We start from the raw sequence: 72,089 nt of genomic DNA, 5'->3' as shown, positions 1-72,089 counted from the left end.
GTAGGGTCCGCACGCTTAAAGTTCGGTGACGGTCGTAATTAGGGTTTTTGTGTTTTGATGTACCGAAGGTTGTTCGGAGTTCCGGATGTGATCACGGACATGACGAGGAGTCTCGAAATGGTCGAGACATAAAGATTGATATATTGGAAGCCTATATTTGGATATCGGAAATGTTCCGGGTGAAATCGGGATTTTACCGGAGTACCGGGGGGTTACCAGAACCCCCCCCCCCGGGGGTTATTGGGCCTACATGGGCCATAAGGGAGAAGAGGAGGGCCGGCCAGGGCAGGCCGCGCGCCCCCTCCCCCCTAGTCCGAATAGGACAAGGAAGGGGGGGGGGCGGCGCCCCCCTTTCCTCTTTCTCCCTTCCCCCTTCCTTTTCCAACAAGGCAAGAGGGGGGAGTCCTGCTCCCGGTGGGAGTAGGACTCCTCCAGGCGCACTCCCTCCTTTATATACGGGGGCAAGGGGGCACCCCATGACACACAAGTTGATCTTCGTGATCGTTCCTTAGCCGTGTGCGGTGCCCCCTTCCACCATATTCCACCTCGGTCATATCGTAGCGGTGCTTAAGCGAAGCCCTGCGTCGGTAGAACATCATCACCGTCATCACGCCGTCGTGCTGACGAAACTCTCCCTCAATGTTTTGCTGGAACAGAGCTCGAGGTACGTCACCGGGTTGAACGTGTGCAGAACTCGGAGGTGCCGTACGTTCGGTACTTGGATCGGTCGGATCGGGAAGATGTTCGAAACATAGACAGGCTTCCGTTGCCGGTCTATGAGGGTACGTAGACAACACTCTCCCCTCTCGTTGCTATGCATCACCATGATCTTGTGTGTGGGTAGGAATTTTTTTGAAATTACTACATTCCCCTACAGAGAGGGCAATCTCCATCAACATCTTCACCAGCACCATCTCATCTCCAAACCCTAGTTCATCTCTTGTATCCAATTCATGTCTCAAAGTCCGGGATTGGTGCTAGTAGGTTGCTAGTAGTGTTGATTACTCCTTGTAGTTGATGCTAGTTGGTTTAATTGGTGGAAGATCATATGTTCAGATCCTATATGCATATTATTACCCCTCTGATTATGAACATGAATATGCTTTGTGAGTAATTACGTTTGTTCCTGAGGACAAGGGAGAAGTCTTGCTATGGGTAGTCATGTGAATTTGGTATTCGTTTGATATTTTGATAAGATGTATGTTGTCTAGCCTCTAGTGGTGTTATGTGAACGTCGACTACATAACACTTCACCATTATTTGGGCCTAGAGGAAGGCATTGGGAAGTAATAAGTAGATGATGGGTTGCTAGAGTGACAGAAGCTTAAACCCTAGTTTATGCGTTGCTTCGTAAGGGGCTGATTTGAATCCATATGTTTCATGCTATGGTTAGGTTTACCTTAATACTTTTGTTGTAGTTGCGGATGCTTGCAATAGAGGTTAATCATATGTGGGATGCTTTTTCAAGTAAGAACAACACCCAAGCACCGGTCCACCCACATATCAAATTATCAAAGTATCGAACGCGAATCATATGAACGTGATGAAAACTAGCTTGACGATATTCCCATGTGTCCTCGGGAGCGCTTTTCCTATTATAAGAGTTTGTTCCGGCTTGTCCTTTGCTACAAAAAGTATTGGGCCACCTTGTTGCACTTTATTTACTTTTGTTACTTGTTGCTCGTTATAATTTATCCTATCACAAAACTATCTGTTACCACTTATTTCAGTACTTGCAGAGAATACCTTGCTGAAAACCGCTTATCATTTCCTTCTGCTCCTCGTTGGGTTCGACACTCTTACTTATCGAAAGGACTACGATAGATCCCCTATACTTGTGGGTCATCAAGACTCTTTTCCGGCGCCGTTGCCGGGGAGTGTAGCGCCTTTGGTAGGTGGAATTTGGTAAGGAAAAATTTATATAGTGTGCTGAAATTTACTGTCACTTGTTACTATGGAAAGTAATACTCTGAGGGGCTTGTTCGGGGTATCTCACCCTGTCCAGTAGAGCAAAGAGTTGCTCCTCAACCTACTAAACCTATTGAAAATGAAACTCCTTTTGAATTTCCTGCGGCTATGATGGAAAAACTGCTAGCTAATCCTTTTACAGGAGATGGAACAAAGCATCCTGATGAGCACTTAATATATGTGGATGAAGTCTGTGGATTATTTAAGCTTGTAGGTATACCCGATGATGTTGCTAAGAAGAAGGTCTTCCCTTTATCTTTGAAGGGAGACGCATTGGTATGGTATAGGCAATGTGATGATATGAGATCATGGGACTATAAAAGATTGAAGCTGAAATTTCATCAAAAGTATTACCCTATGCATCTTGTTCATCGTGATCGCAATTATATATATAATTTCTGGCCTCGCGAAGGAGAAAGCATCGCTCAAGCTTGGGGAGGCTTAAATCAATTTTATATTCATGCCCCAATCATGAGCTCCAGAGAGAAATGATTATGCAAAGTTTTTATGCTCGGCTTTCTGAAAACAATCGCACCATGCTCGATACTTCTTGTGCTGGCTCTTTTATGATGAAGACTATTGAATTCAGATGGAATTTATTGGATAGAATTAAATGCAACTCTGAAGATTGGGACCTCGACGAAGGTAAGGAGTCAGGTATGACACCTAAGTTTGATTGTGTTAAATATTTTATGGATACCGATATTTTCCGTAAGTTTAGCACTAAATATGGACTTGACTCTGAGATAGTAGCTTCTTTCTGTGAATCTTTTGCTACTTATGTTGATCTCCCTAAGGAGAAGTGGTTTAAATATCATCCTCCCATAGAAGTAAAAGTAGCTGCACCTATTAAAGTTGAAGAAAAGACTGTCACTTATAATGATCCTATTGTTCCTACTTCTTATATTGAGAAACCACCTTTCCCTGTTAGAATAAAGGATCATGCTAAAGCTTCAACTGTTGTTCGTAAAAGCAATATTAGAACTTATACACCTCCTGAGCAAGTTAAAGTAGAACCTAATATTGCTATTGTTAAAGATCTCTTGTCTGATAATATTGATGGGCATGTTATTCAGTTCGAAGGTGAAACTGCTAGAATTGCTAAACCTTGTGATAAGGATAAACATAGACCTGTGGTAGGCGTGCCTGTTATTTCTGTTAAAATAGGAGATCATTGTTATCATGGCTTATATGATATGGGTGCTAGTGCTAGTGTTATACCTCATGACTTATACAAAGAAATAAAGAATGAAATTGCACCTGTTGAGTTAGAAGATATTGATGTTACTATTAAACTTGCTAATAGAGATACTATTGCACCAATTGGAATTGTTAGAGATGTTGAAGTCTTGTGTGGGAAAACTAAATATCCTGCTGATTTTCTTGTTCTTACTTCTCCGCAAGATAGCTTTTGTCCAATTATATTTGGTAGACCCTTCTTAAATACTGTAATGCTACCATAGACTGCACTAAGAATATTGTTACTGTTGGTTTGGATGATATGGTTCATGAGTTTAATTTCTCTATATTTAGTAAACAACATCGTGAGGAAGAATTACCTAGTAAGGATGAAATTATTGGTCTTGCTTCTATTGCCGTACCTCCTAGTGATCCTTTAGAACACTATTTGTTAGACCATGAAAATGATATGTTCATGAATGAAAGAAGGGAAATAGATGAAGTATTCTTTAAACAGGAACCTATTCTGCATCACAACTTTCCTGTTGAAATTTTAGGGGATCCTCCTCCACCCAAGGGTGATCCCGTGTTTGAGCTCAAACCTTTGCCTAATAATCTTAAATATGCTTATCTTGATGAAAAAAGATATATCCTGTTATTATTAGTGCTAACCTTTCAGAGCATGAAGAAGAAAGATTATTGAAAATTCTGAAGAAGCATCGTGCTGCTATTGGATATACTCTTGATGATCTTAAGGGCATTAGTCCCACTCTATGTCAACATAAAATAAATTTGGAAGCAGATGCCAAACCAGTTTGTGATCCTCAACGACGTTTGAATCCTAAGATTAAAGAAGTGGTAAGAAAAGAAATACTAAAGCTTCTGGAGGCAGGTATAATCTATCCCATTGCTGATAGTGAGTGGGTAAGTCCTGTCCATTGTGTCCCTAAGAAGGGAGGTATTACTGTTGTTCCTAATGATAAAGATGAATTGATTCCACAAAGAATTATCACAGGTTATAGGATGGTAATTTATTTCCATAAATTAAATAAAGCTACTAAGAAAGATCATTACCCCTTACCTTTTATTGATCAAATGCTAGAAAGATTATGCAAACACACACACTATTGCTTTCTAGATGGTTATTCTGGTTTCTCTCAAATACCTGTGTCGGCTAGAGATCAATAAAAGACTACTTTTACATGCCCTTTTGGTACTTTTGCTTATAAATGTATGCCTTTTGGTTTATGTAATGCACCTGCTACCTTTAAAAGATGCATGATGGCTATATTCTCTGACTTTTGTGAAAAGATTTGTGAGGTTTTCATGGACGACTTTTCCGTCTATGGTTCCTCTTTTGATGATTGCTTGAGCAATCTTGATCGAGTTTTGCAGAGATGTGAAGAAACTAATCTTGTCTTGAATTGGGAAAAGTGCCACTTTATGGTTAATGAAGGTATTGTCTTGGGGCACAAAGTTTCTGAAAGAGGTATTGAAGTTGATAAAGCCAAGGTTGATGCTATTTAAAAGATGCCATGTCCCAAGGACATCAAAGGTATAAGAAGTTTCCTTGGTCACGCTGGATTTTATAGGAGGTTCATTAAGGACTTCTCAAAAATTTCTCGGCCTCTGACTAATTTATTGCAAAAAGATATACCATTTGTCTTTGATGATGATTGTGTAGAATAATTTGAAATACTTAAGAAAGCATTAGTCTCTGCACCTGTTGTTCAGCCACCTGATTGGAATTTACCCTTTGAAATTATGTGTGATGCTAGTGATTATGCTGTAGGTGTTGTTCTAGGGCAAAGAGTTGAAAGAATTTAAATGTTATTCATTATGCCAGTAAGACTCTAGACAATGCTCAAAGAAATTATTGTACTACTAAAAAAGAGCTTTTAGCAGTTGTATTTACTTGTGATAAGTTCAGATCTTATATTGTTGATTCTAAAGTAACTATTCAAACTGATCATGCTGCTATTAAATATCTTATGGAAAAGAAAGATGATAAACCTAGACTTATTAGATGGGTTCTCTTGCTACAAGAATTTGATTTGAATATTGTTGATAGAAAGGGAGCTGAGAACCCCGTTGCAGACAACTTATCTAGGTTAGAAAATATTCTTGATGACCCACTACCTATTAATGATGACTTTCCTGATGAACAATTAAATGTTATAAGTACTTCTCGTAGCACTCCATGGTATGCTGATTGTGCTAATTATATTGTTGCTAAGTTTAGACCACCTAGTTTCACATACCAGCAAAAGAAAAAGTTTTTCTATGACTTGAGACATTACTTTTGGGATGACCCACATCTTTATAAAGAAGGAGTAGATGGTGTTATTAGGCGTTGTGTACCTGAGCATGAACAGGAACAGATCCTACGCAAGTGTCATTCCGAGTCTTATGGAGGACACCACGCTGGAGATAGAACTGCACATAAGGTATTGCAATCTGGTTTTTATTGGCCTACTCTCTTCAAGGATGCCTGTAAGTTTGTCTTGTCTTGTGATGAATGTCAAAGAATTGGTAATATTAGTAGACGTCAAGAAATGCCTATGAATTATTCACTTGTTATTGAACCATTTGATGTTTGGGGCTTTGATTATATGGGACCTTTTCCTGCCTCTAATGGATACACACACATTTTAGTTGCTGTTGATTACGTTACTAAGTGGGTAGAAGCTATTCCAACTAGTAGTGCTGATCATAACACTTCTATTAAAATGCTTAAGGAAGTTATTTTCCTGAGGCTTGGAGTCCCTAGATATTTAATGACTGATGGTGGTTCACACTTTATTCATGGTGCTTTCCGTAAAATGCTTGCTAAATATGATGTTAATCATAGAATTGCATCTCCTTATCACCCTCAGTCTAGTGGTCAAGTAGAGTTGAGCAATAGAGAGATCAAATTAATTTTGCAAAAGACTGTTAATAGGTCTAGAAAGAATTGGTCCAAGAAACTTGATGATGCATTATGGGCTTATAGAACTGCATACAAAAATCCTATGGGTATGTCTCCGTATAAAATGGTTTATGGAAAAGCATGTCACTTACCTCTCGAACTAGAACATAAGGCATACTGGGCTATTAAAGAACTAAACTATGATTTTAAACTTGCCGGTGAGAAGAGGTTATTTGATATTAGCTCACTTGATGAATGGAGAACCCAAGCTTATGAAAATGCCAATTTGTTTAAAGAAAAAGTTAAAAATGGCATGACAAAAGGATACAAAAGCGTGAGTTTAATGTAGGTGATTATGTATTGCTATAAAACTCTCGTTTAAGATTTTTTGCAGGAAAACTTCTCTCTAAATGGGAAGGACCCTATGTTATCGAAGAGGTCTATCGTTTCGGTGCCATAAAAATCAACAACTTCGAGGGCACAAATCCGAAGGTGGTAAATGGTCAAAGAATTAAACATTATATCTCAGGTAATCCCATAAATGTTGAAACCAATATTATTGAAACCATAACCCCGGAGGAATACATAAGGGATACTTTCCGGAATGATTTAGACTCCGAAAAGGAATATGTATGTGGTACGGTAAGTAAACCGACTCCAAAACAATTTTTAAGGCAATATTTCTCCGTTTTGGAATATTTAGAAAAATAGAAAAATAAGTAGCAGTCCGGGAAGGACACGAGGGCCCCATGAGGGTGGTGGGCGCGCCCTACCCCCCTGGGCGCGCCCCCTACCTCGTGAGCGCCTCGTGTGCTTTCCGGACTCCGTTTTCTTGCACGATACATATTTTGGTCGGTAAAAATTCATTATATAACCTCCCGAAGGTTTTGAATCCCGTATCACGCAAATTTCCTCTGTTTTTGTTTTCGAGCTGTTGCTGCTGCAGATTAGAGCAAGATGTCTTCTCAAGAGTCAATCGGGGAGAGCTGGGTATCTAATCCGGCTCCGGAACCAAGGGCAAACAGCGACGCTGGCCACTTTGGGCCAGCAACGGAGGAAGAGATGGAGGCTGACTTAATGAGAGTAGATGCCATGGAGGATCAAGAAGTCACCTCTCGCCTCCGAGCTGGGTTCACGATGGGGGAACTGCAGAGCTCAGCTATTCCAAACTCGGTTATCCCTTCTAATGTTAGATTTCTTTCTTATGAAAATATGAAGAGAAGTGTCACTTGTTCTCCCGCAGATATGCAACACCCTTGGGTGCAAGGAGCTTTAGCTGTCACAGGAAAGCTTCGTAAGGAAATAATGGATCTCAAACAGCAAGTCAATAAGCTCGAGGAGGAGAATCGCATCCTGAGGGGAATCATCGCCAAGAATATTACACCGACAACAAAGAAGGAGACATAATCACATGGGTATGGGCACTCCCCTTGGCAAATGCCAAGCTTGGGGGAGGTGCCCTGGTATCGTATCACAATCACAACTCCTACCTTTACCATTTTTCCTAGTTCGATCCTATTAGTAGTATCTTGATCTAGTAGAATAAAGTTTATGGCATGATCTAGTTTTGAGTTTTGCTTTATGATCTCTCTATGTAATCGAGTCCGTGAGTTATATATAATAAAGATTAGTGTTGAGTCAATGGCTTGATTATTTTGCCATGGTCTTGGGTGAATAAAAGAAAAGAGAAAAAGAATAAAAAGAAACAAAAAGTTCATATTGATCTTATTGAGAGTAATGACTTCACATAGAAAGAGTATGATGATTAAAAGTTGTTGGGAATTGGCAGACATAGCTTTGGTCATTGTTGCAATTAATAGGAAGTAATAATGAAAGAGAGGTTTTCACATATATATATATATATTATCATTGACATCTTTTATGATTGGGAGCACTCATTAAAATATGACATGCTAAAGAGTTGATGTTGGACAAGGAAGACAACATAATGAGTTATGTCTTTCTTATATCTGAGATAAAGTATGTTGTCATGGTTCCTCTAACTTGTTGAGCTTGCCTTTACGCCTCATGCTAGCCAAATTCTCAGCACCAAGTAGAAATACTACTTGTGCTTCCAAATATCCCTAAACCAGTTTTGCCATGAGAGTCCACCATATCTACCTATGGATTGAGTAAGATCCTTCAAGTAAGTTGTCATCGGTGCAAAGCAATAAAAATTGCTCTAAATATGTATGCTTGATTGGTGTGGGAGAAATAAGCTTTATACGATCTTGTGATGGGGAAGTAATAAAAGCGACGGACTGCATAATAAAGGTTCATATCACAAGGGGCAATATAAAGTGACGTTCTTTCGCATTGAGATTTTATATATCCAACCATAAAAGCGCATGGCAACCTCTGCTTCCCTCTGCGAAGGGCCTATCCTTTATTATTATCTTCTACCTTATGCAAGAGTCATGGTGATCTTCACCTTTCCTTTTTCATTTTATCCTTTGGCAAGCTCAGCATGTTGGAAATAACATGATATATATATATATATATATATATATATATATATCTAATTGGATGTAGGGGAGCATGAACCATTATTGTTGACATTACCGTTGAGGTAAATAGTTATGGGGCAAAACTATAAGCCCTATCTTTCTCCGTGTCCGATTAAAACTCCGTAACCACAAGTATTGCATGAGTGTTAGCAATTATGGAGGACTAAATGATAGTTGAGTATGTGGACTTGCTTTTTAGCTCTGACATAGACTCTTTCCGATGTTATGATAAATTGCAATTGCTTCAATGACTGAGATTATAGTTTGTTGGAGCCCAATAAAGTTTATGATTTATACGTTTGCATTGTGAGTAGATCATCACTTGAACATAAGTAATCATATGACAAAATCTATATATGTTGCTGTTATGAGAATAATCATGATGCCTTCATGTCCGTATTTTATTTTTATCGACGCCTCTACCTCTAAACACGAGGACACATTTATTGTTATCGGCTTTTTGCTTGAGGACAAGCGAGGTCTAAGCTTGGGGGAGTTGATACGTCCATTTTGCATCATGCTTTTATATCGATATTTATCGCATTATGGACTGTTATTTCACTTTATGTCACAATACTTATGGCTATTCTCTCTTATTTTACAAGGTTTACATAAAGAGGGAGAATGCCGGCAGCTGGAATTCTGGGCTGGAAAAGGAGCAAATACTAGAGGCCTATTCTGCGCAACTCCAAAAGTCCTGAAACTTCACGGGACATCTTAAAAGAAATAAAGAAAAATTCGATGTTGGAGGTTTTTGCCGATTCTTCTCGGTTGGAGGTTTCTCCTCTTTTTGTTAGGCATACCTCCCCTGCCTCTTCTTACTATAACCAGTCGCTGTTTTGATGCTACTCGTCGTCTTGTTTCCAACAAGCTTGAGTTTGCTCAATTCGGAGCTCATATGCAGAAGTTATGGCAGTTCTTGTTTTCTTGAGTGTGGTTTTGTCAGGGTCCCAGCGGTAGTACCGTGGTACCCAGCGGTAGTACCGCTGAGGGGTCACAAGCGGCAGTACCGCTCCGCAGCGGTAGTACCGGCGGTGACTCCGCAGCAGTACTACCGCTGGCTTACCAGGTCCCTACCGTGTCGATTCGAGGGGTCTTTTTCTGTGTCGGATTGTGCGGTACCTCGCTGCGGCAGTAGTGCGGTAGTACCGCTCCTTAGCGGCAGTACCGCCCTTCCTCCGCGGTAGTACCCCCCGGTTCCCTCTTTCCCTTTACCCTTCGTTCTGTGCGGCAGTACCGCTGAAGGGTGCGGTAGTACCGCTTAACCCAGCGGTAGTACCGCTGTCTCCTGCGGTATTACTGCGCCAAGGTTCATGTTTTGTTGCTCCTTTCCCTGTTTCTTCCACCTGAGCGGTAGTACCGCTCGTGGAGCGGTAGTACCGCTCGTGTGCGAGCTGAGCACATAACGGTTGGATTTTCTCCCTCCTATAAAAGGGGGTCTTCTTCCCCAATGAACCTTATCCTTTGAGCTCGTGTTCTTCCCCCATTGTTGACCTTCTTCGAGCTTGCTAACTCTCAATCCCTCCATGGATTCTTGCTAGTTTTTGAGGGAAAAGAGAGAGGAGATCTAGATCCACATTTCCACCAATCACTTTCTCCTCTATGTGAGGGGAACCCCTTGGATCTAGATCTTGGAGTTCTTGGTGTTCTCTTTCTTGTTCTTCCTCTCATTTTCCTCCCTAGCATTAGTTGCTTCGGTGGGATTTGAGAGAGAAGGACTTGGACACTCCGTGTGCCCTTGCCATTGCATTTGGTGCATCGGTTTGAGTTCTCCACGTGATATGTGGAAGTTACAAGTTGAGAAGCTTATTACTCTTGGGTGCTTGGTACCCTTGAGCTTGTTCCTCTTGGGTGCTTGGGCGCCCTAGACGGTTGTTGGTGTTCGGAGCTCAATCATTATGGTGCAAAGCTCCGGGCAAGCGTCGGGGTCTCCAATTAGGTTGTGGAGATCGCCCCGAGCAATTTGACGGGTACCGGTGACCGCCCCCAAGGGTTGCCAAAGTGTACGGGTTCGGTGACCGCCCCCAAGGGTTGCCATTTGTATGGGTTCGGTGACCGCCCTCAAGGGTCCCTTAGTGGAATCACGACATCTTGCATTGTGCGAGAGCGTGAGGAGATTACGGTGGCCCTAGTGGCTTCTTGGGGAGCATTGTGCCTCCACACCGCTCCAAACGGAGATTAGCATCCGCAAGGGTGTGAACTTCGGGATACATCGTCGTCTCCTCGTGCCTCGGTAATCTCTTACCCGAGCCATTTACTTATGCACTTTACTTTGTGATAGCCATATTGTTTCTTGTCATATATCTTGCTATCACATAGTTGCTTATCTTTCTTAGCATAAGTTGTTGGTGCACATAGGTGAGCCTAGTTGTTTTAGGTTTTGTGCTTGGCAAATTAACCGCTAGGTTTATTCCGCATTTGTTCAAGCCTAAACCATAATTATTTTAAAACGCCTATTCACCCCCCCTCTAGGCGACATCCACGATCTTTCACCAGGGAGACAGCCCGGAAGATTTAGAGAGTCATTTATTTCTGTTGTCTGCTTTTATAAAGTTAAAAAAATAAAAATAATGTGCCAAGGTTTGCCTTTAGGATGTTTACTTTGCTTGTTGGTTTGTGCGGTGCAGGACAGAAACTTTGGCTGTAGTGCGCGATTTTACATTTTTTACTGGAACGTCAAACGGTTCTGAAACTTCTTGCACTGTCTTTGTATATAAATTGTTTATTTTTTATAATTTTTGTAGAATTTTTGGAGTACCAGAGGTATGGTGAATGTTCAGATTATTATAGACTGTTCTGTTTTAGACAGATTCTGTTTTTGATGCATAGTTTGCTTGTTTTGATGAAACTATCGATTTATATCAATGGATTAAGCCATGGAAAAGTTATATTGCAGTATCTACAATGCAATAACAAGATATGAATTGGTTTGCAATAGTACTTAGAGTAGTGATTTGCTTTATTATACTAACGGATATTACCGAGTTTTCTGTTGAGTTTTGTGTGGATGAAGTGTTCGAAGATCGAGGAGGTCTCGATGTGAGAAGAAGGAAGAGAGGCAATAGATCAAGCTTGGGGATGCCCGAGGCACCCCAAGTAAATATTAAGGAGACTTAAGCATCTAAGCTTGGGGATGCCCCGGAAGGCATCCCATCTTTCTTCAACAAGTATCGGTATGTTTTCGGATTCGTTTCGTTCATGCGATATGTGCAATCTTGGAGCGTCTTTTGCATTTAGTTTTCATTTTTATTTTATGCACCATGCTGGTATGAGAGAGTCCTTGGTTGATTTATAGAATTCTCTTTGCACTTCACTTAAATCTTTTGAGTTTGGATTTATAGAATGCTTCATGTGCTTTGCTTATATCATTTGAAGTTTGGATTGCCTGTTTCTCTTGACATAGAAAACTGCCATTTTTAGAATGCTCTTTTGCTTCACTAATATTTGTTAGAGCATGGGCATATATTTTGTAGAAAGAATTAAACTCTCTTGCTTCACTTATATCTATTTAGAGAGATGACAGGAATTGGTCATTCACATGGTTAGTCATAAAATCCTACATAAAACTTGTAGATCACTGAATATGATATGTTTGATTCCTTGCAATAGTTTTGCGATATAAAGGTGGTGATATTTGAGTCGTACTAGTTGAGTAATTGTGAAATTGAGAAATACTTGTGTTGAGGTTTGAAAGTCCCGTAGCATGCACGTATGGTGAACCGTTATGTAACGAAGTTGGAGCATGAGGTATTTATTGATTGTCTTCCTTATGAGTGGCGGTCGGGGACGAGCGATGGTCTTTTCCTACCAATTTATCCCCCTAGGGGCATGCGTAGTAGTACTTTGCTTCGAGGGCTAATAAACTTTTGCAATAAGTATGTGAGTTCTTTATGACTAATGTTGAGTCCATGGATTATATGCACTCTCACCCTTCCATCATTGCTAGCCTCTTCGGTACTGTGCATTTCCCTTTCTCACCCTGAGAGTTGGTGCAAACTTCGCTGGTGCATCCAAACCCAGTGATACGATACGCTCTATCACACATAAGCCTCCTTATATCTTCCTCAAAACAGCCACCATACCTACCTATTATGGCATTTCCATAGCCATTCCGAGATATATTGTCATGCAACTTCCATCATCATCGTATACATGACTTGAGCATTTATTGTCATATTGCTTTGCATGATCGTAAGATAGCTAGCATGATGTTTTCATGGCTTGTCCATTTTTTGATGTCATTGCTATGCTAGATCATTGCACATCCCGGTACACCGTCGGAGGCATTCATATAGAGTCATATCTTTGTTCTAGTATCGAGTTGTAATATTGAGTTGTAAGTAAATAAAAGTGTGATGATCATCATTATTAGAGCATTGCCCCATGAAAAAAAGAGAAAGGCCAAAAAAGGGAGGCCCAAAAAATGAGAGAAAAAGAGAGAAGGGACAATGTTACTGTCCTTTTACCACACTTGTCTTCATAGTAGCACCATGTTCTTCATATAGAGAATATCTTGAGTTATAACTTTCATATACTAGTGGGAATTTTCATTATAGAACTTGGCTTGTATATTCCGATGATGGGCTTCCTTAAATGCCTGAGGTCTTCATGAGCAAGCAATTTGGATGCACACCCACTTAGTTTCAGTTTGAGCTTTCATACACTTATAGCTCTAGTGCATCCGTTGCATGGCAATCCCTACTCCTCGCATTGACATCAACTGATGGGCATCTCCATAGCCCGTTGATTAACCGCGTCGATGTGAGACTTTCTTCCTTTTGTCTTCTCCACACAACCTCCATCATCATATTCTGTTCCACCTATAGTGCTATGTCCATGGCTTGCGCTCATGTATTGTGTGAGGGTTGAAAAGGCTGAAGCACGTTAAAAAGTATGAACCAATTGCTCGGCTTGTCATCGGGGGTGTGCATGATTTGAATGATTTGTGTGGTGAAGATGGAGCATAGCCAGACTATATGATTTTGTAGGGATGAGCTTTCTTTGGCTATGTTATTTTGATAAGACATAATTGCTTGGTTAGTATGCTTGAGGTATCATTATCTTAATGTCAAATGATAGACTATTGCTTTGAATCACTCGTGTCTTAATATTCATGCCATGATTAGATACATGATCAAGATTATGCTAGGTAGCATTCCACATAAAAATTATCTTTTTATCATTTACCTACTCGAGGACGAGCAGGAATTAAGCTTGGGGATGCTGATACATCTCCGTCGTATCTATAATTTTTGATTGTTCCATGCCAATATTCTACAACTTACATATACTTTTGGCAACTTTTTATACTATTTTTTGGGACTAACATATTGATTCAGTGCCCAGTGCCAGTTCCTATTTGTCGCATGTTTTTTATTTCACAGAAAATCCATATCAAATGGAGTCCAAACGGGATAAAAACGGACGGAGAATATTTTTGGAATATATGTGAAATATGGGAAGAAAATCAACGCGAGACGGTGCCCGAGGGAGCCACGAGGCAGGGGGGCACGCCCCTGACCCTCGTGGGCCCTCATAAGGCGGTTACTGCTCTTCTTCGGCCGCAAGAAAGCTAATTTTCGGAAAAAAATCGGAGCGAAGGTTTCAATCCAATCGGAGTTATGGATCTCCGGATATATAAGAAACGGTGAAAGGGCAGAATCCCAGAACGCAGAAACAAAGAGAGACAGAGAGACAAATCCAATCTTGGAGGGGCTCTCGCCCCTCCGCCTCCATGGAGGCCATGGACCAGAGGGGAAACCCTTCTCCCATCTAGGGAGAAGGTCAAGGAAGAAGAAGAAGGAGGGGGGCTCTCTCCCCCTCGCTTCCGGTGGCGCCGGAGTGCCACCGGGGGCCATCATCATCACCACCATCTTCACCAACAACTTCACCGTCATCATCACCAACTCTTCCCCCCTCTATGAAGCGGTGTAACCTCTCTCTTACCCGCTGTAATCTCTACTTAAACATGGTGCTCAATGCTATATATTATTTCCCAATGATGTATGGCTATCCTATGATGTTTGAGTAGATCTGTTTTGTCCTAATGGCTATTTGATGATCAAGATTGGTTTGAGTTGTATGTTTTATTATTGGTGCTGTCCTATGGTGCTCTCCATGTTGCGCAAGCGTGAGATATTCCCGCTGTAGGGTTTGCAATATGTTCATGATTTGCTTATGGTGGGTGGCGTGAGTGACAGAAGCACAGACCAGAGTAAGTAGGTTGTTTGCGTATGGGGCCATCATCATCACCGCGATCTTCACCAACACCTACGCCATCTTCACCAACATCTCCATCACCTTCCCCCCTCTATCTATAGCGGTCCACTCTCCCGCAACCCGTTGTACCCTCTACTTGAACATGGTGCTTTATGCTTCATATTGTTATCCAATGATGTGTTGCCATCCTATGATGTCTGAGTAGATTTTCGTTGTCCTATCGGTGGTTGATGAATTGCTATGATTGATTTAATTTGCTTGTGGTTATGTTGCTGTCCTTTGGTGCCCATCATATGAGCGTGTGCGTGGATCACATCATAGGGTTAGTTGTATGTTGATAGGACTATGTATTGGAGGGCAAGAGTGACAGAAACTTCAGCCTAGCATAGAAATTGATGCATACGGGATTGAAGGGGGACCAATATATCTTAATGTTATGGTTGGGTTTTACCTTAATGAACGTTAGTAGTTTCCGATGCTTGCTAATAGTTCCAATCATAAGTGCATAGAATTCCAGTCAGGGATGACATGCTAGCAGTGGCCTCTCCCACATAAAACTTGCTATCGGTCTAGTAAATTAGTCAATTGCTTAGGGACAATTTAGCAACTCCTACCATCACTTTTCCACACTCGTTATACTAACTATATTGTTTATTTATCTAAACAGCCCCTACTTTTTATTTATGTGCACTTTATATTCTTGCAAACCTATCCAAAAACACCTACAAAGTACTTCTAGTTTTATACTTGTTCTAGGTAAAGCGAACGTCAAGTGTGCGTAGAGTTGTATCGGTGGTCGATAGAACTTGATGGAATATTTGTTCTACCTTTAGCTCTTCGTTGGGTTCGACACTCTTACTTATCGAAAGAGGCTACAATTGATCCCCTACACTTGTGGGTTATCAGCTATCAGTAAAATATGTTGATGAACAATAAGCACATTGCAGATTCATCAGATTAATTCAAGCCACATGGAAAATACATTTATCCAAACCAAGCATGATTAAGAAGTAGGAAATATAGCACTTGTATATATTTCTCATGTATTAAGTGCAGCCAAATTTAATTTATTCCTCACATGCACAACAATACAAAATTCTACCCACGACAATTGGACATCGCATTGCAGAATTGGACCAAGCAGTTAACTAAACACCACAACAAATGAACCAAACATTAACTGAGCACCACATTGCACAATATAGCATACTCCTAATAGAAGATCAGATAGTTAACCAAACCAAACATGCTTAACAACTTGGAAATATAGCAATATTATTTGTTTCTCATGTATTTACTACAACCAAATTCAATTTATTCCTCACATGGTATACAATAACAGAATGCACCCACAACTATTGAACATCACATTGCGGAATTGAACCAAACAGTTAACTAAACACCATAACACAAATGAACCACACGTTAACTGAGCACCACATTGCACAATGTATAACCAAACCATGCATGCTTGGAAATATAACAATTGTATTCGTTTCTCATGTATTTTGTAAAGATAAATTCGATTTATTTCTCACATGGAAGACAATACAAAATTGCAGCCTGAAGAATTGAGCATCACACTTGCAGAATTGAACCAAACAGTTAGCTGAAGACGACAACTAATTAACAAAACAGTTAATAAGTGAACACCACACTGCACGACACATAGAACATATAGAACATAGCACAATTCACTAGAATTTGTGAAGGAAAGGCAGGAGCAGCACACGCAACGGGTAAATCGAGCATGCGTAACCGGCGTAACTAGCAAATGGCAAGGTGCTCCTCCAAGATCTAGGGGTCGGCACGAATGGCTGCCATCGCGACCTCATCCGCGCGTGCGGCCGTGATTTTCTTCTCGCTGCCAAATGCTCCTTGAGATCCTGGCTTTACTGCATGCAGCATGGCTTAGGGCGGCGCTTATTTGGTGGAGGGGTCAGTGATTTGGGTGGAAGGTGTCGCGCTCGCGCCGGTGGTCGGGGCATGTGGGATGTGGAAGGAGGAGGAGGATGGGGGTCGGGTGTGGATTGCCTACCTGGATAGAGGAGGCCGAGCAGCGTGAAGGAGGGTCGCCGGCGAGGAGGCGGCGCTGCAAGCAAGGAGTGAAGGTTTCAACTTGGAAAGGAAGGGGGAAACAGGGGAAATGTGGCATTTGGTAAGGGGGAGGGGGCAGGGAGGTAGATATTTCCGCGCAAGCCGAAAATTTGGAATCGCTTCAGCGAAAAAACTGGCGCGCAAAGTGTCATCAAACACGGTCCCTTATTCAGAACTGTGTGCGATATGTGAACATCACAAACGATTCAGATAGCTTAACCCGTGTGTGATGAGTTTGAACGCCAAAATTTTTGGTTTGAATTTCCCTGGTTACAGTGGTCATCCATGTCATTGCATAATTTGGGTACACAAAGTAGACTACAACACACCCACACTTCTTAATTGAGCAAGTTCACCAATTAAACAGAGCTAGCTGGCCTAAACATTACTCTATAAAATTAAATACCGTCGCTCTTAATTAAACAAAACAAAGAGTACTAGTACTACGACTGGTGCTCGTCGATCTCCGCCGCCGCCTCCATGTCCAGCTCGCGCCCGACGGTCTCCTGGGAAGGGGACCCATGGCATCCATCGCACCATACTCGGCAAGCATCTCTCCATCTCTTTGGAAAAGGCCGCCACGAGCTGGGCGTGGGCGACCGTGATCTGGGCTTGGACGGGCTCCGTCGTCGCAAGGTATGCGGCAGAGGAACGGATGGTTGCTCGAACGCTCTCGGCAACTGCTGATAACCAACAAGTATAGGGGATCGCAACAGTTTTCGAGGGTAGAGTATTCAACCCAAATTTATTGATTCGACACAAGGGGAGCCAAAGAATATTCTCAAGTATTAGTAGTTGAGTTGTCAATTCAACTGCACCAGAAAGACTTAATATCTGCAGCAAAGTTTTTAGTAGCAAAGTAATATGATAGTAGCGGTAATGGTAGCAAATGTAACAGTATTGGTTTTGTAGTGATTGTAACAGTGGCAACGGAAAAGTAACTAAGCAAAGATCAATATGTGAAAAGCTCGTAGGCAATGGATCAGTGATGGATAATATGTCGGATGCGATTCCTCATGCAATAGTTATAACATAGGGTGACATAGAACTAGCTCCAGTTCATCAATGTAATGTAGGCATGTATTCCGAATATAGTCGTACATGCTTATGAAAAAGAACTTGCATGAGATCTTTTGTCCTACCCTCCCATGGCAGCGGGGTCCTATTGGAAACTAAGGGATATTAAGGCCTCCTTTTAATAGAGTACCAGACCAAAGCATTAACACTTAGTGAATACATGAACTCCTCAAACTACGGTCATCACCGGTAAGTATCCCGATTATTGTCACTTCGGGGTTAACGGATCATAACACATAATAGGTGACTATAGATTTGGAAGATAGGATCAAGAACTCACATATATTCATGAAAACATAATAGGTTCATATCTGAAATCATGTCACTCGGGCCCTAGTGACAAGCATTAAGCATAGCAAAGTCATAGCAACATCAATCTCAGAACATAATGGATACTAGGGATCAAACCCTAACAAAACTAACTCGATTACATGATAAATCTCATCCAACCCATCACCGTCCAGCAAGCCTATGATGGAATTACTCACGCATGGCGGTGAGCATCATGAAATTGGTGATGGGGGAAGGTTGATGATGACGATGGCGATGGATTCCCCTCTCCGGAGCCCCGAATGGACTCCAGATCAGCCCTCCCGAGAGAGATTAGGGCTTGGCAGTGGCTCCGTATTGTAAAACGCGATGAATCCTTCTCTCTGATTTTTTCCCCAAATATGAATATATAGAGTTGGAGTTGAGGTCGGTGGAGCACCAGGGGGCCCACGAGGCAGGGGGCGCGCCCAAGGGGGTAGGCGCGCCCCCCACCCTCGTGGACAGGGTGTGGGCCCCTGGCCTTGATTCTTTCGCCAGTATTTTTTATATATTCCAAAAATATTCTCCATTGATTTTCAGGTCATTCCAAGAACTTTTATTTCTGCACAAAAATAACACCATGGCAATTCTGCTGAAAATAGCGTCAGTCCGGGTTAGTTCCATTCAAATCATGCAAGTTAGAGTCCAAAACAAGGGCAAAAGTGTTTGGAAAAGTAGATACGTTGGAGACGTATCAACTGCCAGCTCTTCGGCCGTGGGTTGCGGACCGTTGTCGGAGAAGCTTCGTTCGATTTGTGCGGTGACCGCCAGGAGCTGGGCGTGGGCAGCCTCGACATGGTTGTGGGCGGCCTCCATCAGGGCTAAGGCCGCCGCTGCAGAACGAATAGTTGTTGTGCCACTCTCGCAGGTTGCTATCCCGAGGCAGATGTTGCTGCCGCCACCTGAGAAGCAACAACGGCCGTTTGGGCTGCCTTGGCAGCCCGGTCACAGATTGCGGCTGCGCTCATGCACCTTATTAGCACGCGCATGGCGGTTGCGGCCGCACTCTCGCCGGAGTGGGCCACGGAAGTTGCCCTCACGATGCGGGTCCACGTGCCCATCTGATGACCCACAAGTATAGGGGATCTATCATAGTCCTTTCGATAAGTAAGAGTGTCGAACCCAACGAGGAGCAGAAGGAAATGATAAGCGGTTTCCAGCAAGGTATTCTCTGCAAGTACTGAAATAAGTGGTAACAGATAGTTTTGTGATAGGATAATTTATAACGAGCAACAAGTAACAAAAGTAAATAAAGTGCAGCAAGGTGGCCCAATCCTTTTTGTAGCAAAGGACAAGCCTGGACAAACTCTTATATAGAGAAAAGCGCTCCCGAGGACACATGGGAATATCGTCAAGCTAGTTTTCATCACGTTCATATGATTCGCGTTCGGTACTTTGATAATTTGGTATGTGGGTGGACCGGTGCTTGGGTGCTGCCCTTACTTGGACAAGCATCCCATTTATGATTAACCTGTATAGCAAGCATCCGCAACTACAAAAAAAGTATTAAGGTAAACCTAACCATAGCATGAAACATATGGATCCAAATTAGCCCCTTACGAAGCAACGCATAAACTAGGGTTTAAGCTTCTGTCACTCTAGCAACCCATCCTTCCCAATGCCTTCCTCTAGGCCCAAATAATGGTGAAGTGTCATGTAGTCGACGTTCACATAACACCACTAGAGGAGATACAACATACATCTCATCAAAATATCGAACGAATACCAAATTCACATGACTACTAATAGCAAGACTTCTCCCATGTCCTCAGGAACAAAAGTAACTACTCACAAAGCATAAACATGTTCATAATCATAGGGGTATTAATATGCATATAGGATATGAACATATGATCTTCCACCAATTAAACCAACTAGCATCAACTACAAGGAGTAATTAACACTACTAGCAACCTACTAGCACCAATCCCGGACTTGGAGACAAGAATTGGATACAAGAGATGAAGTAGGGTTTTGAGAGGAGATGGTGCTGATGAAGATGTTGATGGAGATTGCCCTCTCCCGATGAGAGGAGCATTGGTGATGACGATGGCGATGATTTCCCCCTCCGGGAGGGAAGTTTCCCCAGCAGAACAGCTCCGCCAGAGCCCTAGATTGGTTCCGCCAAGGTTCCGCCTCGTGGCGGCGAAGTTTCATCCGAGAAGATGGCTTGTTATTTTTTTCCCATCGAAAGACTTCATATAGCAGAAGATGGTCACCGGAGGGCCACTAGGGGGCCCACGAGGTAGGGGGCGCGCCCCCCACCCTCGTGGGCAGGGTGTGCCCCCCTGGTGAAGTTCTTGCTCTCAGTATTTTTTATATATTTGGAAAACATCCTCCGTGGAGTTCCAGGACTTTTGGAGCTGTGTAGAATAGGTCTATAATATTTGCTCCTTTTCTAGCCCAGAATCCCAGCTGCCGGCATTCTCCCTCTTTATGTAAACCTTGTAAAATAAGAGAGAATAGGCATAAGTATTGTGACATAATGTGTAATAACAGCCCATAATGCAATAAATATCGATATAGAAGCATGATGCAAAATGGACGTATCACCATCTTTCACCGGCGACGATTGAACAGTGAAATGATATTTGGGGAGCGAGCTAGTGTGCTTGAGACACCGGCTGTGGACTGTAGCCGACGCACCTTCTCGTGTAAGCCATAGGCGTACTATACACCAACGGTGCTCCAGGATATTTTGTGTTGCATCTCACACGGTTGGTGATAATAAACTGTGTGCCATCTACTCGATTTTTCATCTTGATTTGAATTACATAATGGGGTCACAATGACAGTGGACGATGTTTGAATTGCTAGACCTTTTATCTGTAGTGAACATGTAACTATATGTGTGTCGTAAAAGAGTTGAAATTATTCAGGGTTCGTTTGAACATTTTATACATTAAATTGGTTTTCTAGCCATTTCAGATGCACAATTCAAAATTAAACTACATGCACATGCTCCGGTGCATCAACATGGGTTGTAAAATCATATATGTGTCCATGGGTTTATGCTTATGTTCCATGCAAGAAATGGGGATGAAATTCGAACACCACGGCACCGTGGCTCTCCGGAAAATGTCGACATACTTGTTTTGTAATTCTAGTAAATCCAAAATTCATCCGAAATTCATGAAATTTGGCATGCTATCATGGAGCAGCATCAACATGTCGTGGTAAAATTTTCGTCCCATTTAGGGCAGGTTTGGGTATATGCTTCTCACAAACCAGAGCTTCTCACAACAAGTGTGATGGTTTGGGTAGGGAACGTTTCACCTTTCTAGACGAAACGATATCCGTTGCGTCTTCTCAATTTCAATTTTTTCCTAGTGTCAACATAGAACAACAGGAGTGTTGTGTCAATTTTTGAGATTTTTGGGGGGTTCGCTTGGACATTTTTATACATTAGATGAGTTTTAATGCATTCATGTGCATAATTCAAATTTGAACTACATGCACATGCTCTAATGCATATAAATTGGTTGAAAATTCAAATTTGTGTCCTTGGTTGCATGCTTAGGTCCCATGCAAGAAATGGGAATGAATGTCAAACACCCTGCCACCGTCACTCGGCTGCAAATATTGAGATACCTGGTTTTCAAATTCTAGTAAATCCAAAACTCGTATGAAATTCATGAAACTTGGCATGCTATCATGGAGCGGCATCAACATACCGTGGTAAATTTTTTGTCCCATTTGGGGCAGGTTTGGGTATATGCTTCTCACAAACCACAGCTTCTCACAACAAGCATGATGGTTTCCATGGGGAACATCCCACATTTGGGGACGAAACAATATCCATTTCCTCTTATTGCTTTCAAAAAATTTCTCGTGTCCACATAGAACAACAGGAGTGTTGTGCCAATTTTTGTGATTTTTCGGGGTTCGTTTGGACATTTTTATGCATTAACTGAGTTTTCAATGCATTTATGTGCATAATTCAAATTTGAACTACATGCGGATGCTCCAATGCATATAAATTGGTTGAAAAATCAAATATGTGTCCTTGGGTGCATGCTTAGGTCGCATGCAAGAAATGGGAATGAATTTCAAACACCAGGGCACCGTTGATTGCTGGCAAAACATTGAGATACCTGATTTTTAAATTCTAGTAAATCCAAAACTCGTTTGAAATTCATGAAACTTGGCATGCTATCATGGTAAAAATTTTGTCCCATTTGGGGCAGGTTTAGGTATATGCTTCTCACAAACCATAGCTTCTCACAACAAGCATGATGGTTTCCATGGGGAACGTGCCACATTTGGGGACGAAACGATATCCATTGCCTCTTATTGCTTTCAAAAAATTTCTCGTGTCATGATAACCCACAAGTATAGGGGATCACAACAGCTTTCGAGGGTAGAGTATTCAACCCAAATTTATTGATTCGACACAAGGGGAGCCAAAGAATATTCTCAAGTATTAGCAGCTGAGTTGTCAATTCAACCACACCTGGAAACTTAGTATCTGCAGCAAAGTGTTTAGTAGCAAAGTAATATGATAGTGGTGGTAACGGTAACAAAAGTAAAGACAGCAATAGTAATATTTTTGGTATTTTGTAGTGATTGTAACAGTAGTAGCGGAAAAGTAAATAAGCGAGAACCAGTATATGGAAAACTCGCAGGCACCGGATCAGCGATGGATAATTATGCTGGATGCGGTTCATCATGTAACAGTCATAACATAGGGTGACACAGAACTAGCTCCAATTCATCAATGTAATGTAGGCATGTATTCCGTATATAGTCATACGTGCTTATGGAAAAGAACTTGCATGACATCTTTTGTCCTACCCTCCCGTGGCAGCGGGGTCCTATTGGAAACTAAGGGATATTAAGGCCTCCTTTTAATAGAGAACCGGAACAAAGCATTAGCACATAGTGAATACATGAACTCCTCAAACTATGGTCATCACTGGGAGTGGTCCCGATTATTGTCACTTCGGGGTTGCCGGATCATAACACATAGTAGGTGACTATAGACTTGCAAGATAGGATCTAGAACTCACATATATTCATGAAAACATAATAGGTTCAGATCTGAAATCATGGCACTCGGGCCCTAGTGACAAGCATTAAGCATAGCAAAGTCATAGCAACATCAATCTTAGAACATAATGGATACTAGGGATCAAACCCTAACAAAACTAACTCGATTACATGATAAATCTCATCCAACCCATCACCGTCCAGCAAGCCTATGATGCAATTACTCACGCACGGCGGTGAGCATCATGAAATTGGTGATGGAGGATGGTTGATGATGACGACGGCGACGAATCCCCCTCTCTGGAGCCCCGAACAGACTCCAGATCAGCCCTCCCGAGAGGTTTTAGGGCTTGGCGGCGGCTCCGTATCGTAAAACACGATGATTTCTTCTCCCTGATTTTTTTCTCCCCGAAAGCAAATATATAGAGTTGGAGTTGGCGTCGAAGGGTCAACAGGGGGCCCACGAGGTAGGGGGCGCGCCCTAGGGGGGCACCCCCCACCCTCGTGGAAAGGGTGTGGGCCCCCTGGTCTTCATATTTGGCGAGGATTTTTTATTGTTTTTTCTAAGACCTCCCGTGGAGTTTCAGGTCATTCCGAGAATATTTGTTTTCTGCACATAAAATAACATCATGGTAATTCTGCTGAAAACAGCGTCAGTCCGGGTTAGTTCCATTCAAATCATACAAATTAGAGTCCAAAACAAGGGCAAAAGTGTTTGGAAAATTAGATACGACGGAGACGTATCAACTCCCCCAAGCTTAAACCCTTGCTTGTCCTCAAGCAATTCAGTTGACAAACTGAAAGAAAGAAAGAAAAACTTTTACAAACTTTGTTTGCTTTTGTTGTTGCAACTATGTCAAGCCAGCATTCAAGTTTTCAGCATAAATCATAAATAACCACATTTGCAATAACTCTCAGGTCTCATAATTACTCATATCAATAGCATAATCAACTAGCAAGTCATAATAATAAATCTCGGATGCCAACACTTTCTCAAAACAATCATAATATGATATAACAAGATGGTATCTCGCTAGCCCTTTCTGAGACCGCAAAACATAAATGCAGAGCACCTTTAAACATCAAGGACTGACTAGGCATTGTAATTCATGGTAAAAGAGATCCAATCATAGTGACACCCACCATAAATTAATAGTGATGAATGCAAATGACGGCTGTGCTCTCCAGCTAGTGCTTTTTAATAAGAGGGTGATGACTCAGCATAAAAGTAAATGGATAGGCCCTTCGCAGAGGGAAGCAGGGATTTGTAGAGGTGCCAGAGCTCGGTTTTGAAATAGAGATAAATTGTATTTTGAGCGGTATACTTTCATTGTCAACGTAACAACTAAGAGATGGCGATATCTTCCATGCTAAACACATTATAGGCGGTTCCCAAACAGAATGGTAAAGTTTATACTCCCCCTCCACCAACAAGCATCAATCCATGGCTTGCTCGAAATAACGAGTGCCTCCAACATACATCAGGTCCCAGGGGGAGTTTTGTTTGCAATTAATTTTGATATAGTTTGCATAAAGCATGGGACTGGGCATCCCGGTGACCAGCCATTTTCTCGTGAGTGAGGAGCGGAGTCCACTCCTCTTGAGAATAACCCGCCTAACATGGAAGATAAGGATATCCTTTGTTGATACATGAGCTATTCGAGCATACAAAACAGAATGTTTATTTGAAGGCTTAGAGTTTGGCACATACAAATTTGCTTGGAATGGCAGGTAGATACCGCATATAGGAAGGTATAGTGGACTCATCTGGAATAACTTTGGGGTTTAAGGGATTGGATGCACAAGCAGTATTCCCGCTTAGTACAGGTGAAGGCTAGCAAGAGACTGGGAAGCGACCAACTAGAGAGCGACAACAGCCATGTACATGCATTAAAATTAATAAACATTGGATGCAAGCATGAGTAGGATATAATCCACCCTGAACATAAATATCGTGAAGGCTATGTTGATTCGTTTCAACTACATGCGTGAACATGTGCCAAGTCAAGTCACTTAAATCATTCAAAGGAGGATACCACCCCATCATACCACATCATAACCATCTTAATAGCATGTTGGCACACAAGGTAAATCATTATAACTCATAGCTAATCAAGTATGGCACAAGCAACTCTGATCTCTAATTGTCATTGCAAACATGTTTACTCATAATAAGCTGAATCAAGAACGCGGGACTCATCATATTTACAAAAACAAAAGAGTTCGAGTTCATACCAGCTTTTCTCCTCTGAGTCAGTTCATCATATATCATCATAATTGCCTTTGACTTGCACGACCGAACGGTGTGAATAATAATAAGAGTGCACGTGCATTGGACTAAGCTGGAATCTGCGAGCATTCAATAAACAGGAGAAGACAAGGCAATATGGGCTCTTGGGTTAATTCAACAATAATGCATATAAGAGCCACTTCAACAATTTAATTATGGTCTTTTCCTACTGACCCCCAAAGAAAAGAAAAGAAATAACACTATTTACACGGGAAAGCTCCCAACAAGCAAAAGAAGAACGGGAAATATTTTTGGGTTTTCTTTTTAATTATTACTACAGCAGAAAAATAAACCACTACTCATTTTTTTTGTTTTTCTTTAAGGTTTATTAAACACACAAGAAGAAAGCAGGAAAAGGAAAATAAACTAGCATGGATATTACAGTGAAAAAGTATGAGCACCGACATCTAGCAATGAGTGTGTGAACATAAATGTAATGTCGGTGAGAAATACATACTCCCCCAAGCTTAGGCTTTTGGCCTAAGTTGGTCTATGGCCACGGCTGGCCTAGCGAATATCCGTAATAATAGTTGTTGGGGTCGTACTGTGATGAAGAAGGATAGTTGGGATCATACTGATGTGCAGCGGTTATCGCCTGCTGAGCTGCAGCGTGGAGTCGAGCTGCCTCCGCTCTCCTCTCGTACTCTTCTGCCTCCTCTCTGGTAATAACATATTTTCCTTTTGCCTGTGAATCAAAGAAGGCAGGAGCAGGGAGAGTAATATGGAAAACACGTCGTTTATCAAAAATTAAGCGGTATAGGAGAGGTGATTCAGACCTCTCGACAAACTGGTGCGAAGCCAGAGTCATAATCTAAATATGCAGGGGGCAATTCTGTATCACCCTCACGAATGTCTATTTCAAGAAAATGAGCTAGGCGAGTTGCAAAAATTCCTCCAAAGAAATCTCCATTATGCCTATTATGATGCAACCTACGAGCTACAATGGCTCCCATATGATAAGATTGGTCTCCTAACACAGCACTCCTAAGAATGCTAAGATCAGGGACACACATGTGACATGCTTCATCCTTAGTATTTATGCATCTACCGATAAAGAGAGCAAAATAATGTATAGCAGGAAAGTGAATGCTCCCTATGGTAGCCTGCATTATATCTCTAGATTCCCCCACAGTTATACTAGCAAGAAAGTTTCTAAATTCATATTTAGGGGGATCCCTAACACTACCCCATGATGGAAGTTTACAAGCAGAAGTGAAATCCTCTAAGTCCATGGTATAAGATTTGTCATAAAGATCAAACATGACTGAAGGCGAATTACGCGAAGATGAATACTCAAACCTCCTCACAAATGAACTTGTGAGATCATGATACTGGGGGCATTTGTTAGCCTCAAAATCCTCAAGACCGGCATTGTGCAAATATGCTTTGAATTCTTCTTTAATTCCCGCACGGTCCATAAAAATTTCCGACGGCCATTCGCAAGGCCGTACTAGAGCGTCTCTTGGTGGATCCTCGTCAGCGTCGCGCATAGCAATCCTGGGTCCTTGCTTCTTAGAGGAACCACCTTGGAACATCTTCCTAAACATATTGTTTATCTCTGAAAGATTCTGAAATTTTTTAGTAACTTCAAAATAAAAGTAACCAAACTCAATAAAACTGATAGCAACTACTCCTACAAGTGCCTAGAGCCTATATCAAGCATTAGAACTACTTGGAACCATATAAATTTGACATGCAAGCTCAAGAACATGGTCGCCTATGCAACTTAAATTTGCAATGAATAAAGCACTAGAACAAAAACTAATTGGACCAATGGAGGAGTCACATACCAAGGAACAATCTCCCCAAGTAGTTTTGCGAGAGGTGCTTTGAGCAAGGAGATCGAAAATCACAGCAAAAGTGGCTAGAACTCGTGCTTGAGTTGGTTTTTCGGGTTTGTGTGAGACAGAGGAAGAAGATGGGTGCTGGGATAAGTGGAGGAGGGCCACCATTGGCCCACGAGGTAGGGGGCGTGCCCTATAGGGGGGCACGCCCACCACCCTCATGGCCAAGTGGCAGCTCCTCCCGCGGTAATTTTTGCACAGTAAATCCTCAAATATTCCCGAAAAATCATATTAAATTGGCATGGCATTCTGAGGACTTTTATTTTCGGGTTATTTTTATATTGCATGAATAATTAGATAACAGACAAGAAAATACTATTTTTACTTTATTTAATATGAATAACAGAAAATATAAAGAGGGTACAGAAGTTTGTGCTTCTAGTTTCATCCATCTCATGCTCATCAAAAAGAATCCACTAACAAGGTTGATCAAGTCTTGTTAACAAACTCATTCCGATAATCATGAAACCGAAGAAATTTTGAATAACACTAAGTTACCTCAACGGGGATATGCACATCCCCTATAATAAGAATATCATATTTCTTCTTAACAGTAGGAAGAGGAAATTCAAAACCTCCAAATATAATCGATGTAATTTTTCCAATAGAGTTGATACTATGAACTTGAGGTTGTTTCCTCGGAAAGTGTACCGTATGCTCATTACCATTAACATGAAAAGTGACATTGCCTTTGTTGCAATCAATAACAGACCCTACAGTATTAAGAAAAGGTCTTCCAAGAATAATAGACATACTATCATCCTCGGGAATATCAAGAATAACAAAGTCCGTTAAAATAGTAACGTTTGCAACTACAACAGGCACATCCTCACAAATACCGATAGCTATAACAGTTGATTTATCAGCCATTTGCAAAGATATTTCGGTAGGTGTCAACTTATTCAAGTCAAGTCTACGATATAAAGAGAGAGGCATAACACTAACACCGGCTCCAAGATCACATAAAGCAGTTTTAATATAATTTCTTTTAATGGAGCAAGGTATAGTAGGTACTCCGGGATCTCCAAGTTTCTTTGGTATTCCACCCTTAAAAGTATAATTACCAAGCATGGTGGAAATCTCAGCTTCCGGTATCTTTCTTTTATTAGTAATGATATCCTTCATTTATTTAGCATAAGGATTTGTTTTGAGCACATCAGTTAATCACATACGCAAAAAGATAGGCCTAATCATTTCAGCAAAGCGCTCAAAATCCTCATCATCCTTTTTCTTGGATGGTTTAGGAGGGAAAGGCATGGGTTTCTGAACCCAAGGTTCTCTTTCTTTACCATGTTTCCTAGCAACAAAGTCCCTTTTATCATAACGTTGATTCTTTGATTGTGGGTTATCAAGATCAATAGCAGGTTCAATTTCTACATCATTATCATTACTAGGTTGAGCATCATTATGAATATCAGCATTAATATTTTCATTAGGTTCAGGCTCATTACTAGATTGTGTTTCAGCATCAGACATAGATATATCATTTGGATTATCAGGTGGTTCAGCAATAGGTTCACTAGAAGTTTGCACAGTTCTATCATTTTTCTTTTTCTTCTTTTTAGAAGAACTAGGAACATCAATATTATTTCTGTGAGAATCTTGCTCGATTCTCTTAGGGTGGCCTTCAGGATACAAAGGTTCCTGAGTCATTCTACCAGTTCTAGTAGCCACTCTAACAGCATAATCATTTTTCTTACTATTCATCTCATCAAGCACTTCTTTTGAGCCTTAAGTACTTGTTCTACTTGAGTGGTAACCATAGAAGCATGTTTGCTAATAAGTTTAAGTTCACCCTTAATATCAGCCATATAATCACCCAAGCGTCTAATCATATAAGCATTTTCTTTTAATTGTCTACCAAAATAAGCATTGAAGTCGTCTTGTTTAAACATAAAGTTATCAAACTCATCCAAGCGCTGACTAGCAATTTTAGTAGGAGGAACTTCAGCTCTATCATATCTATAGAGAGAATTTACCTTTACTACCTATGTCGGGATATCAAGATCAGGAGGTTCTTCAACAAATAAATAATTGAGATCATAAGTTTCTTCAACAGGCGGTGAATTAAGACCATGTATTTCTTCAATAGGAGGTAAATTCTTAACGTCTTCAGCTTTAATACTTTTTTCTTTCATAGATTTCTTTGCCTCTTGCATATCTTCGGGACTGAGAAATAGAACACCTCTCTTCTTCGGAGTTGGTTTAGGAATAGGCTCAGTAATTGGAGCAGGAGCTGGCTCAGGAGCTGGCTCAGGAGGTGCCCAATTATTTTCATTTGTCAACATATTATTCAATAGAATTTCAGCGTCATCCGGTGTTCTTTCCCTGAAAAGAGAACCAGCACAACTATCCAGGTAATCTCTGGAAGCATCGGTTAGTCCATTATAAAAGATATCAAGTATTTCAGGTTTCTTAAGAGGATGATCAGGCAAAGCATTAAGTAACTTGAGAAGCCTCCCCCAAGCTTGTGGGAGACTCTCTTCTTTAATTTGCACAAAGTTGTATATTTCCCTCAAAGCAGCTTGTTTCTTATGAGCAGGGAAATATTTAGTAAAGAAGTAATAAATCATATCCTGGGGACTACGCACACAACCAGGATCAAGAGAATTAAACCATATCTTAGCATCACCCTTTAATGAGAACGGAAATATTTTGAGTAAATAGAGGTAACGTGATCTCTCATTATTAGTGAACAGGGCAGCTATATCATTTAACTTAGTAAGATGTGCCACAACAGTTTCAGATTCATAGCCATAAAACGGATCAGATTCAACCAAAATAATTATATCAGGATCAACAGAGAATTCATAATCTTTATCAGGAACACATATAGGTGAAGTAGCAAAAGCAGGATCGGGTTTCATTTTATCTCTAAGTGATTCTTTGTTCCATTTAATTAATAACCTCTTAAGCTCATATCTATCTCTGCAAGCTAAAATAGCTAAAGAAGCATCTTTATCAAAAAGATAACCTTTAGGAATAACAGGCACATTTTCATCATCACTATCATCATCGTATTCAAATTCAATAATCTCTCTTTCTCTAGCCCTAGCAATTTGTTCATCAAGAAATTCACTAAGGGGCACATTAGTATCAGGCATAGAAGCAGTTTCATCATAAGTATTATGCATAGTAGAAGTGGCATCATCAATAACATGCGACATATCAGAACGAATAGCAGAAGCAGGTGTAGGTTTCGCAAACTTACTCATAACAGAAGGTTAATCAAGTGCAGAGCTAGATGGCAGCTCCTTACCTTCCCTCGTAGTTGAGGGATAGATCTTGGTTTTTGGATCTCTCAAGTTCTTCATAGTGTCCAGCAGATATAAATCCCAAGTGACTCAAAGAATAGAGCTATGCTCCCCGGCAACGGCGCCAGAAAAAGGTCTTGATAACCCACAAGTATAGGGGATCGCAACAGCTTTCGAGGGTAGATTATTCAACCCAAATTTATTGATTCGACACAAGGGGAGCCAAAGAATATTCTCAAGTATTAGCAGCTGAGTTGTCAATTCAACCACACCTGGAAACTTAGTATCTGCAGCAAAGTGTTTAGTAGCAAAGTAATATGATAGTGGTGGTAACGGTAACAAAAGTAAAGACAACAAAAGTAATATTTTTGGTATTTTGTAGTGATTGTAACAGTAGTAGCGGAAAAGTAAATAAGCGAGAACCAGTATATGGAAACTCGTAGGCACCGGATCAGCGATGGATAATTATGCCGGATGCGGTTCATCATGTAACAGTCATAACATAGGGTGACACAGAACTAGCTCCAATTCATCAATGTAATATAAGCATGTATTCCGTATATAGTCATACGTGCTTATGGAAAAGAACTTGCATGACATCTTTTGTCCTACCCTCCCGTGGCAGCGGGGTCCTATTGGAAACTAAGGGATATTAAGGCCTCCTTTTAATAGAGAACCAGAACAAAGCATTAGCACATAGTGAATACATGAACTCCTCAAACTATGGTCATCACCGGGAGTGGTCCCAATTATTGTCACTTTGGGGTTGCCGGATCATAACACATAGTAGGTGACTATAGACTTGCAAGATAGGATCTAGAGCTCGCATATATTCATGAAAACATAATAGGTTCAGATCTGAAATCATGGCACTCGGGACCTAGTGACAAGCATTAAGCATAGCAAAGTCATAGCAACATCAATCTTAGAACATAATGGATACTAGGGATCAAACCCTAACAAAACTAACTCGATTACATGATAAATCTCATCCAGCCCATCACCGTCCAGCAAGCCTACGATGCAATTACTCACGCACGGCGGTGAGCATCATGAAATTGGTGATGGAGGATGGTTGATGATGACGACGGCGACGAATCCCCCTCTCCGGAGCCCCGAACGGACTCCAGATCAGCCCTCCCGAGAGGTTTTAGGGCTTGGCGGCGGCTCCGTATCGTAAAACGCGATGATTTCTTCTCCCTGATTTTTTTCTCTTTGAAAGCAAATATATAGAGTTGGAGTTGGCGTCGGAGGGTCAATAGGGGGCCCACGAGGTAGGGGGCGCGTCCTAGGGGGGCGCCCCCACCCTCGTGGAAAGGGTGTGGGCCCCTGGTCTTCATATTTGGCGAGGATTTTTTATTGTTTTTTCTAAGACCTCCCGTGGAGTTTCAGGTCATTCCGAGAATATTTGTTTTCTGCACATAAAACAACATCATGGTAATTCTGCTGAAAACAGCGTCAGTCCGGGTTAGTTCCATACAAATCATAAGAATTAGAGTCCAAAACAAGGGCAAAAGTGTTTGGAAAAGTAGATACGACGGAGACGTGTCATGTCAACATAGAACAACAGGAGTGTTGTGTCAATTTTTGTGTTTTTTGGGGTTCGTTTGGACATTTTTATGCATTAACTGAGTTTTCAATGCATTTATGTGCATAATTCAAAATTGAACTGCATGCACATGCTCCAGTGCATATAAATTGGCTGAAAAATCAAATATGTGTCATTGGGTGCATGCTTAGGTCCCATGCAAAGAATGGGAATAAATTTCAAACACCGGGGCACCGTTGATTGCCGGCAAAACATTGAGATACCTGATTTTTTAAATTCTAATTAATCTAAAACTCGTCTGAAATTCATGAAACTTGGCATGCTATCGTGGAGCGGCATCAACATACCGTGGTAAATTTTTTGTCCCATTTGAGGCAGGGTTGGATTTATGCTTCTCACAACAAGCATGATGGTTTCCATAGGGAACTTCCCACATTTGGGGACGAAACGATATCCATTGCCTCTTATCGCTTTCGAAATTTTTCTCGTGTCAACATAGAACAACATGAGTGTTATGTCAATTTTTGTGATTTTTCGGGGTTCGTTTAGACTTTTTTATGCATTAACTGAGTTTTTAATGCATTTATGTGCGTAATTCAAATTTGAACTACATGCAGATGCTCCGGTGCATATAAATTGGTTGAAAAATAAAATTCGTGTCCTTGGGTGCATGCGTTTGTATAATTCAAACCGTGTGCGTTCTGTTAACCATTCACGTGATGCCACGTGTCTTGGTTTTAATAGTTGTAGGAGGTGCCGTGCGGACAACTACTTGAGCTTGATTGAACGGGAGGCATGCGAGCGCAGTTCGGTGCGCGGGCTAACCGAGAGGCGTGCAAGCAGTCCTCGAATGCGCATGCTCACCGGGAAGCGTGCGAGCTGTATGCTGTGCAGGCTCACCGGGAGTGAGCCCTTTGACTTCCATGGCCGCCCGCCTTCCTCTCCGTGTGCGCGACCCCCTTAGCGGCATGGGACGCCGCCGTCGACAACGGCGTCCCGGAGGACGACAACGACAACTATGGCACGGCACCCGCCTCCGCCGCCGTCGAAAATAGCTATTTTCTTGGATTTAATATTGTATCTCGATCATATGAATATAAATTCGCAGTATGACTGAATGAAAGATATGGTTTGAGCGAACTTGTGTTTTTCTCTCTTAATGTACAGACTTATAAAACGATTTTCTTTTGAAAAAAAATGTCAATGATTTTTAAATAAAAAACACTCATCGCAAACGTTGTAGTTACAACACCCGTATGCAAACTGGGAGCTTCCCAGGAAGCCAAGGGAAAATGTGCCGAGCAGGATTTTTGCGGCTCTTGGTCGCAAACGTTTTAGATAAAACACCGTATGCAAAGTGAGAGCAGGATTTGTGCATCTCTTTAACGCAAACGGTTTTTTTGGATGACCCATGTGCAACCACTTACAAACAATTTGGTAAGATTTGCATCTGTCATATTGGGTATGTTATCATTTGTCAAACTGGAAAGATTGGCATTTGTTGATCTAGTAATATTGACATTTGTCAACCTTGTAACACTGCGATTTGTCAAAATATGAAGCTAAAAATCAGTAGCAGTATCTAATTTTTGCAACTAAAATTCAGTAATTAATCATAGATTTCATTCATATATTAAGTAGTGGTTCTTAATTTATACAAACAATTTAACTCGACGGCTGAACCGACCAAAGTTTTCCCCAATTGTTGCCAACCACGTATTGAAATAGCTAGTTCAACTATATATACTAGCTAATTTTAAGTATGTTGTACAGTTCCACCATATCTATAGTCAGATGAACTAAACAAAATAGCCCCTAAATACTACTACTACTACTACGGAGAGGCTTTGTACTGCTTCCGACTGCCTACCGACGAGCTAGGCAACCGCAACACGGTGCCTGCCACTGTTGCAACTTCAGCGACGCTCACCTCGAACGCCCTCTGCTGCTCGAAACAACCCCTCTCGAAGCGGTGGTTCTCCTTGTAGATCTCCAGATTCCTCGCCTCTGAGGCGGCATGTGCCGCGGCCACGGCGGCGGTAAGGCTCTTTGCGTGCTCGACGAGGCGCTCCTCCTCCTTTCGTAGGAACTCGGTGTAGCGCGCAAGGTCGCAGACGCACGTGCGGGCGTCCACCTTCGCCTCCTGCCTTCGGGTGGCGGTGGCGGAGCGGGTGATGACCCCGGCGGTCGACGGTGGGCTAGCGGCCATGGCGGCCAACGATGGGGTGGCGGCCACGACCACCACCTCCTGCCTTCGGGTCGCGGTGGCGGGGCGGGTGATGGCCACGGTGGCCGGTAGTAGGGTGGCGGCCACGACGGCCACCTCCCGCCTTCAGGCCGTGGCGGCGGAGCGGGCGATGGCCCTGGCTTTCGACGGTGGTGTGGCAGCAACGGCGGCCGGCAACAGCTGCCGACGGGCACCGGCGGCGGAGCGTGTGGTGGGTGTTCCGCGCACACCCAACAGGGACGCCATGCGCACTACACTACGCCGGGGACTGCGCTGCCGCCGTGGTGTAGCCTCCGAGCTGGAGTTGTCCTCTGATGACGGTGGAGTGGCTGAGCGACGATGATGAACCGGTGCCATTGGCGATTGTGGGAGAAACAGACAAGATAAGCTACAGGGAGGGAGGGGAAAATGAGACGCAGGACTCGCCGGCCGTGAGGGTTTTGATAGCAGGCCGGTAAGCATTGGGATTTTGGGGGATTTCACCAAGCCGGGCGGGAAGCTTGCGCGGGAACCTGCGAGGTTGCGCGGGAACGGGCTCACCGACGATTCATTAGCGCCACCGATTGGCCAAAAGAACGCCCCCTGCACGTTGCGCAGGCTTGCACTGTAAGTCTTCTGCGGCAACGGGGTGACAAGACGTGCGAGAGGGGGACAAAAGGACACGTACACATACGGTTAATAAAAAAATGTTTGTGATTTAATTACCTACTATACCTCCATCCTGGTTTATAAGTATGATTTAACTAATAAAATACGAATGTATGTCGCCAAAGATTATATAGTTGGATTCGTATTTGAACATAGTTTCCAATTATATAATTTTTGTAACATGCATTAACATTTTGTTGGTTAAATTTGAGGGAAAAGTATGGCACGGAATATAAAGAGGGCTATAGACTAGACGGAGGTGGTAGCACACGGCCGCTCTCTACGCAGCAACGCAACTATCGGCCGACTTATAGGCGACCATTTCCTGCGTGTTCAACTGCTCTATGCATGTGGTGCTTGCGGTTCAGGTGGCCGTGGCGCGCTCTGTTCGTGTACCGCCGCGCATGCTCTGCTCTCGCATCCCTCCGCGTGCTCTGCCCTCGTCCCTCCACCCGCGCTGCCAGTGTTTGGGGCTGGCGCACGATCACCACACGTTCTTGTGCATGCGGTTGCGACGGGCGTGCCGTGATGATGCAGTTACCCGCTGCAAAAACTACCATGCGGACGCGCCGAGAATCCACGCTGCCCGGCCCCCTTTTATTCCTGCAGCCATTTACCTTCATCTCTTATCTCACACGACACAATAAGCACACACACGAGGACACATACAGAGAGGACATCCAACGGTTCCAATGGCGCTCCCCGTGGCTTCAATGGCGCTCCCAGCGGCTGATGACGACAACGGCGGGCAGTTCACCACGGAACACGTCGTGGACACCCACGTGAGAGGGAAGGCTCTCTCGGTGGTGTACATGAATGATCCGGTCTCGGTGGAGAGCTCCATCCAAACTATGGAGCAGTTCCTTGCCGAGGACAAGTACCAAGTGGTCGGCTTCGACCTCAAGTACACCATGGGTCGTGTCGGGCACGATCAGAAGGTTGCCATTGCCCAGTTGTGCGTGCGACATGACGTCCTCGTCTACCACTACCACCTGGCCACAACGCCTTGCGAGCATTTCTCCAGGTTTATCAACAGCTTCGACTATAGTTTCGCTACGGTGGACACCACCAAAGATCTAAAAGAGCTCAAGGTTTCGGGCTTGAAATGCCCGAATCTTGTCAACATCCAGCGCCACTACAAGGTTCGGGGCAGCGACAAAAACAAACTGAACTCCCTGGTTGATCTCGCCTCGGCCATCATCGACCCCTACTACATGAAGATGAAGAATGAGAGCAATAAGGACAAGAACGCTTGGCACAGTGTGTGGCATGAGAGAGTGGATGAACAACATGTCAAGTACACGGCCATGGACGCGTACACAAGCTACGAGATGTACATGCGGATCGTTGAAATGAGGAACTGTCTTCTTCCTGCCCCAGACGAGGGATCGACCCATAGAGCAGTGGCCGGAGCGTCACAAGAAGTAGATGACTAGATGATCATTTATCCTACTTTAGAATGCATGCAATTGTTTATTGAGGTGTGTGCGAATGATATGTATAGTCACTTATGTAATTGGATGTTTATTTTAGTTATATATATACATGTTATTCTACTATAGACAGAGCAAATCACATGGCTTATTAGCAGCAATCGTCTCTGTTATTATTGGTCTTCACACACATTTCTGATTACGGACTTGTTTGCTGCGTATCATACACATCTTGTTCAGTTGAACCGTTTCCATTGTGTTGTCTAATCACACACAGTTCATCCTAGTGAACTGTATGCTGTATATCGCACACGCCTCCATCTGGCTGCCCGTTTCTTTTGTTGCTCCTTATCCCAAACAGTTAATTGAACTGAACCGTATGCCCTGCATCGCACACGTAACTAAAATCTGAACCATGTTTGATGCATCCGTCATCGCAAATGTTTTGCACCTTTTTTGATGGGGTTTTTACACCACCATTTACGATTATGGCATCGCACACAGTTTTGCCGAAGGGTCTCTGATCATAGTGTCGCGTTTGGACCATCCTGCAATAGTGTATGCCCTAGAGGCAATAATAAAGTTGTTATTTTATATTTCCTTATTCATGATAAATGTTTATTATTCATGCTAGGATTGTATTGATTGGAAACCTAAATACATGTGTGAATACATAGACAAACACTATGTTCCTAGTGAGCCTCTACTTGACTAGGTCGTTGATCAAAGATGGTTAAGGTTTTGTAGCGACCAGACCTCAAACAGTCTGATCTCTGTGCTCTGGTGTCATCCCTGGATCAATAATACTGACACCACACAGTACTCGGAGGATTTATAGCAGAGTAGCAATCACACACTTATTACATCGAGTGTCTCATAAGAGAACTTATTACAATAAATATGGCTTAAGGCCATCTAATAACGATAACAGCGGAAGGCTTGGAAGATAAGTGAGTCCATCAACTCCAACGGCATCACTGAGTATAGAACCACGACCTAAAAACTCCTTAATCATCGTCTGAAAAGTCTGCAACATTAACGTTGCAGCCCGAAACGGGTCAGCACATGGAATATGCTGGCAATGTAACACATAGAGAGTAATGGAATGAAACAGCTATACTATATGCATATTTGGCTGGTGGAAAGCTCTATGGTTACAGTTTTGCGTAAAGCCAATTTTTCCCTACTTCAAAGGAATAAATTTTATTTAACTATCATGGTAGTTGTTAAACATTGAGAATGGCTGACAGCATTCTCAATCCCAATTAAGCATCATCTTTAACATAACCCAACAAAATTAATTTAGAGTAACATGTTGAGATTCAAATGATAATCCAGGTACTAGATACTCAAGATGTCCATAACCGGGGACACGGCTAACCATGATTAGTTTATTACACTTTGTAGAGGTTTGCGCACTTTTCCCCACAAGACTCGATCACCTCCGTTTGGTTTCTCGCACTACATGGTGTTTGAGAAGACGGATGACCGAGACATAGTCTTTCAGAAGCGCTAGCACCTTACGATCGGGTAGACCGTACCACCTACATCCCCTACATCTGCTAGTCTACCACTGTAAGAGTTCGCACAACTTAGTCAACTATGCTAGAGCCCATAATAGCTTGTGGCTGCACAAGGAAGTTTCTAGTATGAATAGTCTCATGATCCCTTTGAGCCTGGGTGGCGGTCCAAAAGAAAACAGGCAAGTCCTGGAATACCCAGGTGCCTCAATCCACCCAGATGTGTATTTAAGTTGCCACCTTAGATAAACCATTAATTAACAAACTCACATCTGTCATGGATATCACTCACCCAATCCACGTCTACTAGCATAGCATGGCATAATAAGCAAACATAGAAGTAACTCCCAAAGGTTTGATAATAAACAGGTAATAGGTTCTACCTCATCTACTTCCCATCCCACAATTTAATTAGATCCTAATCATGCAATGTGTGAGGATTGATCTAATGCAAGAAAACTGGGTAGTAGAAAAGGTATGATCAAAGTGTTACTTGCCTTGCTTATGATCCGCGAAACCTAACAATTTGAAGTAACAGGCGGCGCACTCTGGTATTCTATCGCAGACAAACCAACAAGCACACAATAAGCACTCATCTAATGCATAGGTAAAACTCGAATAAGAGATCTGAAAGTGCGTTATATCGACTAGAGGGGGGGTGAATTGGCGATTTTTATGAAAGTCTTCAAAACGTGGAAGTTATGAAGACAAACGATAGAAATAAACCTATTACCCTGCAGCGGAAGGTAGACTACACTAGGCAAGCCATAGTCAAGTATTCAATGGAGTGAAAGCACAATGACTAATAGCAGCAATGTAGTAAGGATCAGGTAGGAAGATATTATGAAGCCTAACAGAAAACGCAGTCACTCAGTGAAGATAAAAGATAGTGCAATCATACAATGACTTCACAAGGAGTAACAGTAAGTAAAGGGAAGGGAAGATGAAACCAGTGACTCGTTGAAGACAATGATTTGTTGGACCAGTTCCAGTTGCTGTGACAACTATATGTCTGGTTAGGGCGGCTAGGTATTTAAACCTTAGGACACACAGTCCTGGACACCCAGTCCTGAACACGCAGCTCAAGACACCCAGTCCTCACCGTATTCCCCTTGAGCTAAGGTCACACAAACCTCGCCCAATCACTCTGGTAAGTCTTCAAGCTAGACTCCCAAACCTTCACAGACTTTGTTCACCGGCAATCCACAATGTCTCTTGGATGCTCAGAACGCGACGCCTAACCGGCTGGAGGATGCACAGTCCTCAAGTGTAATAAGTCTTCAGATCACACAGACAAGAAGACTTAAGTGATGCCTAATTCTCCTTGGCTCTGGGTGGTTAGGGCTTTATCCTCGCAAGGAATTCTCTCTCAAAGGCTTCGAGGTGGGTTGCTCTCAAACGACAAAAGCCGTACTCTGAATCTGAGCAGCCAACCGGTTATGGTTGTAGGGGGTGGGCTATTTATAGCCACTTGGCAACCCGACCTGATTTGTCCGAAATGACCCTTGGTCACTAAGGAACTGACACGTGTTCCAACAGTCAGATTTCAAACTCACACGGCAACTTTACTTGGGCTACAAGCAAAGCTGACTTGTCCGACTCTGGACAAGATTCGCTCTCAAAGTCTTCACTCGAAGACATAGGTTTTGTTTAAGCATCACTTCAGTCATTCTGACTGGTTCTCTTGGACCCCACTTAACAGTACGGTGGTTCCTATGACTCAACAAAGAGGAAGAAAAAGAACTACGAAAGATCTAAGTCTTCGAGCTCCATAGGCTTCATGCGATGTCTTCTCTTGTCATAGGCTTCAATGTGAATATCTTCATATACCACCTTTGACTTCAATGTCTTCATACATTTTTAGGGGTCATCTCTGGTAGGAAAACCGAATCAATGAGGGACTTCTACCTGTGTTATCCTGCAATTCTCACAAACACATTAGTCCCTCAACTAGGTTTGTCGTCAATACTCCAAAACCAACTAGGGGTGGCACTAGATGCACTTACAATCTCCCCCTTTTTGGTGATTGATGACAAACTAGTTGAAGTTTTCAACGGGGAATATAGTCTGTGAAATTATAAAGGATAAGGAATTGTCTTCATAAGTTGCAAGGGCTCCCCCTGAAGATGTGCATATAAGTAATTTGCTTTTGGAATGCAAATGCACATGGCAAGTTGTACTTGTGGAGATCAACTTCAACTTATGATGACAATCCACTATGCATGAGAAAGTATGTGAAGATAATGACATGCATAATGGAAAATGGACGTCTGCAGAATGATCTAAGTGCAGAATTTATCGTCGCACATGCGGAATTTATCATCGCAACACAAGGTGGCAAATAAGTAGCAGACGACCATCGAGTTTAAGTGTTACAACTCAAAGAACCAAATGTAGCAAAACGAGAGTTGTAAGCACGAAGCAAAATATAAAGCGCCCGCCCATATGGACCCGCTTGAAGACTATCAAACTCATATGCTTCTCCCCCTTTTGTCAGGAAGGACCAAAAAGGTTTGAAGACATAGAGCATCTACTCGTTCCCATGAAGAGTAGGTGAAGCAGCAGGGTCGTTGGTGGTGTTTGGCGGTGCAAAAGAGCTTGGAGCAGAGTTGAAGCGTGCTGAAGGAGGTGGCGGTGAAGTAGCATCGTCTTCATCCTCGATCACTCTGGCATTCACAGTTGCAGTAGAGGAAGAGAACTCAGAGTCTTCAAGAGATGGAGTTCGTCGCAGCACTGCCCTTCGAGGAGGTGTGGAATCAAACTTGAATCGCTCAGAGAAGCCATCCTCTTGAAGATCATTTTCAGAACACAGCAGCGTCAGCCCTTTCCATGTGCGTCGAGAGGTTTCATGAGCAACAAAGGCATTCTTGGTGGCAAGATTGCGAATGCGATTAACATCCACCAAGAGGCTTTGCATTTGACTCTTCAGCCAGTCATGATGCCTATCCTGTTTCTGATGAAGAGCCACCAGAAGCTCTCGGTCATTGAGAACACGAGTGCGCTTCTTGGGTCGTTGGGCAATGGTGCTATCAGTGGCTTCAGTGAGAGCAGGATGCGGTGCACGTGTAGTGCCAGCCAAAGATACACACGAGTTACGGCTTCAACGCCTTCAACATTCTGAGAAAAACTTTGATGCTCTGCATTCTGAAGACTTAGAGGTTCCTTGGCAGGCTCAGGATAGATGGCTTCAATAGACATATCCATGTCAGGCAAAAAGATCCGATGATTGCGGGTAGACGGCTGATATGAGATAGCGGAGTGAAGTTTGATCAGCCGCATCACCCAAGGGGCGTAGAACTTCAAACCAAACAGATCAGAGCCAGATGCAGCAAGTTGGCGAATGAAGAAATCCTGTGTATTGAAGCATTTTCCATGAAGAATATAGAAGACCAAAGTCTTCATTGCACCTTTCAGCTTGGCATGGGGAGAATGTCCTTTGATTGGCCAGAGAGTTCGCCTTATGATGTGATAAATGGTTCTTGGCAGATACTCAAGGTCTTCAACGAAGAACTCCATGGGATAAGCAGCATCTTGGGGCAATGGCTTCATCATACTGAGCATCTGACTCATATTAGGTTCGGTCTTCTGAAAGATGCTCTCAATAGCTTCACTATGAAGCTGACAGCCATGCTCATGGAGATCGCCAGGAGTGGGAAAACCAGTGAGCTCAATGATGTCAAAGGCTTTGGCTTCGTGATGAACGTTTCCTGTCATCCACTCCAGGACCCAAGTCTTCGGATCTCTGCTATACCCGCGGATGTGAAGTGTGGCATAGAATTGGAGCAGCAACTCTTCATTCCAATGCTCTTGGTCAGTGACGAACGGCAGCAGTCCAACCTCTTTGAAGCAATCCAGAGCTTCTTCCAGACAAGGCAGACCAGCTATTGCTTCAATGTCAAGGCGCTTGTGTGGGAAGATGCGACCTTGGTGGTAAAGAACGCATGAGTAATAGCTTCGCTGCGGATAACTCCAGAACCGATCAGATGATATTCTTTCCCTTGAGTAGGGGTTCCTGGAGCTATTGAAGAATGTGTTGTCTGCTCTGAAGCCATTGATATTGAAGGAGCCAGGTGCTGATGTAGGACCTGGGAACCTTGGCAATCTTGGGATTGGCTTCTGTACCTGAGGCCTGTGCTCAACATGATAGTCGAACTGGGGACCGGCAGCAGACGCAGGAACAGAAGCGGCGGGATCAGTGGCTTCGCTGACTTCTGGTGCTGTTGTTGGTGAGGGCTCCACATTAGCTTCAGCCATGACAGCGTCAGTGGCTTCAGTGGTGTTGGTGGTGGCAGCCTCAAGATGTTCAACCTCCACTTGACGAGCAGGAGGGTCGGTCACGATCACGTTCTCCTTGAGAACCGCTTCTTGGTGGGACAGGGGAGTGGCAACTTGTGGGACTTCTTCTTCAGCGGCTGATGCAGCCGGATTGTCTTCAGCAGAGACTTGAGGCCTTGGACCTTTGCGAAGCCTGCGCAACGCGGGTGACGCCTGTGGAGTTGCTGTTGGCTGGGCCTCAAAGTCTTCTTCCTATTGTGGGCGATCCGCCCATGAAGCATCCTGTGCAATTGGCGTCAGTGGATGACCAATGCTGATGAGGTCGCTGTGCGTGAGCACAGGCGACGAGACCTGTTGGTGCTCTAGCTGAGGAAGGGCTGCATCATCTTCAACATGGTCATGGTGACCAATGTCTTCAGCAGCGATGGGATCAGCTGCTGGAAAGTCTTCAGCTTCATGAGCCTCTGTGAAAGCAGGCTCATGGACAGTCAGTTGACGTTCTTGTGGATCGGCATCGGGGTGAACCATGGAAATGGGTTCAACAATCAAGGGCTCTGTGGGAGCAGCCCGTTCCTTCTTGGTCTTTCTTTTCTTCTTGGCGGGGGCAGTAGCAGAGGCTTCAGAATGTTTTCTCTTCCTTGCTTCAGCCTCAGCAGTCCTGGTCTTCTTCAGTTCTGAAGCGGTTGACCTGGCCTTTGGCTTCGGGCCAGTCATGCTAGTTGGGAAGACAAGGGGATCTGCTTCTTGCCTTGGTGCTTCGGGTTCAGCCATAGCGGGCTTCTTCGTCTTCTTGGCAGCCATCCTGGGGTCGATGCCAGGACGCCCAAGGGCCTTGCGCTTCTCAGCCTCATTGTAGGCTTGCACACACCTATCAGCCAGGACCTTCATGCGCTCACGAGAACCCTGAGCTTCTGCACGTTTCTTTAGAAAGGCTTCCTTGAGCTCGTGCAGCATAATCTTGAAGTTCTTCACGTCTTGCACGCTGAGCTTGGCCATATGCTTCTTGAACTGAGATTTCTCAAAGTCAATCTTCTACTTCAGTTCAACAATGCGCTGGGCTATGGCTAACTCTGAAGCAATGGCGCCATGGAAGGCGACACTGAGGCCAATGGGTAGTTGGAGATCATTGAAGCTGATGTTTGGCGTGTCAAACCACTCATCAATGAAGTTGTGGATGATTGTTACATCAAAGAGCGGCAGATCATTGAAGATTTCTGCTTCTTCTTTGCTCTTGATGAGTTGCTCAAGAGCGTCATCTGCAAGATGTTCATCACTTGATAGATCAATGGCATCATTGCGCAGAATGGCAGCAGCAGTTAGCTCTTGGCCGGTGTGTGGCAGAGGCATCTTGACCTTCTGGGGCTTGGAGATGCGTGACAAATCTTCAGACTGCACACTGTCTTCAGGAGGTGCAGTTGCCAGTGGCTTCGCCCGTGAGATTTTTGGTGAAGGGGCAGGCTTTGAAGCTTTAGGCTTCTTCAACTTCTTTGGCTTCGGCGCTGCAGGCGCTTCATCTGATTCAGCGTCAGCTGCAGGCTCATTCACGGCTGTCCCTTGAACCAAGATATGGGTGATGAGACCTTCAAGGTTGTAGAAAGGACCGACGACATTGGGTTCTGCATCACGGGTGCCGTCAGCCCTTGGAGCAGAAGGACTAGGGTTGAAGTCTAGTCCCAATGTCTTCTTGTTCTGCTTCGTTGAGTTCTGGGCAAACTGAAAGTTGCGCTTGAACAGAATGTCGTCACGACACCATAGCAGTGACGATGGGTCAGCATCCGCGGGCTGTGGTCCACGGACCATGCAGGGATAGAAGCCTTGGCTTCATCTCTGGTCCTGGGTTGAAGATTTTTGTAGAGGATGTCTCCCCATGGTCGCTTGATGGCATTCTTTTCAGCATATTCCTTTGTCACAAATCTGTACTTGAACCACTGTTCTGCCCAATAGCGTTGAATCCATTAGATTCGTGTTTTGCGCTGATTGTAATCCTCTTCAGGATCTGTCTTGTACAGTTCTGAGAGGTCATCTGGCAGATCTCTTGATGTTTCTCCACGACGCTTTCTGCCACCCTTCCTTGCTGATTTCTCTGAAGCCATGAACTTTAAACTGAAGGGCTTCAATACGTTCAAAGGCTTCAAGGGCTTTCGCTTGCTGGACAGACAGGAACTGGCTTTGGGAGAATTGATATGATGCTGTAAGAATTCTGCAAATGAATGCAGACTATGAGAACCAAGGGATTCTCCCACGGACATGTACCTGTGACATCATTAAGGTGCGAGGGAAGGGGAAGAGGTCATATGCATTCTCAGAAGATTTTGAATATAAATCAGTTTAGAAGACATTGACCTCATCATGCGAAGACATTCACTCATAGATAAGGAGTTGGTTCCAGATTTGTACAAATCCAGAGATCAGTACAAGTGAGGAATCTAACTACTTTGTGAAGCATAAGTGAATATACTAGGCATGTTATGAGATGCAGTATGAGAGAGATCTAACTTGTGTGAATAGAAACTGCTTGTGGTAGAAAGTGACAAAGCCATAGGATCAACGGTGCCGTAAAAAGGAAGTTTTATTTACCACACTAAGAACTGCTAGACGGAGTGGAAGAGGAGGCCGAGCAGTTCGATCTTCCGTGCCCTAACTTGGCGACGGAGGACACCTACGGCGACGGCGGAGAGGACGATGTCCGCGGTCGGCATGAAGACGACGTCGGAGAGGTTGCGGCAGCGAAGCGCTTCGTCGCCGGCGTCGTCGAGGGCTAGCGGTGGCGCTAGTGTTCGTGCAAGAGTGGAAGAAGAGATAATGACCGCTGTGAAGCGTGTATTTATAGGTACAGGGGCGGCACTGCGTTATTACACAGGTGCCCCTAGCGATTCACATCTGAGGAACACGTGGACATCATGCAGAATTTTGGGGTTTGTTCCACGTCCCACGCACGCCTGGATTGTCGGGTGGTCGTTCCTACTTCTCCGGGTTTCATGTGGAGGAATGAGCATTGAAAGCGGACTTAAGGTTTGTCTTTGTATCTTCTGCTGACAAGGACGCAGTGAAGACATTCGACAGTTTCAATAGAATGCATATGATTTGGAGAGATAGAGTTTGAGATAGAAAGCACAGAGAGGTTAGGGTCCGATCACATTCACTTAGTTCAAAAGATTCAACAAGAAGACATAGCTATAAGTGAATGTTGTAGAGGACAGAACACTAGTATATATATATAACCAACATAGTGAAGATAATCATGAAAACATGTTGAGATTGAAGCCAAACCAAATGTGAAGACATAGCAAGGTAACGCCATGAGTGAAACACTTCAAATAGAACATTTGGTGGTGGCGTTACCCACCGTATGGGAAGTATTAGACCCAGAGACGGCGCACAATTATCGTGGCGCTCCGAAGTCAAATTCCACATTAATGTATTCACACTTAGAATGTATGTCTTCATTGATTGAAGATATACTTTACTTCGTGTGTTGCACATCTAAGTCATCAATATGCATAAGGGTTAGGATGTGTGCCTGATCACAGGACATTTGAGGATTCCAGGATATTTAGCTCACACCGTAACTTGCAAAATCTCTTCTCATCCAAGGGCTTGGTGAAGATATCTGCCAATTGCTCTTCAGTGTTGACGTGTATGATATCAATATCTTCCTTCACAACATGATCTCTGAGAAAGTGATGACGAATTTCAATGTGCTTTGTCTTCGAGTGCTGAACTAGGTTGTTGGCAATCTTGATGGCGCTTTCGTTGTCGCAGTAGAGTGTCACTTGCTTCAGATGAATGCCATAGTCCTTGAGTGTTTGCTTCATCCACAGAAGCTGAGCGCAGCAAGATCCAGCAGCAATGTATTCAGATTCAGCAGTGGAGAGAGATACATAGTTTTGCTTCTTTGAAGACCAACATACAAGTGATCGTCCCAGAAAATGACATGTGCCTGATGTAGACTTGTGATCCACTTTGTCACCAGCATAATCAGCATCCGAGAATCCAACCAGATCAAACTCTGAGCCCTTTGGATACCATAATCCTAGAGTTGGGGTGTGAGCCAAATATCGAAGAATTCGCTTCACAGCTAAGTGATGCGACTCCTTTGGTGCCGCTTGGAATCGAGCACACATGCAAACACTAAGCATAATATCTGGCCTAGATGCACATAGATAAAGTAAATAACCAATCATGGAGCGGTATACCTTTTGATCGAACTCTTTACCATTGTCGTCAGGACCCAGATGATGCTTGGCTGGCATTGGCGTCGTGAAGCCTTTGCAGTCTTGCATACCGAACTTCTTCAGGCAATCTTTGAGATACTTCTCTTGAGATATGAAGATGTCGTTGCGTTGCTGTCGTATTTGAAGACCGAGAAAGAACTTCAGCTCTCCCATCATAGACATTTGATATTGCTCTTGCATCATAAATCCAAACTCTTCACTGTACTTCTGATTGGTGCACCCGAAGATAATGTCATCCACATATATTTGGCACACAAACAGTTCACCATCATATGTCTTCGTGAAGAGAGTGGGCTCGAGGGAACCAGGTATGAAGCCTTTGCTCTTCAGGAAGTATTTGAGTGTGTCGTACCAGGCCCGAGGGGCTTGTTTGAGGCCATACAGTGCCTTGTTGAGCTTGTATACCATGTTAGGATGTTTTGGATCTTCAAAGCCGGGTGGTTGTGCAACATACACTTCTTCTTCAATCCTGCCATTGAGAAAGGCGCTCTTCACATCCATTTGATAAAGGAGTATGTTGTGATGATTTGCATAGGCCAGCAGTATGCGTATGGCTTCAAGTCTAGCCACAGGAGCAAATGTTTCATCGAAGTCAATACCTTCCACTTGAGTATATCCTTGAGCAACGAGACGAGCTTTGTTTCTGACAACTTGACCGTGCTCATCTTGTTTGTTGCGGTATATCCATTTTGTGTCTATTATGTTGTGCTTCCGAGGATCGGGACGCTTAACCAGTTCCCATACATTATTCAGCTCAAACTGTTGAAGCTCTTCTTGCATAGCTTGAATCCATTCAGGTTCCATGAAGGATTCTTCAACTTTCTTGGGTTCTGTTATTGAGACGAATGCGAAGTGCCCACAGAAATTTGCTAGCTGAGTTGCCCTTGAACGAGTGAGTGGACCGGGTGCATTGATGTTATCTATTATTCTTTCAATCTGCACTTCATTGGCAACACGAGGATGTACAGGGCGAAGATTTTGCTCTTGCTGATCATTGTCGTTGTTAGAGGGAATGTCTTCAGGCTGAGCATTGTCTTCAGATTGATCAGGTGCTGAGATGATAAGTTCTTCTTCAGGATGAGCTTCAGAAGGTATAATTTCTCCAGTTCCCATTAGCTTGATTGATTCACTGGATGGAACTTCATCTAGCACATTTGGCAGGTGCTCTCTTTGTGAACCGTTGGTCTCATCGAACTGCACATCCACTGTTTTAACCACTTTATAATGAAAGAGATTGAAGACTCTGTAGGAGTGCGAATCTTTTCCATATCCAAGCATAAAACCCTCATGTGCTTTTGGTGCAAACTTTGAGGTGTGATGTGGGTCCTTGATCCAGCACCTGGCGCCAAATACTCTGAAGTAACTGACATTTGGCTTCTTGCCAGTAAGGAGCTCATAAGATGTCTTGTTCAGAAGCTTGTGAAGATAAACACGATTGATTGTATGGCATGCAGTATCAATGGCTTCAGGCCAGAATTTTCTTGGAGTCTTGTATTCATCTAGCATCGTTCTGGCCATCTCAATGAGTGTTCTGTTCTTGCGTTCGACGACGCCATTCTGCTGTGGCGTGTACGGGGCTGAGAATTCATGTGTGATGCCCAAGGTATCAAGATATGTATCAAGGCCAGTGTTCTTGAATTCAGTGCCATTGTCACTTCTGATATGCTTTATCTTGGCGCCATAGTTGTTCATCGCTCGATTGGCGAAGCGTCTGAAGACATCCTGCACTTCAGTCTTGTAAAGGATTATGTGCACCCAAGTATATCTAGAATAATCATCAACAATGACAAAGCCGTAGAGACAAGCAGTAGTAGTAAGAGTTGAGTAATGAGTGGGACCGAAAAGATCCATGTGAAGCAGTTCGAAGGGTCGAGTAGTAGTCATGATTGTCTTCGAGGGATGTTTGGCCCTCGTCATCTTTCCTGCCTCACAGGCACCGCATAAGTGATCTTTCTTGAACTTGACGCCCTCAATGCCTATGACATGCTTCTTCTTTGCCAGGGTGTGGAGGTTCCTCATGCCAGCATGCCCAAGCCTCCGATGCCAGAGCCAGCATTCTGAAGCTTTTGCTAGAAGACATACGGGAAGCTGTGGTCCTGCTGAGAAATCTACCACGTACAAATCATCTTTTCGATACCCTTCAAATACTAGAGACTTGTCAGATTCCATTAGAACAAGGCAACGATATTTTCCAAATATTACGATCATGTTTAAATCGCAAAGCATTGAGACAGACATTAAGTTGAAGCCAAGGGATTCAACAAGCATGACTTTATCCATGTGTTGATCCCTTGAGATTGCAACTCTACCTAGACACAATACCTTACTTTTACTAGTGTCAGCAAATGTGATGTGGCTCTTGTCGGATGGACGTAAGGTTGAGTCCATAAGAAGGCTTCTTTTGCCAGTCATGTGATTTGTACACCTACTATCAATAATCCATTCTGAAGACGCTGGTGTCGTACCCTACAGTGCAGTTAGGGGGATAGGCTTCACGAAGAGAATTGTGAAGCAAAAACATTTGACGAACCAGTGGGTTATGAAAGATTAGATCCAGATTAGGATTAATAGGGAGAGTAGCAAGCGATTTAGGAACAAAGTACATAGTAGGACCATTCGGGCATTTGATCTTGCGCCCTACAAGATGTTTAAGGTCCCCAGCAATAGCGTCCGACGATTTTGGTTTTCTGCTAGAGACCTTTCCCTGCAAAAGAGAGTTAAGCTTTCTTAGCCACCCACATCTTCAAGGGTGGCTTAGAAGCAATAAGTCTAAGTGCAGCATCTGAGAACTTTGGCTTTGGAGCCCTAGCAAACAGTCTTGCAGGCAGACAATAGTACTCATAAGAATAAGCAGAATAGTTCTTGGTCTTATGAAGATGGCGGTTTGATGAACCGCTCTCATATTCATAGGCCTGAGTATGGTTTCCCTACAAAACATTTGCGTTAGTGCGACTCAGGTGCATCCTCTGTCTGTATGAAGCCTTTGGACCGTATGAAGCCTTTGGTCTGAGGTTTGTCTTCTTCACGTGAGGTGTCATGATGACATTCACAGGAAGATTCTCCAGACACTTTTTCGGAACCCAGATCTTCTTCATAGGCGGTCCATTCCTGCAGTTAGTACCAATGTACCTGGCAAACACTTCACCATTCTGATTCTTAAACAGTTTATAGTTTGCATCAAAGGATTCATCAATGACAACGGGGTTTGCACAAGTGAACCCAGATAGAGTGGATGGAACTGCTGAAAATTCCTTTGCAGCAACCCATGTGGTTTTGGGGTACTGCTCAGGTTTCCAGTAAGAGCCATCAGCATTCATTTTCCTTACGAACCCAACACCCTCTTTCCTCGGGTTTCAGTTCAAGATCTGCTTTTTGAGGACATCACATAGTGTCTGATGCCCTTTAAGACTTTTGTACATCCCTGTTTCAAGCAATGTCTTCAACCTAGCATTCTCATCAGCAATAGCAGTGGAATCCTCAGCAGAGGGGTTAGTTCCCACATCAACAGTTGAAGATATTGCAACAGTAGCAGCAGTAGAACATTCAGCAACAGTAGTAGCATTATCACGCTCAATGCATTTAAGACATGGTGGTTCAAATCCTTCCTGAGCGGAGCTGATCTGTTCGGCGTGAAGTGACTCGTTTTCCTTTTGAAGATCTTCATGAGCCGCTCTCAATTTCTCAAGATCTTGCTTCCTTTGAAGATAATCATAGGAAAGCTTTTCGTGAGTTGTTGAGAGCGTTTCATGACGACTTTCAAGTTCCTCATACTTAACGTGAAGATTTTTATGTCTTCAATTAAGGACTCAGATCGAGTCATTTCAGCACCTAACAGATTATTGCTTCTGTCTAACAGTTTTTGAATATGTTCCATAGCTTTCTGTTGTTCAGTTGCAATTTTAGCAAGTGTTTTGTAGCTGGGTTTTGAACCACAATCAGAGTCATCGTCACTAGATATTTGATAGTGAGTAGTGCGTGTGTTTACCTTGGCACCGCGTGCCATGAAGCAGTAGGTAGAAGCGGAGTAGTCCTTGTCATTTGCATCGGTGCCGGTGATGAAGTCATTGTCTTCAGTGTTGAAGATGGACTTGGCAACGTATGCTGTAGCCAGACTTGCGACGCCTGAATCGGACTCCTCCTCAGACTCCACCTCCGCCTCCTCAGAAGCGGACTCCTCCTCTGAATCCATTTCCTTGCCAACAAACGCACGTGCCTTGCCAGATGAGCTCTTCTTGTGTGATGAAGACTTTGAGGAAGACTTGGAAGAAGACTTTGAGTATTTCTTCGTCTTCTTGTCGTCAGAGTCATATTCCTTGCTCTTCTTCTTCTTTTTGTTCTCATTGTCCCACTGCGGACACTCAGAGATGAAGTGGCCAGGTTTCTTGCACTTGTGACATGTTTTCTTCTTGTAGTCATGAGCAGAAGCTTCATCATTCCTTGAGCATGATCGGGAAGACTTTCTGAAACCTTTCTTCTTGGTGAATTTTTGGAACTTCTTCACAAGCATAGCAAGTTCCCTTCCAATGTCTTCAGGATCATCCGAACTGCTGTCAGATTCTTCTTCAAATGAGGAGACAGCTTTTGCCTTCAAGGCACGAGTTCGCCCATAGTTTGGACCGTAGATATCTCTTTTCTCAGAAAGCTGAAACTCATGTGTGTTGAGCCTCTCAAGTATGTCAGACAGATCGAGTGTCTTGAAATCAGGACGTTCTTGAATCATCAGGGCTAGGGTGTCAAACGAACTATCAAGTGATCTCAGTAGTGTCTTGACGACTTCATACTTGGTGATCTCAGTAGCGCCAAGGGCTTGAAGCTCATTTGTGATGTCAGTGAGTCGGTCAAATGTGAGCTGGACATTCTCATTGTCATTTCGCTTGAAGCGGTTGAAGAGGTTGCGAAGGACACTGATTCTCTGATCTCTCTGGGTTGAGACGCCTTCATTGACCTTAGAGAGCCAGTCCCAGACCAGCTTAGATGTTTCCAAAGCACTCACACGGCCATACTGTCCTTTGGTCAGATGACCACAGATGATACTCTTGGCAGTAGAGTCCAGTTGAACGAACTTCTTGACATCAGCAGCAGTGACACCTTCTCCAGCCTTGGGAACGCCGTTCTTGACGACATACCATAGGTCGACATCAATGGCTTCAAGATGCATGCGCATCTTATTCTTCCAGTAGGGATATTCAGTTCCATCGAAGACGGGGCACGCAGAGGAGACTTTAATTATCCCTGCAGTTGACATAGCTAAAACTCCAGGTGGTTAAACCGAATCACACAGAACAAGGGAGCACCTCGCTCTAATACCAATTGAAAGTGCGTTATATCGACTAGAGGGGGGGTGAATAGCCGATTTTTATGAAAGTCTTCAAAACGTGGAATTTATGAAGACAAACGATAGAAATAAACCTATTACCCTGCAGCGGAAGGTAGACTACACTAGGCAAGCCATAGTCAAGTATTCAATGGAGTGAAAGCACAATGACTAATAGCAGCAATGTAGTAAGGATCAGGTAGGAAGATATTATGAAGCCTAACAGAAAACGCAGTCACTCAGTGAAGATAAAAGATAGTGCAATCATACAATGACTTCACAAGGAGTAACAGTAAGTAAAGGGAAGGGAAGATGAAACCAGTGACTCGTTGAAGACAATGATTTGTTGGACCAGTTCTAGTTGCTGTGACAACTGTACGTCTGGTTAGGGCGGCTAGGTATTTAAACCTTAGGACACACAGTCCCGGACACCCAGTCCTGAACACGCAGCTCAGGACACCCAGTCCTCACCGTATTCCCCTTGAGCTAAGGTCACACAGACCTCGCCCAATCACTCTGGTAAGTCTTCAAGGTAGACTCCCAAACCTTCACAGACTTCGTTCACCGGCAATCCACAATGTCTCTTGGATGCTCAGAACGCGACGCCTAACCGGCTGGAGGATGCACAGTCCTCAAGTGTAATAAGTCTTCAGATCACACAGACAAGAAGACTTAAGTGATGCCTAATTCTCCTTGGCTCTGGGTGGTTAGGGCTTTATCCTCGCAAGGAATTCTCTCTCAAAGGCTTCGAGGTGGGTTGCTCTCAAACGACAAAAGCCGTACTCTGAATCTGAGCAGCCAACCGGTTATGGTTGTAGGGGGTGGGCTATTTATAGCCACTTGGCAACCCGACTTGATTTGTCCGAAATGACCCTTGGTCACTAAGGAATTGACACGTGTTCCAACGGTCGGATTTCAAACTCACACGGCAACTTTACTTGGGCTACAAGCAAAGCTGACTTGTCTGACTCTGGACAAGATTCGCTCTCAAAATCTTCACTCGAAGACATAGGTTTTGTTTAAGCATCACTTCAGTCATTCTGACTGGTTCTCTTGGACCCCCACTTAACAGTACGGTGGTTCCTATGACTCAACAAAGAGGAAGAAAAAGAACTACGAAAGATCTAAGTCTTCGAGCTCCATAGGCTTCATGCGATGTCTTCTCTTGTCATAGTCTTCAATGTGAATATCTTCATATACCACCTTTGACTTCAATGTCTTCATACATTTTTAGGGGTCATCTCTGGTAGGAAAACCGAATCAATGAGGGACTTCTACCTGTGTTATCCTGCAATTCTCACAAACACATTAGTCCCTCAACTAGGTTTGTCGTCAATACTCCAAAACCAACTAGGGGTGGCACTAGATGCACTTACAAGATCTAACCAGAAGGTTCAACTTGAGAACTCCGGTTGGCAAAAAGAATCAAATCGAACGAAGCAACGAAAGTCAAACGGCGAAAGAAAACAACTTTCTTCTAGTAATCTGGATCTAGGGCAAATTTTACAGTAGCAAAATCTTGTTTAAGTTGGTTAAACAGATAGAGGGTTTCGAGACGAAACTCTAGGCGCTTGAATCGCCTGATTCCGATAAACGAGCGAAAAGTTATACTAAAATGAAAATCAGATCAGGAATCGCGATCAGAAAAATCGCGGATTTAATCCGAGAAAAAGAAAAACAACGAACGCTCACTAGAATGAACGAACGGACGAACACTCGCTATTTAAATAAACCGGAAAAATCGATCTATTTAAAAAAACCGAAACTAAAAAAACGACGGAAAAACCGATCTAATTTAAAAAAAACGATGGCACGGAAGTCGAGGCGCGGCGAACCTCGGCGGCGGCGGCAGCGGCGCGGGAGCGGCGGCTGGGGTGGGTGGCTAGGGTTTCTCCCGGGGGGGCTGGGCCGGCTTTTAAGGGCCACCTCGGGCCGGAGTCCTATCCGGACACGGCCCGTAGGTCGGTTCGTTTTTTTTTATTATTTCGCTCGGAAGAAAAAAATAAAAAGAAATACTAAACGGACTCCAAAAATTCCGAAATAAATTTTCACGGGCTTATAAAATCATGCCGCACAAGGTGAACATTTATTTGGGACCTAAATGCAATTTTGAAAAACGCACATTTTTCCTAAATTCAAATAAAACACCGAAAAACTCCGAAAAAAATCTTATTTTATTTTATTATTAAATCCTCAATATTTCTTTATCTTGGGAAAGTCATTTTATTCCCTCTCTAATATTTTTGTAATAGAAATAATTAATGATAAAATAAATAAAATCAAATGATCCTATTCTCAAAATTTGAGAAAACTCAAATATGAAAATAATGAAATCCCCAACTCTCTCCGTGGGTCATTGAGTTGCGTAGAATTTCTAGGATCAACCAAAATGCAAAATAAAATATGATATGCATAGATGATCTAATGTATAACATTCCAAATTGAAAATTTGGGATGTTACAAACCTACCCTCCCTTAAGATGAATCTCGCCCTCGAGATTCGGGTTGGCTAGAAAATAGGTGAGGGTGGTCTTTGAGCAAATCTTCCTCCCATTCCCAGGTGGCTTCATCCTCGGTGTGGTGGCTCCACTGAACCTTGCAAAACTTGATAACCTTGTTGTGAGTAACTCGGCTGGCAAACTCGAGGATCTTAACTGTTTCTCCTCGTAGGTCAAATCGTTATCCAACTGAATAGTTTCTAAGGGTACTGTGTCTTTCAACGGTATGTCAGCCATCTCCGCGTGACATTTCTTTAACTGGGAAACGTGGAACACATTATGAACTCTTGACAATCCTTCAGGCAATTCCAACTTGTAGGCCACTTCTCCCATACGTTCCAAAACTCGATATGGTCCTACAAATCATGGTGCTAACTTCCCTTTAACTCCAAAACGCTTTGTTCCCCGAAGTGGAGATACTCGAAGATAAGCTCTATCTCCGACTTCGTAAATTGTCTCCTTGCGTTTAGAATCTGCATAGCTCTTTTGTCTAGACTGGGCTACCTTGAGCCTATCGCGAATCAACTTCACCTTCTGTTCAGACTCTTTAATCAAGTCAGGTCCAAACAACTGGCGGTCTCCAACTTCGTCCCATGATAACGGTGTCCTGCACCTCCTTCCGTATAATGCTTCGAAAGGGGCCATCTTTAAACTGGTTTGGTAACTGTTGTTGTAAGAGAACTCTGCATATGGGAAATTATCGTCCCAACTAGATCCGTAATCTAGCGCACAAGCTCTCAGCATAACCTCCAAAATCTGATTGACTCTCTCGGTATGTCCATCTGTCTGTGGATGAAAAGCTGTACTGAATTCTAGCATGGTTCCCAAAGTTTCGTGCAACTATTTCCAGAACGTTGAGGTAAACTGGGTTCCTCTATCTGATACGATACTCCTTGGAACTCCATGCAGACATACGATCCTGGTCATGTATATCTTTGCCAACTTAGCACTGGTGTAAGTGGTCTTTACCGGGATGAAATGAGCTACTTTCGTCAATCGATCAACTACAACCCAAATTGAGTCATAGCCTGAACGAGTCATGGGTAATCCCGTGATAAAATCCATGCCTAGCTTATCCCACTTCCATTCGGGTATCGGCAATGGTTGTAACAATCCCACTGGCTTCTGATGCTCTGCCTTTACTCTCTGACATACATCACAAACTGCTACATACTCCGCAATATCCTTCTTCATTCTGGTCCACCAGAAAATATCCTTCAAATCCAAATACACCTTGGTATTTCCTGGGTGAATCGAATACGGTGAGTCGTGTGCCTCTTGCAAAATCAACTTCCTGATCTCCGGGTCATTGGGCACGTAAACGCGGTCTTCAAACCATAGAGTGTCATGCTCATCCTCACGAAATCCTTTAGCTTTTCCTTTGCTCAGTTTCTCCTTTATAGCGGCAATCTCTTTGTCAGTTTCCTGAGCTTGTCTGATTCTATCCATCAAAGTTGACTGAATCTCCAATGCTGCTACATAACCTCTCGGAACTATTTCCACACATAGTTCACGAAGATTTTCTGCTAACTCCCTGGGTATTTCTCCCGTCATTAATGTATTGACATGGCTCTTACGGCTTAAGGCGTCAGCTACTACATTAGCCTTTCCGGGGTGATAATGCAATTTCATATCATAATCCTTGATAAGCTCCAACCATCTCCTTTGTCTGAGATTCAACTCCTTCTGTGTGAAAATGTACTTCAAACTCTTATGATCCGTGTACACCTCACAATGATTTTCAATGAGGAAATGCCTCCATGTTTTCAAAGCATGCACTATGGCTGCTAACTCCAAATCATGCGTAGCATAATTCAACTCATGAGGCTTCAGTTGTCTTGAGGCATATGAAACAACTCTCCCTTCCTGCATAAGCACTGCTCCAAGTCCTCGACGTGAAGCGTCGCAATACACCTCATAATCTTTGGTCTGGTCTGGCAAAATCAACACTGGTGAGGTAACCCAACGTTTCTTCAACTCCTGGAAACTAGCCTCACATTCCTCTGTCCATATGAACTTGGTATCTTTCTTTAATAACTCCGTCATAGGCTTCGCAATCTTTGAGAAATTCTCAATAAATCTCCGGTAGTATCCTGCGAGTCCAAGAAAACTCCGGATCTCTCCAATTGTTTTTGGGGCTTCCCACTTGGTCACGGTATCAACTTTAGTGGGATCAACTGCTATACCTTCTCCAGATATAACGTGTCCGAGGAATCCTACTTCCTTCAACCAAAACTCACATTTGCTGAACTTGGCATATAATTGATGTTCTCTGAGCTTTCCAAGTACCAAACGCAAATGCTCCTTATGTTCCTCTTCATTCTTTGAATAAGCCAGGATATCATCAATGAACACTACGACAAACTTATCCAAGAACTCCATAAACACTTTGTTCATCATGTTCATAAAATAGGCAGGTGCGTTAGTCAGACCAAATGACATAACGGTATACTCATACAGCCCATACCTGGTGGTAAAAGCTGTCTTCAGAATATCCTGTTCTCGAATCTTCAACTGGTGGTATCCTGATCGCAGATCGATCTTGGAAAATACCTTAGCTCCTTCCAATCGATCAAACAGATCGTTGATCATTGGTAGTGGGTACTTGTTCTTGATCGTTACTTCATTCAATCCTCGATAGTCAACAACCATCCTTAACGATCCATCCTTCTTCTCCACTAGTAGTACTGGCGATCCCCAAGGCGAAGAACTTGGGCGAATATATCCCTTATCCAGTAACTCCTTAAGCTGCTTCTTAATTTCCACCAAATCCTTTGCTGGCATCCTATATGGTCTCTTTGATATTGGCCCTGTGCCTGGCAATAGCTCAATCAAAAACTCAATATCTCTATCCGGTGGCATGCCTGGCAACTCTTCTGGAAATACTTCAGGAAAATCCCTTACCACTGGTACTTCCTCCTGCACAACTCCTATTAGGCAATTTACTTGAGTCCTCTTTGGCACATGCCGGGATACATACTTGATCCTTCTCCCTTCTGGGGTGGTAAGCAAAATTGACTTACTAGCACATTCTATATTCCCTTCATACTTTGATAACCAATCCATGCCTAATATCGCATCCAATCCTTGAGATTCCAATACTATTAGGTCTGAGGGAAAAACATAGTTACCAATCCTTAATGGTAACCGATCACACCATAGACTAGCCACATACTCTGCTCCAGGCGAGGTTACTAACATGGGTGACCTAAGGGCTTGGGTTGATAGGTTATACTTATCCACAAATCCCCTTGAGATGTATGAATGCGATGCACCAGTATCAAAAAGAACGAGTGCAGTAAATGACTTAACCAAAAACTTACCTATTACTGCATCGGGCTGAGCTTCAACCTCCTCCACGCTAACGTGGTTCACCTGTCCCTTGTTGAAAGGGTTCGGCTTCTTCCCAGAACTTCCATTGCCATTTTGGCCTTCAGGACATTCATTGGCATCATGCCCAGTCTTCTGACACTTAAAGCAAGTGACTTGGCTCAGGTCCTTGGCTGGGGTTGATGGGTTGGTGCGATTCTGGCCGTTGCTTCCTCCATTTCCATTACCATTCTTGGTGCCATTGTGATTGTGCGAGCTACCTCCTCCATGGGTATGCTGAAAATGTCCTCCCGGTCTAGGGGTAAAATGTGGCTTCTGCTGAGCTCCTGAATTGTACTTCCCTTGTCCATACTTCCTCTTGCGGTTCTCAATCTGCTGTTGCTCCCCTTCAATCATAAGAGCATGATCTACCAACTCCTGGTAGTTGTTGAAGGTTGCTCCCATCAACTGCATGCTCAACTCATCATTCAATCCTTCCAGAAACTTCTCCTGCTTAGCTGCATCCGTAGCGACGTCATCTGGGGCATAACGTGCTAACTTACTAAAGCCCTCCACATACTGGCCAACTGTCCGTCCTCCTTGGCGCAAGTTGCGAAACTCACGCTTCTTCATGGCCATAGCTCCTACTGAAACATGTGCAGTACGAAAAGCTTGCTGAAACTGGTCCCATGTGATAGTGTCGACAGGGAAAGTGGCTGTGAAATTCTCCCACCATGATGCTGCGGGTCCTTCTAACTGATGTGCGGCAAACTTCACCTTCTCCGCATCTGTGCATCCTGCTGTGGTCAACTCTCTAGCTGTCTTGTGGAGCCAATCATCTGCTACTATCGGCTCGGTGCTACTGGAAAACATCGGCGGATTCAGCCTAAGAAAACGGGCTAAGTGGTCAACAGGTGGTGGTGGTGGGTTGTTGTTGTTGTTCCCCTGATTCTGATTCTGGACTAGCAACTGCATCAATGTGTTCTGCTGCTGGATCAACCGGGTGAGCTCCGGTGGAAAGGTAAATCCGGGGTCACGTCTCGGAGGCATCTGAGGGTTTAAAAAAGATGAGATGTAATAATAGAGGGGGTTCTAAAGAGAAAACACTACCCATATGCACATGAGGCAAAAGCAAACAATTCACTTCATTCAATCAAACAAGGGCATACAATTGATCTATCTATCTCAAAAGTGCTCGGACTACTATATTTACATGGTGGACTACTACTACTGATGAGGTGGTCTACTAGAAATATTCTTCGGTGGCAGACTCCATGATATCTGCCCAGCTTCATCAACATAGTCATCATCGCTACTATCTGGTTCCGAGTCGGTGCCGTCGATCATGATGTAGTCTTTCGGGCTAATCTCCTGGGGTTCTTCGTCTTCATCTACTAGCGTAGGGCCTCCCATAAATATTCCAATCTTCTTGATTAGGTCGTCATTCTTCTCCACCAATACTTCAATTTCCTCTTCATAATCTTCACGTGTAGCCTTGAGTTCTTCCTCCAGTTCCTTGATTCTAGTCTTAGCCTTCTTCAGATCTATCATGTCGGCGCACATCTGGTTCTCCTATCGTCGAATGTGCTGGTTTAACTCCTGGATAAAAGCTGCGATTGATCTATCCTTCCTGGTGCTGATCATCTCCCATTGCTCATCTCGGCGCCCACAAATCTGGTAGATAGTATCCTTGAGATCCTTGCGGTAGACTTCTCCAATGCGTCCCATGGCGATGTGAGCTACCATGCTCTTTCCTAGACTCCAAGTTGGTGCATCAAAAGAAAACTCTATGGGCTCAGTGACTGGCATGAACGTCCTTCCTGGAACTTGAACTTGAATCATCCAGCGCTCTTCTTCAGGTAAAGTGGCATTGTAGGTTCCCGTGAAGCTTGGTACTCCTATATTCAGGTATCTAGTGACTTCCTTCAAGTGACGTCCAAAGGGTGTATCTTCATCCGGTTGCGTGAACTTGTTCCTTGCATCCGCCACCCTAAAGAGTAGAAAAGATGAGAGGTCAGAAGAGAAGAGAGTGAATAGTGATCTAGGTCTTTTAGCTTAGTGGTCGTGTCCTACAGTCAACGTGTGCTCTGATACCATCTCTGTAGCGACCAGACCTCAAACAGTCTGATCTCTGTGCTCCGGTATCATCCCTGGATCAGTAATGCTGACACCACACAGTACTCGGAGGATTTATAGCAGAGTAGCAATCACACACTTATTACATCGAGTGTCTCATAAGAGAACTTATTACAATAAATATGGCTTAAGGCCATCTAATAACGATAACAGCGGAAGGCTTGGAAGATAAGTGAGTCCATCAACTCCAACGGCATCACTGAGTATAGAACCACGACCTAAAAACTCCTTAATCATCGTCTGAAAAGTCTGCAACATTAACGTTGCAGCCCGAAATGGGTCAGCACATGGAATATGCTGGCAATGTAACACATAGAGAGTAATGGAATGAAACAGCTATACTATATGCATATTTGGCTGGTGGAAAGCTCTATGGTTACAGTTTTGCGTAAAGCCAATTTTTCCCTACTTCAAAGGAATAAATTTTATTTAACTATCATGGTAGTTGTTAAACATTGAGAATGGCTGACAGCATTCTCAATCCCAATTAAGCATCATCTTTAACATAACCCAACAAAATTAATTTAGAGTAACATGTTGAGATTCAAATGATAATCCAGGTACTAGATACTCAAGATGTCCATAACCGGGGACACGGCTAACCATGATTAGTTTATTACACTTTGTAGAGGTTTGCGCACTTTTCCCCACAAGACTCGATCGCCTCCGTTTGGTTTCTCGCACTACATGGTGTTTGAGAAGACGGATGACCGAGACATAGTCTTTCAGAAGCGCTAGCACCTTACGATCGGGTAGACCGTACCACCTACATCCCCTACATCTGCTAGTCTACCACTGTAAGAGTTCGCACAACTTAGTCAACTATGCTAGAGCCCATAATAGCTTGTGGCTGCACAAGGAAGTTTCTAGTATGAATAGTCTCATGATCCCTTTGAGCCTGGGTGGCGGTCCAAAAGAAAACAGGCAAGTCCTGGAATACCCAGGTGCCTCAATCCACCCAGATGTGTATTTAAGTTGCCACCTTAGATAAACCATTAATTAACAAACTCACATCTGTCATGGATATCACTCACCCAATCCACGTCTACTAGCATAGCATGGCATAATAAGCAAACATAGAAGTAACTCCCAAAGGTTTGATAATAAACAGGTAATAGGTTCTACCTCATCTACTTCCCATCCCACAATTTAATTAGATCCTAATCATGCAATGTGTGAGGATTGATCTAATGCAAGAAAACTGGGTAGTAGAAAAGGTATGATCAAAGTGTTACTTGCCTTGCTTATGATCCGCGAAACCTAACAATTTGAAGTAACAGGCGGCGCACTCTGGTATTCTATCGCAGACAAACCAACAAGCACACAATAAGCACTCATCTAATGCATAGGTAAAACTCGAATAAGAGATCTGAAAGTGCGTTATATCGACTAGAGGGGGGGTGAATTGGCGATTTTTATGAAAGTCTTCAAAACGTGGAAGTTATGAAGACAAACGATAGAAATAAACCTATTACCCTGCAGCGGAAGGTAGACTACACTAGGCAAGCCATAGTCAAGTATTCAATGGAGTGAAAGCACAATGACTAATAGCAGCAATGTAGTAAGGATCAGGTAGGAAGATATTATGAAGCCTAACAGAAAACGCAGTCACTCAGTGAAGATAAAAGATAGTGCAATCATACAATGACTTCACAAGGAGTAACAGTAAGTAAAGGGAAGGGAAGATGAAACCAGTGACTCGTTGAAGACAATGATTTGTTGGACCAGTTCCAGTTGCTGTGACAACTATATGTCTGGTTAGGGCGGCTAGGTATTTAAACCTTAGGACACACAGTCCTGGACACCCAGTCCTGAACACGCAGCTCAAGACACCCAGTCCTCACCGTATTCCCCTTGAGCTAAGGTCACACAAACCTCGCCCAATCACTCTGGTAAGTCTTCAAGCTAGACTCCCAAACCTTCACAGACTTTGTTCACCGGCAATCCACAATGTCTCTTGGATGCTCAGAACGCGACGCCTAACCGGCTGGAGGATGCACAGTCCTCAAGTGTAATAAGTCTTCAGATCACACAGACAAGAAGACTTAAGTGATGCCTAATTCTCCTTGGCTCTGGGTGGTTAGGGCTTTATCCTCGCAAGGAATTCTCTCTCAAAGGCTTCGAGGTGGGTTGCTCTCAAACGACAAAAGCCGTACTCTGAATCTGAGCAGCCAACCGGTTATGGTTGTAGGGGGTGGGCTATTTATAGCCACTTGGCAACCCGACCTGATTTGTCCGAAATGACCCTTGGTCACTAAGGAACTGACACGTGTTCCAACAGTCAGATTTCAAACTCACACGGCAACTTTACTTGGGCTACAAGCAAAGCTGACTTGTCCGACTCTGGACAAGACTCGCTCTCAAAGTCTTCACTCGAAGACATAGGTTTTGTTTAAGCATCACTTCAGTCATTCTGACTGGTTCTCTTGGACCCCACTTAACAGTACGGTGGTTCCTATGACTCAACAAAGAGAATGGTTGACAGCATTCTCAATCCCAATTAAGCATCATCTTTAACATAACCCAACAAAATTAATTTAGAGTAACATGTTGAGATTCACATGATAATCCAGGTACTAGATACTCAAGATGTCCATAACCGGGGACACAGCTAACCATGATTAGTTTATTACACTCTGTAGAGGTTTGCGCACTTTTCCCCACAAGACTCGATCGCCTCCATTTGGTTTCTCGCACTACATGGTGTTTGAGAAGACGGATGACCGAGACATACTCTTTCAGAAGCGCTAGCACCTTACGATCGGGTAGACCGTACCACCTACATCCCCTACATCTGCTAGTCTACCACTGTAAGAGTTCGCACAACTTAGTCAACTATGCTAGAGCCCATAATAGCTTGTGGCTGAACACGGAAGTTTCTAGTATGAATAGTCTCATGATCCCTTTGAGCCTGGGTGGCGGTCCAAAAGAAAACAGGCAAGTCCTGGAATACCCAGGTGCCTCAATCCACCCAGATGTGTATTTAAGTTGCCACCTTAGATAAACCATTAATTAACAAACTCACATCTGTCATGGATATCACTCACCCAATCCACGTCTACTAGCATAGCATGGCATAATAAGCAAACATAGAAGTAACTCCCAAAGGTTTGATAATAAACAGGTAATAGGTTCTACCTCATCTACTTCCCATCCCATAATTTAATTAGATCCTAATCATGCAATGTGTGAGGATTGATCTAATGCAAGAAAACTGGGTAGTAGAAAAGGTATGATCAAAGTGTTACTTGCCTTGCTGATGATCCGCGAAACCTAACGATTCGAAGTAACAGGCGGCGCACTCCGGGTATTCTATCATAGACAAACCAACAAGCACACAATAAGTACTCATCTAATGCACAGGTAAAACTCAAATAAGAGATCTAACCAGAAGGTTCCACTTAAGAACTCCGGTTGGCAAAAAGAATCAAATCGAATGAAGCAACGAAAGTCAAACGGCGAAAGAAAACAACTTCGTTCTAGTAATCTGGATCTAGGGCAAATTTTACAGTAGCAAAATCTTGTTTAAGTTGGTTAAACGAATAGAGGGTTTCGAGACGAAACTCTAGGCGCTTGAATCGCCTGATTCCGATAAACGAGCGAAAAGTTATACTAAAACGAAAATCGGATCAGGAATCACGATCAAAAAAATCACGGATTTAATCCAAGAAAAAGAAAAACGACGAACGCTCGCTAGAATGAACGAACGGACGAACGCTCGCTATTTCAATAAACCGGAAAAACCGATCTATTTAAAAAACCGAAACTAAAAAAACGACGGAAAAACCGATCTATTTTAAAAAAAAAACCGGTGGCACGGAAGTCGAGGCGCGGCGAACCTCGGCGGCGGCGGCGCAGGGCGGCGGCGGCGGCTGGGGCGGGCAACTAGGGTTTCTCCCGGGGGGCTGGGCCACCTTTTAAGGGCCACCTCGGGCCGGAGTCCTATCCGGACACGGCCCGTAGGTTGGTTCGTTTTTTAAATTATTTCGCTCGGAAGAAAAAAATAAAAAGAAATACTAAACGGACTCCAAAAATTCCGAAATAAATTTTCACGGGCTTCTAAAATAAAGCCGCACAAGGTGAACATTTATTTGGGACCTAAATGCAATTTTGAAAAACGCAATTTTTTCCTAAATTCAAATAAAACACCGAAAAACTCCGAAAAAAATCTTATTTGATTTTATTATTAAATCCTCAATATTTCTTTATCTTGGGAAAGTCATTTTATTCCCTCTCTCATATTTTTGTAATAGAAATAATTGATGATAAAATAAATAAAATCAAATGATCCTATTCTCAAAATTTGAGAAAACTCAAATATGAAAATAACGAAATCCCCAACTCTCTCCGTGGGTCATTGAGTTGCGTAGAATTTCTAGGATCAACCAAAATGCAAAATAAAATATGATATGCATAGATGATCTAATGTATAACATTCCAAATTGAATTTGGGATGTTACAGGTTTCCTAACCATGGACATGAGTTGTCATTTGATAACGGGATCACATCATTAGGAGAATGATGTGATGGACAAGACCCATCCGTTAGCTTAGCATGTTGATCATTCAGTTTTATTGCTATTGCTTTCTTCATGTCAAATACATATTCTTCGACTATGAGATTATGCAACTCCCGAATACCGGAGGAATGCCTTGTGTGCTATCAAACATCACAACGTAATTGGGTGATTATAAAGATGCTGTACAGGTATCTCCGAAGGTGTTTGTTGTGTTGGCATAGATCAAGATTAGTATTTGTCACTCCGAGTATCGGAGAGGTATCTCTAGGCCCTCTCAGTAATACACATCATAAGAAGCCTTGCAAGCAATGTGACTAATGAGTTAGTTGTGGGAGGATGTATTACAGAACGAGTAAAGAGACTTGTCGATAACAGGATTGAACTAGGTATGAAGATACCGACGATCGAATCTCGGGCAAGTAACATACTGATGACAAAGGGAATACCATATGTTGTCATAAGGTTCGACCGATAAAGATCTTCGTAGAATATGTAGGAGCCAATATGGGCATCCAGGTTCCGCTATTGGTTATTAACCAGAGAGGTGTATCGGTCATGTCTACATAGTTCTCGAACCCGTAGGGTCCGCACGCTTAACGTTCGTTGACGATATAGTATTATATGAGTTATGTTTGTTGGTAACCAAATGTTGTTCGGAGTCCCGGGTATGATCACGGACATGACGAGGAGCTCCAGAATGGTCTGGAGGTAAAGATTGATATATGGGATAATAGTTTTCGGTCTCTGGAAAGGTTCCGAAATTCACCAGAAGGGGTTCCGGATGTTTCTCGAAATGTTTGGGTACGAGAACACTTTATTTGGTCCAAAGGGGAAAACCCACGAGGTTTTTGGAAAGTGCAAAAGGAAGTTTTGCGGAGTCCAGGGGCCAGACGCCGGGAACCCTGGCGTCTGGTCCTGGAGTCCGAAAAATACTCTTGCCTTTCTGGCAAAACCGACTTTGAGGAGGCTTTTACTCCAAGTTTCGACCCCAGGGCTCAACATATAAATAGAGGAGCAGGGCTAGCACCCAAGACACATCAAGATTCACCAAGCCGTGTGTCGGCAACCTTGTCCCCTCTAGTTTATCCTCCGTCTAGTTTCTGTAGTGCTTGGCGAAGCCCTGCGGAGATCGTTCTTCATCATCAACCATCACCACGCCGTCGTGCTGCCGGAACTCATCTACTACTTCGCCCCTCTTGCTGGATAAATAAGGCGATGACATCATTGAGCTGAACGTGTGCTGAACGCGAAGGTGCCGTACGTTCGGTACTTGATCGGGACGGATCGTGAAGGTGTACGACTACATCAACTGCGTTGATAAACGCTTCCACTTTGCAATCTTCAAGGGTATGAAGATGCTCTCTCCCTCTCATTGCTACTCATCTTCTAGATAGATCTTGCGTGAGCATAAGAATTTTTTGAAATTGCATGCTATGTTTCCCAACACCTTCTCCGCGTGAAGAGGGAGCCGGAGGAGGACGAGCTCGTCGTCGTCAAGCGGGAGCCGGAGGAGATCCCGTGCCGAGGCGTCATCGGTCCCGAAGATTTCTTCGGTGGCGATGTCGAGGCGGTCACGACCACGATTGTCGCACGGAGCTTGCAAGAGGAGGAGGAGCACCGCCTCCACGACGAGAAGATCCAAGAGCTCATTTTCAAGCAGGTAGTCGCGACCAATCTCGCCGCGAAGGAGAGGGACGGTGAGTGGCGGTGCGTCCGCGAAGAGCAAAAGAAGATGTACATCGACCTCGTCAGCTTCGATGAGGAGGACTGACCGATGATTGAGCTCCTTGTCGTGGTATTCTCACGGGAGGGGTGCAAGACGACATATGCCACAAGGTGGCTTCGTGTGAGGGCAAGACTGCTGCTGATAGGCCCGGGAGCGGGTATGCGAATAGCACGCGGTAGTTTACCCAGGTTCGGGGCTCTCCGGAGAGATAACACCTCTACTCCTGCATGTCTGAGTATATGTGGTATATCTGTAGTACAGAGTGCTCCTGGAGCTGTATCTAGATGAGTGTTATATGCTACTAGCCTCATGTATGTAGCTGTGGCCGGGATGAGCAAGCATGCTCTAGTGGCCGAATGAGTGTTTGCTCATACGTGTGTGTGAGGATGGGTGGATGGCTAGCTATATATAGTGGGAGCTAGCTTAGCATGTAAGCCATGTAGGCATGGTAGCTAGCTAGCTAGTGGCATGGTGGGGTGTCATCCTTGTCCCCTGGGTCACTTCATAAATAGTGCCCAGGGACTAGGGACACTGTACATGATGGCTGGGGTGTCACGTGAACAGTGCCGGGTACGGCCGTCACGTCGGGGTCGCGTCTGGCTGCAGTTGACTTCGGGCAGTCGGCCTGATGGAGGAGTCGGCAGCCAGCAGTCGGCCTGGTGGAGGAGTCGGCAGCCAGCAGTTGTTCTAGTGGAGGAGTCGGCAGCCAGAAATCATCCTGGTGGAGGAGTCGGCAGCCACCAGTCAGCCTGGTGGAGGAGTCAGCAGCCAGCAGTCGGCCTGGCGGAGGAGTCGGCAGCCAGCAGTCGGCCTGGTGGAGCAGTTCGCAGCCAGCAGTCGGCCTGGTGGAGCAGTCAGCAGCCAGCAGTCAGCCGCCGGCCAGGTAGTTGGACTGAGGGGCTTTGCTAGCCCCGATGTCTTGAATTCTTGTCTCGCCGTCTTCGGGGTATCCGTGTCCAATTACTCCGATAGTAGCCCCCAAGCCTCCGGGCAACTTGGCAAAGTTGGGCGGAGGTTTTTTGGCGAGTGTTCATGGAAATGATCATGAAAAAGACAAAGTTAGTCCACATAGATATATCAAATGTTTGCTTTTAGCATTGCAAGTTTTATGCGGAGGGTGCCGACTCGGTTTCGTTCGAGCCCCCTTCAATCTTTTTCGTGTTCCCTCCGCCTTTTGGCTTGTGCTCTCACTCGCCGGACAGCCGGTCTGCGGTCTGTGGCTGAGAGTGGGCCGCAAAGTGGAGTGTACAATACTCAGACTCTGGGAGTGGATTTAACCGAGCAGATACTTATAAAGGAAACAGTCGGGTCGCCCGAAGCATTTTTCTTCCCGGACGTTTTTCACGTGGGTGGTCTCCAGTGTTCACTCTTGCTAGTCGGACAGCCGCTCTACGATCTGTGACTAAGAGTGGGCCTTTGGTACCGCGCACGGTACTAAGCCGTCTGCGGGAACTAATGTCTCAGGCCAAGCGGCCAGCCCCCGAGCCAACTCTGGCTGGCGCCGGGGCGAACAGTGATGCAACTGTAATAAAATGCGGAGACAGCCCCCGAGCATCGCTCGGGGTTATCCGTGATTGCGTGGTGCAAAAAATATGCGGGTGAGGAGCTCACATTCGTTTTCGTGTTGCCGAGGCGGAGTTTGCCAAAGACAGCCGGTGCGGCTCGGCGCTCGCGGAGCGCGCCGGCGCTCCCACTGTGTGTAGCATTCGAGCCTTCGGGTGCTCAAAGGGGGTCCCGGCCGGTCAGGCTCGACCGGCCAGGCGGCGATGCATCTTGCAGCGCATATCTTCTTCTTTTTCTCTTCTGCCGGCTGCTCGGAGCCGGACAAAACTCTTCTCTTTTCTACAATCTTCGCGGGGGCGCGTCAGCGCACCTGCTGGATGTAGCCCCCGAGATTCGGGTCGACTGCTGAGCAATCGGGCCGGATCTTCCGGCAACTACTTCGTTTTCTTCTTCGCGGGGGTGCGTTAGCGCATCCACTGGGTGTAGCCCCCGAGATTTGGGCCGACTGCTGAGCAGTCGGGCCGGATCTCCCGACGACTACTTTGTCTTGTTCTTCGTGGGGGCGCGTCAGCGCACCTGCTGGGTGTAGCCCCCGAGATCTGGGCCGACTGCTGAGCAGTCGGGCCGGATCTCCCGGCAACTATTATGTCTTCTTCTTCACGGGGGCGCGTCAGCGCACCCGCTGGTTGTAGCCCCCGAGATTTGGGCCGACTGCTGAGCAGTCGGGCCGGATCTCCCGGTAACTACTTTGTCTTCTTCCTCGCGGGGCGCGTCAGCGCACCCGCTAGGTGTAGCCCCCGAGATTTGGGCCGACTGCTGAGCAGTCGGGCCGGATCTTCGGCAACTACCTTGTCTTCTTTCTTGCGGGGGTGCGTCATCAGAGCAGGAGGCAGTCCAGCCAGCTTGGCACAGCCGGTAGCGCGGGTCACGACCGACCGTCCGAGTGGCGAAGAAAACGGACGGGTCATCCGGACGGGTTTTTCTTTTCTTCTCTTTGTCCCAGCCGACTTCTTTCTTTTTTTTTTCTTTTTGAAGGATCGGGCATCCGGCCCTTGACTTTTTTCTACATCTGGCCGGCATCTGACTTTTCTTCTCTTTTTTCTATCCGACTGAGCAGCCGGACTAGCTCGTCGGTCAGCCAGGTAGCGAGGCAGACATACGAACCAGTCGGCCGAGCGGCCAAGCGGACGGTCGATCAGAGCAGTCTGCTGGACTGCAGTCTGCGCAGTCGGACCCCCTTTTTTTAGCACTCGGCCGCAGGCACTCGGCCACTTCTCTTCTCTTCTTTCTCTCCTTCTAGCACTCGACCACTGACTTTTCTCCACCCGGTATTTTTTCAGCAACTGAGTTCTTTTTTCTTCTCGGTTTCGTCAACCGGGCCGCTTCGTTCTTCAGTGGACAGCAGAAAGCGCGGGAGCCGGGCTAGGCAGCCGGCGCCGGCTGACGCAGGACGCCAAGCTGGAGGGCGCGCGGGAGGCGGCCACGGGCTTGTGGGAGAAGCCGGTGCGGGGGCATCGACGCTGGAAGTGGCAGCGAGGCCGGAGTGGGACGGGGCCGTAGCCAGCCGGACGACAGGCGGTCGGGCCGGGATGCGCCCGCAGTCGGCGCGGACATAGACGCACGCGTGGTGCGCGGGCGGGCGGAGCCGCTGCGGTGGCGAAGAGGCGTCGGGAGCCAGAGCCGGCGCCCGGCGAGGAGCCAGACGGAGAAGAGTGCCGGCGCGGGCGCGAGCGAGGACGGCCGAGCCGGACCCAGCCAGACAGCGTAGGAGGCGGTCAAGCGCGAAGACGACCGGTCGACCCGCGTGCAGGAGGCGGCCAGGAGGGCGTGGACTGCAGCCGCCGCGGACGGGGCGACGCGGGAGGTGAAGCTGGAAGCGGACGGCGGAGCGAAGGCAAGGCAACGCGGGCGAGGTCGTGCGGACGCGAAGCTGCAGCAGGCGGCTAGAGTCGGTGTACGGAAACGACGCTGGGGAGCCGGACGCATAGGAGCCGACCAGGATGCGCGTGAGGCGGCCAGCGCAGGGCCACGGGACGACAGGTGCGCGAGGAGCCGGCCGGGGCGTGCAGTCGCAATAGGGATGAGGAGCGGCACGGACCCGGCGGCTGGCGCGCGCAGCGGGGGTCAGCGGGCTTGCCTGCGGGAGAGATCTCTCGAGCTCGCATGGCTCGTCGTCATACCCAGACGGGAGGAGCGGGTTTGGCAGATGAGCAGAGGACGGGCAGGAATGCCGGCGCGGGGCGGGCGCTCGGCCACTCTTGGTACCCGCAGCTCAAACGCCACCCGTACATAGTCTGAGTGATGCTTGGCTAGTGTATGGCATATGGTTTGACTTGTTTGACTGATGCATGGTTAGCTTGTATGGATGAGAAACCGTGCATTTTGGCCGGAGCTAGACGCGAAGTGGTGGGAAGCAGACGCGAGCGACACGTGGATGGTGCGGCCAACCGAAGCGAGGCCCCGCGTGTGGCGCACGCGCGGACGGACGACCGGCGTCGCAACGATGGTGGTGATGAAGGTGGCGAGGCCGATGATGAGGACGCACCGCCCCTTGCGGCCGCTCAGGGGGTGTCGGGCCCCCGAGCGCTACCGGAGAGACGACGGCGACGTCGCGGCGGAGATGATGAAGATCGTCCCGCCCGGACTGCGAAACCAGCAGCAGCGCGGTAGCATAGTACCACCCCACGGTGGGCGCCAAATGTCGTGGTATTCTCACGGGAAGAGTGCAAGATGACATATGCCACAAGGTGGCTTCGTGTGAGGGCAAGACTGCTGCTGATAGGCCCGGGAGCGGGTATGCGAATAGCACGCGGTAGTTTACCCAGGTTCGGGGCTCTCCGGAGAGATAACACCCCTACTCCTGCATGTCTGAGTATATGTGGTATATCTGTAGTACAGAGTGCTCCTGGAGCTGTATCTAGATGAGTGCTATATGCTACTAGCCTCATGTATGTATCTGTGGCTGTTGGGGAACGTAGCAGAAATTCAAAAAAATTCTACGTGTCACCAAGATCTATCTATGGAGAAACCAGCAACGAGGGGAAGGAGAGTGCATCTACATACCCTTGTAGATCGCTATGCGGAAGCGTTCAAGAGAACGGGGTTGAAGGAGTCGTACTCGTCGTGATCCAAATCACCGGAGATCCTAGTGTCGAACGGACGGCACCTCCGCGTTCAACACACGTATAGCCCGGTGACATCTCCCATGCCTTGATCCCGCAAGGAGAGAGGGAGAGGTTGAGGAAGACTCCATCCAGCAGCAGCACAACGGCGTGGTGGTGGTGGAGGAGCGTGGTGCTCCAGCAGGGCTTCGCCAAGCACCGCAAGAGACGAGGAGGGAGAGGGGTAGGGCTGCGCCAAGAAGGAGATTGAATCCGTGTCTCTGGCAGCCCAAAACCTCAAGTATATATAGGGGGAGGGGAGGGGCTGCGCCCCATCTAGGTTTCCACCCCTAGGGGTGGCGGCCAGCCCTAGATCCCATCTAGGGGGGCGGCCAAGGGGGGGAGGGAGGCGCACCACTAGGTGATAAAGATCTTTCAACTTCACCCTGAAATTACTTGAACCTTTCAATAATTCAGACTCGTGATTCATCAAGTAAATGTACTCAACATCTACTCAAATCATCTGTGAAGTAAGAACATAACGATATCCACTACACGCCCCAACACTCATTGGACTGCACACATCAAAATGTATTACTTCCAACAAGTTGCTTTCTAGTTCCATTTTACTGAAAACGAGGCTTTCAGTCATCTTGCCCATGTGGTATGATTTGCATGTCTCAAGTGATTCAAAATTAAGTGAGTCCAAACGGTCCATTTGCATGGAGTTTCTTCATGCATATACACCAATAGACATGGTTCGCATGTCTCAAACTTTTCAAAAACCGAGTGAATCCAAAGATCCATCAACATGGAGCTTCTTCATGCGCTTTATACCGATATGACTTACGTGGCAGTGCCACAAGTAGGTGGTACTATCATTACTATCTTATATCTTTTGGCATGAACATGTGTATCACTACGATCGAGATTCAATAAACCATTCATTTTAGGTGCAAGACCATTGAAGGTATTATTCAAATAAACAGAGTAACCATTATTCTCCTTAAATGAATAACCGTATTGTGATAGACATAATCCAATCATATCTATGCTCAACACAAACACCAATCTTAATGGTAGAGGGAGCGTACGATATTTGATCAACCTTGGAAATACTTCCAACACATATCGTCATCTCACCTTTAGCTAGTCTCCGTTTATTCCGTAGCTTTTATTTCGAGTTACTAACACTTAGCAACCGAACCGGTATCTAATACCCTGGTGCTACTAGGAGTACTAGTAAAGTACACATTAACATAATGTATATCCAATATACTTCTATCGACAGCCTTCTCATCTACCAAGTATCTAGGGTAATTCTGCTCCAGTGGCTGTTCCCCTTATTACAGAAGCACTTAGTCTCGGTTTTGGGTTCAACCTTGGGTTTCTTCACTAGAGCAGCAGCTGATTTGCCGTTTCATGAAGTATCCCTTCTTGCCCTTGCCCTTCTT

This window comes from Triticum urartu, chromosome 4A, assembly GCF_056163025.1.
Source record: "Triticum urartu cultivar PI428250 chromosome 4A, HENAU_Tu73, whole genome shotgun sequence".
Taxonomy (NCBI): domain Eukaryota; kingdom Viridiplantae; phylum Streptophyta; class Magnoliopsida; order Poales; family Poaceae; genus Triticum; species Triticum urartu.
Note: the sequence above shows the minus strand (reverse complement) of the source record.